General features: G+C 37.2%; 1 protein-coding gene and 1 pseudogene across 1 annotated transcript; one reads left to right on the top strand and one right to left on the bottom strand.

Annotated features, from left to right (window-relative positions):
- Positions 1-31,574: 31,574 nt before the first annotated feature.
- On the top strand, positions 31,575-67,074 carry TNFSF13B (TNF superfamily member 13b). The gene is made up of 6 exons (XM_058276445.2): positions 31,575-32,093; positions 32,200-32,290; positions 42,607-42,663; positions 61,703-61,815; positions 61,905-62,055; positions 65,528-67,074. The coding sequence occupies exons 1-6, from the start codon at positions 31,743-31,745 to the stop codon at positions 65,638-65,640; spliced, it is 876 nt and encodes a 291-aa protein (XP_058132428.1). The 5' UTR covers positions 31,575-31,742; the 3' UTR covers positions 65,641-67,074.
- LOC139436573 (RNA-binding motif protein, X-linked 2 pseudogene) lies at positions 51,062-54,318 on the bottom strand (annotated as a pseudogene).
- Positions 67,075-72,089: the final 5,015 nt, after the last annotated feature.

The raw sequence follows: 72,089 nt of genomic DNA, 5'->3' as shown, positions 1-72,089 counted from the left end.
AGCCTATGCCTGACTGCCCTCAACTGAAGTATGGGAGATGTTGCAGCCAAGAGGGGAAGGCTGAGACCAGGCAGAGATCAACTACCATCTTGCTTCAACGCTTTGCAGTTGATTTGAGTTAGAAAGAGAAAGCACCTCTTAGGGTGCCTTGAGTTGGACTTTTCATGGCCTTAAAACTGTAAGCTTTTACCCCAAATAAATACCCTTTAAAAAAGCCAACACATTTCTGGTATTTTGCATTGGTAGCCCTTTGGCAAACTAAAACAAGGAAAGAAAGGAAAATACAGAGAAAGAACTAAAGGATATCAGAAAAGAATGAGTGAACAATATGAGAATCTTAGTAAAGAGAGACAAAATTTTAAAGGGGACCAAGCAGAACTGGAGCTGAAGACCACAAAAAAATGAAATGAAAAATTCCAAGGAAACTTTCAAGAGCAGATTGGAACTAGCAGAAGAAAGAATAAGTAAGCTAGAAGACAAGAAAATTGAAATGAGTGAGACTGAGAATCAGAAAGAAAAAATAATTATATAAAGCAAAAATAGCCTAGGAAAATTCTGGAAAACTGACAGTTTAAATTTGGTGAATCCCAAAAAAAGATTATGTTCTTGAGTTATTTCATTCTTGTGGGTGTGGAGCTCTTTAGATTGCACTGCATCATGAGACATGACTTGAGTTGGGTCTCCTCAGTTACTGGACTTTATATAAATCAGGACACACACACACAGATACACAGAGAGATGAACCTGCAATTATTGATCCTGACATGTGAAGGAGGACTTGAGGATCACTAGCAGCCAAAGCTTAAGCATGAAGGTCCCAAGAAACTGAGGACTGGTAGCCTACAACTGAACTTGGGAAGAAAGTGGAGCAGCCCAGAATGAGAGAGTTGGCCTGAAGAGACAAACCATAAGCCTGGTCACCCACAGCTGGGCTCTGGGAGACAGTGAGCCCAGAGGGGAAAACAGGAACCTTGGCAGAGTTTGATGGTTATCTTGCTTCCCCATGTGGCAGGACCGCAGGGTTACCAGTAGCTGACTTTGGTGAGAAGGAATGTCTACTGGTAGTTTGATTTGGACATGTCATGGCCTTGAAACAGTAAGGTTTTACCCTAAATAAAAAATCCCATTATAAAGCCAACCTATTTCTGATACTTTGCATGTGAAGCCCATGTGAAATTGATACTGAGAGAGTGAGGTTATTCTGCTTGCAATTACCAAAAATGTTGGGATGGCTTTATGGAAGAGTAAGGGATATATTTTGGAAGAATTGTGAGATGCTTGATAGAAAAGGCCTAGATTACTTTGAAGAGACTGTTGATAGGAATATGGACCCTAAATTTATTTTTGATGAGGACTTAGACAAAATAAAGACTGTGACTGGAAGGAAAGTGATCTTTACATTAAAGTGGCAAAGAAGTTGGAAAAATTGACTCCTGATGCTAGATGTAAGACAGCATATTAAAATGACAAGCTTGGAAATTTAGCTGAGGAGATATAACATATAAATGGGGGAAATGCAGCCTAGCTTCTCCGTGCAGCTTATTACAAAATGTGAGAGGAAAGAGATAAGCTGAAAACTGAATTGCTGGGCACAAAGAAACCAGAATTGATGGTTTGGGAAATTCCAAGCTTCCAGAAAACAATCCCCTAGTGGATAGTGCCCATGAGACAACTTAACTAAACTTGGAGTTGGGCAGCCATTTCCTTGCAAGTCAGGATTGGAAACACAGTTATCCAGGAAGGACTTGTGGAAAGTCTCACTGTCTGATGTCTTGGACACCTGTGATCTGCATGCAAAACTGAGAAGCTATTTGTGAGATCTGTATGAACAAAACTACTATCAGCCTGGACTAAAATGGACAGGGAGGGGAGAGATTGAAGGAAAAATGGCTTCAAGAGGAGAACCATGCAAGTTCGGTCTGGACTTAAAGCATCTCCTCAGGCCAAGAGAATGATCCCACTCATGTATGTGGAAAGGGTGAGTTTATCCCATCATTTGAAGAGGGTGGACTTTCCAGCTTCTTCCAGGGAGTGTTTGGCTCCTCTATGCTACAGAAAGGGTGGGACACATTCCCTGGCGAGTTAGATCACCACTGAAATGTTCCGAGGCAGTTGGGCCTTTATGCCAGAGTATAGGGAGAATTTTGTCACCACCCAAATGTACTTGGGAGTTGAGACTCTTCCCCAGAGATTAAGGAAAGTGTAGCCATCATGCTAATATTCTTAGAGGGTGAGATCTAGAGCTCAGCCATCAACAAGATGCTTGTTGAGTGTGGAACCAAAAAGATAGTCATTGGGCAAGCCCATGGAAGGTGTGGGTCCCATGAGGTCCCTAGTATAAGAAACTATATTTCTATAGGTGACTCTTGGACTGTGAAATCTAATGGAGTATACCCTGCAGGTTTTCTAAACTGTTTGGGACCCATGACACCTGTTTTTCTTTCAGTTTCTCCTTATGGTAAGGCAAATATTCCTCCTTTGAATATTGGAAGCAGATAATTTATTTTCTAAGTTTCACATGGAAATTTTGACCCAAGAGAAACTGCATGCCTATAATTGATTTTTATGTGATTTTGTACTTAGCATTCCTACTGAAATTATTTAAGGCTTTTGAAATATTGTGATGTAATGAATGTACTTTGCATATGGAATGAACGCATCTTTTTGGCATTCAGAGGGGGGGGTGTGACAGTTTGAATTTGGTGAATGTCAAAAAAGACTATGTTCTTGAACTAATCCATTCCTGTGGGTGTGGGGCTGTATTAGTCTGCCAAAGTAGGTGCTGATGCAAAATTCCAGAAATCTGTTGGCATTTATAAAGGATATTCATTTGGGGTAGAAGTTTACAGTCACAAGGTCATAAAGCATAAGTTACTTCCTTCACGAAAGTCTGTTGCCACATGTTGGAGCAAGATGCCCACGGATGTCTGCCAGGGGTTCAGGCTTCCTGGGTTCCTGTCTTCCCAGGGCCCATTTCTCTCTGGGCTCAGCTGCTGTGCTCTCTCCACAAGGCCAGCTATAGACTTTTAGGCAGATGGCTCTGTCTCTCTCCTGGGGTTCCTGCTGTGTCTAATGGAACATTTTCTCCTTCCTCGCATATCTACTTTTCTGTGTGTTTATTTCCCAGGTTTCAGGATCAAAACTCCAAACTCCCTTCTTTGAGGTGTAGTTTCTCTCTGAGTCCCCTTGGGTGGGATATGGTCCAATCAAAGGCCACTAACATGGCCCAATCAAAGGCTCAATCATTATTTAATCAAGTAAAAGTGAAACCTCTGAATCCAATATAATCTAATATCCCCTGAGGGACAGACCAGTTAACATACATAATCCAATATCTAATTTTGGAATTCATAAACAATATCAAACTGCCACAGGGGTCGTTTTGATTAAACTAAGTCTGCGACTCAAGTTGGGTCTCCATCCTCTTACTGGAGCTTTATATAAATGGAGACAGAGACAGAGACAGACAGAGAGACAGAGAAAGGAAGCTACCATTTTTGATCCTGCCAAGTGAGAGAGGACTCAAGGATCACTAGCAACCAAAGTTCCCAAGAGGTTGGGCCCATGAAGCAGCTCAATTCTGAAGAGATAAGCCATATACCTGATAGTCCACCGATGAATTTGGGAGGAAAGCAGAGCAGCCAAGACAGAGAAAAGCTGGTCTCCAGGAAATGGTGAGCCCAGAGGGGAAGTCTGCAGAGACCGGCAGCCTTCTTGCTTCACAGTGTGGCAGGACACCAGGATCACCAGTAGCTAACTTTGGTGAGAAGGCATATGTGCTGATGGTTTGATTTGGACATTTCACAGCCTTGGGACTGTAAGGTTTTATACAAAATAAAATTCATTATAAAAGCCAGCCCATTTCTGGTACTTTATATTGACAGGCCTGTGGCACTCTAAGAGAGACACCATCAACTGTACAAATATTCACAGTATGGGAGTCCCAGATAGAAAAGAAAGATAGGAGCAGAAAGATTCTTTGAAGAACTAATGACAGATATTATCTCAAACATAGTAAAATATATGAATATGCACATCTAAGAAGCCCAGGAAACAAACAGGATAAACATAAAGAAATATCTACCCCATCATATATTGACCACACTATTGAATGCAAAGGACAAGGAGAGTGTTCTGAAAGCTGCAAGAAAAAAATCAATAAATGAACAATGCAGTCCCAATTAGGTTAAGTGCTGATATCTCATCAGAAACCACGGAGATGAGAAGATGGTGGGTTGAAATACTTAAAGTGCTGAAAAAAAGCAACTGACAACCTGGAATTCTGCATCTCATGAAACTTCCATTTAAAAATGAGGGAGTCATTAAGACATTATCAGATAAACAAAAACTGAGGAAGATCATTATCACTAGACCTGCCATATAATCAAGGCTAAAGTGAGTTCTTCAGATTGAAAGGAAAGGACACTAGACAATGAAATAAAGACCTGCAGTAAAGGTAACCATTTGGGTAATTATAAATGCCAGTATTATTGTGTTGTATAATAGTATTTATTATGGGTTTCACTTCTTACTTCCCACACGTGCTAAAATGCAAATGCATTAAAAAATAATGGTAAGGAGAACATGCAGCAAATAGACACAGAGAACAGATAACGGGGGTGGGGGAAGGAGAGAGAAATAAATAAAAATTAAGTTAAATTAAAAAAAAAATAATGGTAAGGGGAGTGGATGTAGTTCAAGTGACTGAGCACCTGCTTTCCATGTATGAGGTCTCAGATTCAATTCCCAGTACCGGAAGCGGAATTGGCCCAGTGGTTAGGGCATCCGTCTACCACATGGGAGGTCCATGGTTCAAACCCCAGGCCTCCTTGACCCGTGTGGAGCTGGCCCACACATGGTGCTGATGTGCGCAAGGAGTGCCCTGCCATGCAGGGGTGTCCCCCATGTAGGGGAGCCCCATGCACAAGGAGTGCGCCCCATAAGGAGAGCCGCCCAGTGCTAAAGAAAGTGCAGCCTGCCTAAGAATGGTGCCGCCCAAACGGAGAACTGACACAACAAGATGATGCAACAAAAAAGAGACACAGATTCCCATGCCGCTGACAACAACAGAAGCGGACAAAGAAGAAGACGCAGCAAATAGACACAGAGAACAGACAACCAGGACACAGGGTGGGGAAAGGGAGAGAAATAAATAAATAAATCTTTAAAAAAAAATTCCCAGTACCTCCTAAAAACAAACAAAACAAACAAATGGAAAAACCAACTCTCACTGGGGACTAGATGTAGCTCAGTGATTGAGCACCTGCTTCCCATGTATGAAGTCCTTGGTTCAATTCCTGGTACCTCAAAAAAAAAAAACCAAAAACATAATGATTTATGCTTTGGGACATACAATGTGGTAACAAGTTCAAAAAAAGGTGGGGTAGGGGATGAAGGGATTAAGAAAAGAATATGTGTTTGCTATTGAAGTCAAGTTGTTATCAAACTAAACGTGATTGTTATATAATTAAGATGTTAAATTTTAGCCCCTTGGTAACCACAGGGAAAATATATGAAAAAAACATATACAGATAGAAAAGAGAAGGCACTCAATTTGGAACAACACACATACCAAAAAACAAAACAAAACAAAACAAAAAACAAACATAAAAGTAGACATTAAGGAAAGACTCGAAGGGCATAAACTGTATAAGATTTACAATGGCTAAGTAGCAAAATGGCAGAAGAAAGCCCTGCATTATCAGTAGTGACTTTAAATTTAAATGGATTAAACTCTTCAGTCAAAAGGCAGATATTGGTAGAATGGATAAAAAAGCATGGCCTAACTATATGCCGTCTACAAGAGACTCATTATAAATTCAAAGATACAGTAGGTTGAAAGTGAAAGTTTGGAAAGGATATATATCATGCAAATTGTAACAAAAGAGATCTGGTGTAGCTATACTAATATCAGATAAAATAGACATTATGTCAAAAACAGTTACAAGTGACAAAGATGATAATTATATACAGATAAAGGGGTCAATTCAACAAGAAGGCATAACAATTATAAATATATATGCATCTAACATAAGAGCCGCAAAATATATGAAGCAAATACTGACAGATTTCAGGGGAGAAATAGATTGTTCTATATCAATTTTAGGAGATTTTAACATACCACTTTCAACAATGAATAGCACATAGTCAGAAGATAAATAAGGAAATACAAAACTTGAACTGTACTCTAAACCAACTAGACCTAACAGACATATATAGAACACTTCGCCTAACAAAAACAGAATACACATTCTTCTTGAGTGCACATGGATTATTCTCCAGGATAGATGACATGTTAGGCGACAAAACAAGTCTCAAATATTCAAAAATATTGAAATCATACAATGTATCTTCTCTGGTCACAGTGGAATGAAGTTAGAAATCAATAGCAGAGGAAGAAATGGAAAATTCACAAATACATGGAAATTAAACTTCTTACTCTTAAATGTCCAGTTACGTACAGAAAAATTCACAAGGGAAATTGGGAAATATCTTGAGACAAATGAAAATGAAAATACAATATACCAAAACTTTTGGGATGCAGCAAAGGCAGCTGCAAAGATAGCTGCCTTTTTTTTTTAAAGATTTATTTTTTATTTATTACTCTCCCCTTCCCCTCCCTCCTGTCAGTTGTCTGCTCTCTGTGTCCATTCGCTGTGTGTTCTTCCATGACCGCTTCTATCCTTATCAGCAGCACTGGAATCTGTGTTTCTTTTTTGTTGTGTCATCTTGTTGTGTCAGCTCTCCATGTGTGCAGCACCATTCCTGGGCAGGCTGCACTTTCTTTCACACTGGGCAGCTCTCCTTATGGGGTGCACTCCTTGTGCATGAGGCTCCCCTATGCAGGGGACACCCCTGCGTGGCAGGGCACTCCTTGAATGCATCAGTGATGTGCATGGGCCAGCTCCACACGGGTCAAGGAGGCCTGGAGTTTGAACCGTGGACCTCCCATGTGGTAGACGGGCGCCCTATCCATTGGGCCAAGTCTGCTTCCCAAGATAGCTGCCTTTTTAACATAGCTCTAAATGCTATGTTAAAATTGAAGAAACACTTCAAATTAAACTCAGCATATAAATGCACTATCTTCACTCCAATGTGGGACATGACTCCTGGAGATGAGCCTCGCTGGCACTGAGGGATTATTACCAAGTGGCAACTAGCAATGCATTTGGAAAAAGACTTTGACCAAAAATGGGCATGGTAAATACAAATGAGTTACTTTGGCTAAGAGATTTCAAAGTGAGTTGGAAAGTCATTCCAGAGATTGTGCTAATGCAAGTCTCAACAGGATCTCATTGACTGCCACAGTAACCAGTGCCTCAAATAGCAGGCTCCTGAAGGTTCTAGAGACATCCAGAAACTATAAGCAGGACAGACAGCACAAGAATTTGGCAACCTGTCAGTGGGCCTTACTTTGGAATTTATGCTCCCCAGTGTAACAGAATTAGACTTATTTATAGGATCTCTACTTATGGCTCTTCTGCCCCTCTTATTTGAACCTATAATTAGCACTATACTTTATAAATATATATCCCAGAGACTCAAATCTTTGGTCTGTCCATTGGCCAGTTGAGCCCCAAATCTCAGCAGAGTTGCAAAACCTACTCTCTAGTACATTGGACTCACTCAGGACAACTAACAAGGAGAGAATGATGGAAAACACCCATCCCATGGAACAGAGAGTGTCCGGAACTGCAATCAAGATAGGTCTATCTACCTGCCCCATGGGATTGAAGCTCCCTCTCAATTAGAAGCAGAGTTGGCATCACCATCCCAAAATCCTCAAGATTGGGGAATGAACAATAGACTAAATTATACTTACTATTATTATACTATAGACTTATTGTTATTCTAGCAATGGAAGAACTCTTAACATTGATATAAAGGCTGTGGCTACCAGAGGTTCTGAGGTTTTACTTTTTAATAATTTATTTTTAAAAATTTAGATTATATAAATGTTACACAAAAATTATAGGAGATTCTCATATTCCCCACTCTCTAACCATCCCACATTTTCCCACATTGACAACATCCTTTGTTAGTGTGGTACATTTGCCAAAATTGATGTACATTCCTTGGAGCATTGTCACTAAGTGATGATTACAGTTTCATTGTAGTTTACACTCTCTCCTGCACATTTTTGCAAGTTTTTACAAGATATACAATACCTGGGGCCTATATCTGTCATTGCAATGTCATTCAAGATAATTCCCAAGTCCCAAAAATGCCCCAAAATTACACCTGTGTTTCCCTCTCCCTCTGCTCAGAACCTCCATTCATTACTGCCTCCACATCCATGGTAAAAGTTTTCCCATTGCTAGGATCACAACAGGTCTACAGTAGAAAAACTGTAAGTCTACTCTAGTCCATCATCCATTCCCCAGTCCTGAGGATCCTGTGATGGTGATGCCCTCTCCACCTCTAATGGAGAGGGGGCTTAGACCCTGTGAGGCAGATGGATGGAATTTTCTTGCTTGCAGTTGCAAACTCTCTGTGTTCCTTGAGATGGTCATTGTCAGTCTTCATCTCCTTGTTAGTTGTCCTGGGTGAATCCAATGAACTAAAGAGTAGGTGTTGCTAGGTTGTTGAGATTCAGGGCCCAGCTGGTACATGGACAGCCTAAAGACTTAAGTCTCTTGGACATAAAACTATCAACTCTAGTACTAACTATAGGTTCAGATAGAGGGGTAACATTGCTAGTTGGTGCTTGGTAATAATCCCTCAGTGCCAGGTAGACTCATCCCTGGGAGTCATGTGCCCTCTGGGGCAAAGGTAATGCATTCATATTTTGAGTCTTGGCTTAGAGAGAGGCCACATTTGAGCAACAAGGAGGCTCTCAGAAGGTAATGCTTAGGTACCCTATAATACTATGCTAAGTTTCAATTTTAAAAGTAGAGGTTTATAAGTACAGTCATCACAGTCAAGGGCCCATCAATGGTCTATCCTCCTTCACCAGTCACTGCCCCTGTACTCAGAGAATTCTTGCTGTCCCATTAGACCATATGAGCTCTCCAGGATGGGAATTTAATATTTCTTTGGTTATTGCATGGCTCTCCACCTGCTTTGACAATGCCCCATGAACACTTGAACATATTTATATTCCTTATAGTTATGCCCCAGGTGAACCTCCTTCCATGCTTCCCCTACACCAATGATCCTCCCCTGCCACAGTTGTAATCCTTCTGTGATACAAAACTTCTTCAAAACTGAAGCCAACAAAATAACTGATTACAATTAATAAGAAAATGATATGATGATGGTTTTAAAAATAATGAATAAAATACAAAATATTTACAAAGTGTGAAAGAATTTAAAAGTTAAAATTTTTAACATTATGTCTTTCATCACTATAGGATATGTTGTCTTGTACGTACAGTGACATTTGCTTCCATTTATTCACCCACGGTCCTTTTTTTTTTTTTTCATTTTATCTTCAAAGAAACTTTAGGCTATAGAAAAGTCATGTACAGAATATAGGTGATTCCCATATACCCAATGTCCTACCCCTTTTCCCTTTTCCTCTATTAATAACATTTTACATTTGGATGGTACATTTGTTACAATTGATGCACAAATACTGAAACATTGCTACTAGCCATGGTCAATGATTTACACTGTAGTTTTACCTTTTGTACCATACAATTTTACAGATTTTGATGAATTTTGACGTGATCTGTATCCAACCTTGCAAGATCATGTAGAATGATTCCATTGCCCCAAAAATGTCCTCTGTTCCATCAATTCTATTCCTCCCTCCCTCTCGCCTTGGGACCCACAGTAACCACCAAGATTAACTAATTGAAGGACCAGATTCATAGTTACTTGCAACAACATTGAGGGCTTGACATACTGGCTTGTCCTCCCCTATTAGACAGTGCCTATGCTCTTCAGAGACTCCCGCTCCTCTATTTGAGAACATAGCAAGACTCCCCCAAGATGGGAGTTCAACACCTTCCCATTCCTTATATAGGTCTCCACATTATATAATCTAAAGCTTCTTTTAAAATAAAAAAAAAATTAAAATAAATTTGGAAGAACTAGATAAAGAAGAGCAAACTAAAATCAAGCAAAGGAATTTTAAAAAAAGATTACAGTGGAGATAAATGAAATAAAGAACAACAACAATAACAAAAACCAATAGAGTGAATTAACAAAACTGAAAGTTGGTTCTTTGAAAAGATTAATAAAATTGACAAGCCTTTAGATAAACCGACAAAAAAGAGAGAGAGACAGAGAGACAGAATACAAATAATGAAAATCAGAAATGGAAAGGGGACATTTCTACCAATCTCTGAAATGAAAAGTACTATAAGAGAATACTATGAACCAATAAATTAGTTAACCTAGATGAAATGAAAAATATTTTAGAAACCCATGATCAACCTATAATGACTTAAGAAGAAATAGAAGATTTCACCACACCATCAATTATTAGTTAAGAGATTGAAACAGTAAGCAGAAACCTTTTAAGAAAGCAAGTCCAGGACTTAGGGCTTCACATGGGAATTTTACCAAATATTCCAAGAAGGCTTAATTTGAACTATGATCAAACTCTCCCCAAAAAATGAAGAGGAGAGAACACTACCTAATTCATTCTGCAGCACAAACTTCACACTCATAATAAAGCCAGATAAAGTTACCATGAGAAAAGGAAATTACAAACCAATATCTCTTATGAATATAGATACAAAATACTAGCAAAATGAATCAAATAGCATATTAAAAGAGTTATACCCAATGATTAAATGGGATTTATCTTTAGTATGCAAGAATGATTCAACATAAGAAAATCAATTAATATAATACACCATATTAACAGAATGAAGGAAAAAACCACATGATTATACCAATTGATATAGACCATTTGACAAAATCCAGCACCTCTTTTTGATAAAAACATTTAGAATACTAGAAATAGAAGGAAACGTCCTCAACATGATAAAGGACATATAGGAAAAACCCACAACTAACATACAATATAGTGGTGAGAGACTGAAAGCTTTTCCTCTAAGATCAGGTACAAAACAAGGATGCCCATTGTCTCCTCTGTTTTTCAACATTATGCAACATTGTTGAATGCTGGAAGTTCTTGTCAGAGCAACTAGGTAAGAAAAATAAATAAATAAAAGACATCAAAATTGGAAAGGAAAAATAAAATTCCCATTTTGCAGATGATATGATCTTATACAGAAAATCCTGAAAACTCCAGAACAAAGTTCATAGAGCTAATAAATGAATTCAGTCAAGTGGTAGGGTACCAGATCAACATTCCCAAGTAAGTAGTGTTTATATACATAGGTAATGAACAGTCGAAAGAAGAAATCAAGGGGAAAAAATCCATTCACAAATACCACCTAAAAGAATCAAATATCTAGGAATAAATCTCGCCAAGGATGTAAAGGGCTTGTAGACAGAAAACTACACAGTACTGCTAAATGAAATCAAAGACCTGAAAAATAGAAGGACTTTCTGTGTCCATGGACTGAAAGACCAAATATCTTTAAAATGTCAATTGTAGCCAATTTGATTCAACCCAGTTCCAATCAAAATTCCAAACAAATCCCTCCCACCCCATCCCTGCAAAACAGCTTGAAAGTCTGTCAATGGGGAATAATTAAATACATTATAGAATAAAATAATTTGTATTTTCTGATCTGGAAGAATATCCATGAAATGTCTTACTGAACAAAATCAATTGCAGTGCAAAAGTATTACTCACAGTATGTTCATGTGTATGTACATGTGAAGAAGGGTGGGTGTGGAGAAAGGTGGTAATCTGTTTGTATATAATTTATTTGTAAGTATTATCTGATTGAATATACACTATATACATTAAACTTTAGATTTCAGTTGCATGGAGAATATATTGCCATAGGACTGATCATTAGTTATACAACTCAAAATTGTTTGACTTGTTATAATGTATTTTATTCAACGAAAGTACAAATGAAGTACATTTTAAAAAAATTTTTATTTCTCTCCCCTTCCCACCCCCTGGCCCCAGTTGTCTGTTCTCTGTGTTCATTCACTGCATCTTCTTCGTCTGCTTCTGTTGTTGTCAGCGGCACGGGAATCTGTGTCTCTTTTTGTTGTATCATCTTGCCGTGTCAGCTCTCCATGTGTGCGGCGCCATTCCTGGGCAGGCTGCACTTTCTTTTGCGCTGGGCGGCTCTCCTTATGGGGCGTGCTTCTTGTGTGTGGGGCTCCCCTATGCGGGGACACCCCTGTATGGCAGGGCACTTCTTGCATGCATCAGCACTGTGCATGGGCCAGCTCCACACAGGTCAAGGAGGCCCGGGGTTTGAACCGCAGACCTCCCATGTGGTAGGCGGACGCCCTATCTAATGGGCCAAGTTCGCTTCCCTGAAGTATATTTTTAATAAAAAGGAGCTTTCTACTAAAATATCTTTTTTTTGTACTTAACACTGAAAAGATAAAGTTGCAAAGATAAAGTTTTTGTATTTTTGTTTTAATATTTTTCTTTTCTCTTAGTTCATTGAGAAATCTTTTCTGAGGATTTGATACTAGAAATCTGGCATTATGGATCAGTTTGTAAATTTGCCTGAGATAAAGAAATGGTATTTAAAATATTTCAGTTGTATACTGTCATTCAAATAATAATGTGCTTAGGAATCATACATATAATTGGAAAAATATATATTTATATCCATACTAGCACTTCTTAGAAAAAGCGTACTATACATAATTTTCTCCATCATACATTTTTCACTAAATATGTTCAAGTATATTTTAAAAGTGCAACAGAGTATTACCTTTTTGTTGAACTTTTAAGGATCTAAACTTAATTGGAAACAAAAAAGCCTACACTGAACTTCAGATTGCATGTACTTTTAACAGATCTATGACATTTATTTACTAAATTGGCAGCTGTAGTAAATATTTTCAAATATCTAATTCTTTTTTTGTGTGACTACCTATATACTCTAGATGTTAGAGGCAGAAAAATCTGTGACCCCACTTCTCCACCTAACCACCAGGTGGTATGTTTCAATGAGAATATGTTTTAGACCAAATTCCTCCAAGTGGATAGACTAGTTAGCAAGAGGCACATCACACATGGGTGAGAAGAAGTCCTTTTCTCTGCTCTCAGGTATATCTAACACCTTGTGCTAGTGGATCACTCCAATGTGTATTGGTAATATTCTTGTGACAGCATTAGCATGCTTTGTGGTTCAGCAGCTCAGACAGCAGGATTTCCTTTGAAATGAACATAAACAATATTAACAGGATCCAGACCTTGAGAGCTGCACCCTGAACTGCTGGATTTGCCGGTTTCTTATCTTTATATATGCAAAGCAGTGGATCCTGTTATACCACTTTTTGCTAAACACATATCTTGAAGTCCACTGATCTGGCCAATGAAAGATCATCCTGACAGTCCTTATGCTTGTTATGCAATCTAAAATGTAATACACACAAGGCAATCTTTTATAATAATTAGCCAACCCATCTAATTAATTTTGGTTTATATATTCACACGTATCACACTTATACTGAAGTATAATAAATTAAATGACCACAAATACAATATAATAACTTAAGAAATACTAAATTGTTTAAAATGTTTGTTTAAGTAACATATATACAACCCAAAATTTCCTCTTTTGATCACATTCAGACATACTATTCAGTAGTGCTAATTACATTCATAATGTGTGCTACCATTACCATCCTCCATTACCAAAACTTTTCCATCACTCCAAACAGAAATTCTGTACCAATTAAGCGTTAGCTGATGCGGTTTTGATGTGGAAGAATGTTTCTAGTGGAAAATGTAACAAATATTTTTAAATGTTTTATATAGAGCCATAAATATTATAAATAAATATTATAGATAAATTTAAAGAAACTAGCCTAAATTCTAAATTATACAGATATAATAATATATAATCACATGTAGCATATGTAAGTGGTATTATTATTTATTGCATTATTTCTTTCAATAAATTGAACATCTACAATCTATCTGGCACTGTACCATATTTTGGTGATATAGAGATAAGAGAAACAGATATAGCTTCTGCCCTTGTGGTATTGGGAGAGATGGACAGTTAACAGGTAAATAAAAAACCAAATGTATGCATATGTAATATAAGTAGAAAAAAGTGTTATAATTGGAAAGAAAAACTGCTTTGAAAGAGAATCCCTCCATGACATTAGGGAACTGGAAACATCATGTTTCTTATTTTTCTAAATCAAATTAAATCTGGCTCTGCCCTAACTAACCATTCTGGCAGGATGTTCAATCTTGGTGAATAAGTTAAATGTGGCTGTGATGTTGGGATATCTTTATCTCCTACTTGGATGATTCAAGAATGATTTAACTTACGTAATCTAAGAAAATGGAAACAGGTCTTCTGATTTTCCACCTATCAGGACCTCTACCGAAATATTTGTTAGAGCATGCACTCCTTCCATGCCAAGCTTACCACGAGATTGTTTTTCATGGCTCCCAAGCACAAGGCATTTAATACTAAGACCCTGGGATCCACACAGACACCTCCAACAGAGGTCAGATCCATGTCCCCCCTACGGGACAGAAGTCACTCCCTTTGTCTTCCTAGTAGCAGTCCTGAGTGACTTTCTGTTGGGAAATTGGTGGATGCTATATGATTTTAAAAAACCAGAATCAGTATAGAATGTGATAGGTATAGAATCTAAAGGGGTGTGATCTTCCCTCTGGAAGAAAGGTCAGAAGGAAGAGAAAGTTTCATTAATGCTGGCACAGTTGAAACTGGATCAGTTCCACACTATAAACTCAATTGCAAACATAGAACTATAAACCAGAGATAATGTCTAAATCAAAAATACTCTTTTTAGTCCAATTTCTTTGTTTTTCTTCTGACAAGATTTTTTTTATTATCTTTTTGAAAAGATCACACAAAATGTTACATTAAAAAAATGAGGTTCCTATATATCCCACTCCCCGTCCCACCCCCATTCCTCCTACATCAACAACCTCTTTCATCAGTGTGGCACATTGATTGCATTTGATGAGTATATTTTGGAGCACTGCTACACAGCAGGGATTATAGTTTACATTGTAGTTTAACTCTTTCCCATTTCATTCAGTGGGTTATGGAAAGATATATAATGTCCTGCATTTGTCCCTGCAAAATCATTCAGAACAACTCCAAGTCCCGAAAATGCCCCCATATCAATCTCTTCTATCCTCTCCCTGTCCTCAGCAACTCCCTTGGCCACTGTCTCCACATCAATAATCCAGTTTCTTCTGTTGCTTGAGTCACAATAATTCTATTGTAGAATACCACTAAGTCCACTCTAATCCATATTTTATTCCTCTATCCTGTGGACCCTGGGATGTGGATGTCCATTCCACCTCTAAATCAAGAGTGGGTTTTTAGCCCAATTTCACATCATCATTTTTATTGTTTAGGAAAAGGATGAGATTGTTGTGAATGTGGGTGAAAGAGAGAGGAGCAACCCTCCAAACATGGCTTTCCACAAGAATTTGTTCCATTTTTTATTATAAAACTTTTAAACATACAGAATAGTTGAAATGATGGTAAAATGAATAACCATTTACCATCTCTTAGATTCAGCCTTTGCTTATGGGTTTTCTCCATATTTGCTTCAACTATCTATCAGTTTGTTATATTCCTCATCCATCTATTCCTTTTCTGTTGAACCATTTCAAAGTAAGCTGAAGATATGATAGTGCTTTACCCCTAAATACTTCAGTATGCATCGCCTAAGAATAGGGTCACTCTCCTATGCAAGCACCATATCATTATTACCCTAAGATAATTAACAGTAAAATAGCCATCTATATTCATTCTGCCCCACCTACTTTCTATATGTCTGTTGAAGTTATTTTGAACCAGGGTCTTTATCCAGTTTATATATTGCTTTTGAATTTTATGTTTTATAATATAGAAACAATAATAGATTAATATATATGCATAGTCACCTAAAAGAAATAGAATGATCTACAGGACATGACTAACAAATACAAAGGAAAAATACCTTTCCATTAGAGAGAGGATTTCCCAGTAACAGGGCTGAGAAAGTGGAACTGAAATTGGCAGTAAATATCCAGCATGACCAAGGCAGAGGATGTCCCAGAAAGTGTGGGTGTTAGGACAGGCACGCCCCTGGGGAAGATGTAGGTTTTTCTTGCTAACATGGGTTACTAATATTAACCATTAAATGAATCCATCTAATTCCCCTAGACACCTCAGCAAACTAGTGCTTCCAATTTTTTCTTCACTGGTAAATTCGCACAGGAATCAACACATTTGAGAAACTTTGCTGGTCCATGAACAAGAACTGTCTCTCAACAGTTTTGTTTCACATTGTGAATAAGTTAACTTCCATGTTATTTTTTTTAAAAGCAGGTTTAAAAGAACTTAAAGAAATGCCTATGTTTAATGAGTTAAAATCAGTGCTTTGAAATAGTGAAAGATTTTAATAGTAACCAGCAGAGTACAGTTTATACTTTATTGTTGATTTGGATTGTTGACCTTGGTTAATTATTTCTAGTATTGCTGGTTGATAAGCAATAATGAGAATTTCACATGTATTTTGCACTGCATCGTGATGGCTTCTCCTGAGTCTGGACATATCAACATGGTCTGGATTGTGTGTAATTTTTGAAATTGCTGGAAGCTCATTATTCACAGATGTAGCTGTGAGATAACAGATTGTGCTATTGGTTAAAATTCTGGAAATTACTCCTTTTTTTTTTCTACTAGTGGTAGAAAAAACAGGCATAGAGTGCAGAGGAAGAAGCAAAAAAATCAGCGTTAATTTTAAATTCAGTAAATTTAGAGGTAATTAGCAATAAGTACAATTTATGAATGTTTACCTTTTGTATTAGATACATTTCATTACAATCTGTAATTATCTGACACAGCTTTTAAAATTGTTCAATTGAAAGTTATATTTCTGCTCGGCAATCAGACTTAGCAATAAAACAATTTAAAAACAAGGGAGTCCTCAACTCTCTCTCTCTCTACTTTTTTAAAGAATTTTTTAAAAGTGTCCCCCCACCCTCTGAGATGGCTCCCTCGTCTGCTTGCTGTCTGCTCATCTTCTTTAGGAGGCACAGGGAACCAAACCTGGGACTTCACACTCAGGAGGGAGGCACCCAATTGGTTAAGCCACATCTGCTTCCATCTCTATATATTTTTTGAGTAGCAAGAAAACACAAGAATAGAGATGTTTCTCCTCATAAAGGACTAAACAAAATGAAATATAATTTTACTCCAGGACTTACACATATGTCCTTTTATACTGTTTTCCTCTCATGGATAGATCCTCAGGAGTAAGATTGTTGCGTTGAGGCGTATATATTTTGAATGTTAGTACAGTTTGCCAGATTGATTTGCAAAGCAACTTTATTATCTTACATTTTCAAAAGAGTACCCTTTTGCTCACATCCTAACCAGTAATACATAATTAAAAACTAATTAATCATCAATGTTAGCTATTTTTATTAATTTCTTTTCTCAAGATTATTTCAGCTTATTTTATTATTTTTCATATTTCTTCAGATGAGTAATTCTTTTAATTATCATTGTGCTCTTATTATAACTTAGGCTTTAATATTAACTGTTGTTACTGTTTTTTCCATTGCTTTTTAGGTAGTTTCTAACTTTAAGGTTTTTTTGTTTTTGTTTTTTTAAAAGATGTATTTATTTATTTCTCTCCCCTCTCCCCCCACCCCGGTTGTCTGTTCTCTGAGTCTATTTGCTGCATCTTCTTTGTCCACTTCTGTTGTTGTCAGCGGCACGGGAATCTGTGTTTCTTTTAGTTGCATCATCTTGTTGTGTCAGCTCTCCGTGTGTGCAGCACCATTCCTGGGCAGGCTGCACTTTCTTTGGCGCTGGGTGGCTCTCCTCAAGGGACGCACTCCTTGCGCGTGGGGCTCCCCTATGCGGGGGACACCCCTGCATGGTATGGCACTCCTTGCGCGCATCAGCACTGCGCATGGGCCAGCTCCACACGGGTCAAGGAGGCCCGGGGTCTGAACTGTGGACCTCCCATGTGGTAGACAGATGCCCTAACCACTGGGCCAAGTCTGCCACCGATCTAACTTTAAGTTTTGATGATCACTTTGATACAAACTTTACTGTGAATGAATGTGTACTGAAATTTTGAAGCAAACTTTTTGATCAGCCTTTTAAAATTAACTATTTCTATTTTGATTAAATTATAATCAGTGCAAATAATTTAATAGTTATCTATTGTTAACAAGCTACCGCTACTCCAGTGGCTTATAGCAGTTAATGATTTATTATTTTTGTGTTTTTATGGGTTTTCTGGGTTGTTCTTCCTCAATTCACTCATGAGGCCATTTACCTATGGCAGCCATGATGTGTTGGAAGGTCCAAGATGGCTTCACACGCATGCCTGGCAACTGGCAGACCACTTCAGTTCTTCTCCATCTGGCTTCTCATCTCCAAATAAGCCTGACTGACTTTCTTACATAATAGTATCAGGCAAGCAGTCTAAGAGAGTAGAAACAAAAGGTATGTCACTTCTGCCATATTCTATTGGTCAAAGCAATTCACAGGACCAGCCCAGATGGATGGTATATGCGGTCACCCCTCAGGCTGAAGTGTGGTTTGCTGGCCTGGCGGGGGAGCAGCCGCGGCAGGCCAAGCCGCTGCCCCCATAATAGGGTGGCTGGTCGGACTCACCGCCACCCCTGAAGGAAGCTCGGCATGGGCGCAGAGTGCCCTCGGGTCTCCCCTTCTCGGCAGCCATGCTTCCGCGGCCGCCCCTCCTCCCGGATAGCGCCACACAATGCCTTGTGGGGCGGCACCCTTCTTCTTCTTTCTCCCTGCGCAGGCCCAGGGCAGAAGATTCCAGTCTTCCCTTTTCCCCTCCCCCGACAGCAGCAACAGCCAGGTCTGGGCGGAAAAATCCAGCCCGCCCTTTTCCCTTCCCCCGACAGCAGCAACAGCCAGGCGTGGGCGGGAAACTCAAGTCTGCCCTCCACCCCAGCAACAGCAGCCACCAATCCCTAAACCCTGCCCCTTCCCCCAGCAACAGCGACAGCCAATCCCTAACCACCACCCCTCCCCCGCCCAGTACCGCCCACTGACCTTTCGCCGGCAACCAATCAGAACAGGGCATGGCTTCGACCAATCAGCCTTCCCCAGCCCCTATAAAACTGTTGCCTCTCCCTCAGTAAAGTGGACTTGCGTGTTTACCTTGTCTCCGCGGTAGTTCTTCTGCCGTGCGCCCTCCAGTCCTGAGAGCCCCCGACAAGGGCCTGGCCTCCCTTGTCCCCAGTTCGTCGCCTGCTTCTCCGGGCGACCCCTTCGTCGCCTGCTTCTCCGGGCGACCCCTTCGTCGCCGGCTTCGCCGGGCGACCCCTTCGTCGCCGGCTTCGCCGGGCGACCCCGTCAGCCGAACCGCGCAACCCCTTGTGAGACCGATCCCTTGTCTGCTGCCGGACCGACCCCTCGTCCCAAGCGGGACCGACCCCTCGTCCAGAGCTGGACCGACCCCTCGTCCGCAGCCAGACCCCACCTCTACCGACCGAGCAAGCCGCCGCAGTTGGCGCCCAACGTGGGGCAAAGCAACCCCACCACAGCACAACGTGGGGCAAGGCAACTCCACCACAGCCTCACTCCATAACCCGGCGCCCCCCCCCTCTTCTCACCGTGGGACTTCTCTCGTGCAACATTGCTGCTACCTGAGCCTTGGCTACCTCATATGATCCACGGCGGTCTGGGAGAATCGCTGGATGGCTTTCTCCTTCCATGTCGGGGGCTTATACCGACCCGCTATGATTAAGAGGAGCCTTGGATTTCTCGGGAGCACGCGCTTGCATGTCTGAAGTAACCCTACCATAGCCCTACGCTCTCCTCTCTTCTCACCCCTATCTTTTCGCTCTGCATTGCTGCTCCTGAACCTTGGCGACCTCATATGATCCACGGCGGTCTGGGAGAATCGCTGGATGGCTTTCTCCTTCCATGTCGGGGGCTTATACCGACCCGCTATGATTAAGAGGCGCCAATAAAACTCTCAGGAGCACGTGCCTGAGCACCTCCACCCCTGCCTTCACCTCTGCCTCCTCCCCTTCACGCTTGCTCCCCTTTGCCTTGCTCCACTGCTCGTCGTCCCGCCCTCCCCTCGTCGGGGCCTTCTCTTGGCCCGCGACCACCGTCGGAGCCCCACCGGCTCCGACCCCTCGTCTCACCGCGCACCTCGGCTCCCATCGCCGCGCTCTCAAGGTAAGGGCCCCTTTTCTTATCGGCTCCAAAAGGCCATTAGCGATGGGTAACATCCTATCTGCTAAGCAAGCCCCACAAGTTCGGGCCCTCGCCGGTCTCCTAGACACTCACCGGTGTAAGATCTCTCTGAAACAGCCCCAAGTCTTCTGTAACCGCGGCCCCCCATGCCGCCATCGCTCTCAAGCAGCTCCAGCCCCACTAAACGGCCCGCAACCCACTTTCCCCAGCCCACGGCCTGCTTTCTAGCATCTAATAACGTTTCTGCTTTTGCCTCCCCATACTTCTGCGGAGCTTCCTCCTGTCTCGACCTCACTCCTCTTCTCAGCCATCCAAAGCGTCCTTTCTCGTCCCCCGCCCCCCTCCTTTTTTGCTTGAACTCCCATTGCGTTGCAGATTGGGCCGCCCCATGTCGGCCTGCCCCGTTAACATCGGCCTCTCTCGCGCCCGTGGAGACTTTGACCTTCCTGTTGTCCTTGCCTACATCTCCACCACTCCTGACGCTGCCGCCACCACCACCGCTGGTGCCCTGACGCGACTTGTCCTCACAGCTGCGATCCTCCAGACCATCACACAGTCTGCCTCTACCGCTCTTCGCCGCCAAGAAGAGATCAACTACCTGTAACGCGCTGTCATTCAGGACTTTTAACAACAGATAGACCTTATAGCCACCGAGATCAACGAGAATTGGACATTGGCCACCCTTGCTTGAAACGGCAAGATACCGCCCCCCAAATTGTACATTTGTATCCCCGTCATACTCACCTCCCTCTTCAGCTCCGCTTCCCTCATTGCTTACTGCCTCTTGGGCCTCAGCTACTTGTTGCTGCTGCCATCCTGGTGCTTATTTGAAAAGAAGGGGGAAATGCGGTCACCCCTCAGGCTGAAGTGTGGTTTGCTGGCCTGGCGGGGGAGCAGCCGCGGCAGGCCAAGCCGCTGCCCCCATAATAGGGTGGCTGGTCGGACTCACCGCCACCCCTGAAGGAAGCTCGGCATGGGCGCAGAGTGCCCTCGGGTCTCCCCTTCTCGGCAGCCATGCTTCCGCGGCCGCCCCTCCTCCCGGATAGCGCCACACAATGCCTTGTGGGGCGGCACCCTTCTTCTTCTTTCTCCCTGCGCAGGCCCAGGGCAGAAGATTCCAGTCTGCCCTTTTCCCCTCCCCCGACAGCAGCAACAGCCAGGTGTGGGCGGAAAAATCCAGCCCGCCCTTTTCCCTTCCCCCGACAGCAGCAACAGCCAGGCGTGGGCGGGAAACTCAAGTCTGCCCTCCACCCCAGCAACAGCAGCCACCAATCCCTAAACCCTGCCCCTTCCCCCAGCAACAGCGACAGCCAATCCCTAACCACCACCCCTCCCCCGCCCAGTACCGCCCACTGACCTTTCGCCGGCAACCAATCAGAACAGGGCATGGCTTCGACCAATCAGCCTTCCCCAGCCCCTATAAAACTGTTGCCTCTCCCTCAGTAAAGTGGACTTGCATGTTTACCTTGTCTCCGCGGTAGTTCTTCTGCCGTGCGCCCTCCAGTCCTGAGAGCCCCCGACAAGGGCCTGGCCTCCCTTGTCCCCAGTTCGTCGCCTGCTTCTCCGGGCGACCCCTTCGTCGCCTGCTTCTCCGGGCGACCCCTTCGTCGCCGGCTTCGCCGGGCGACCCCTTCGTCGCTGGCTTCGCCGGGCGACCCCGTCAGCCGAACCGCGCAACCCCTTGTGAGACCGATCCCTCGTCTGCTGCCGGACCGACCCCTCGTCCCAAGCGGGACCGACCCCTCGTCCAGAGCTGGACCGACCCCTCGTCCGCAGCCAGACCCCACCTCTACCGACCGAGCAAGCCGCCGCAGTATAAAGATACAGACTTAACTTCTTGGTAGGAAGATCTACACATTCACATTACAAATGGACATGGTACCATTAGCATGTTACCATTACCAGCTGTTAATATTGATTAAATTGTGTAAATGTTCTTTGGGCATTTGAAAAAAACACCTCTCTTTATAGGCATGAGTCTTTCTTCCCTTTTTTGAATATCTTTGCACTAAACATAAAGCTGAATAATGTAGCATCAATAATCATGAATTTAAAACCACATGAAAAAGAAGTGGAAATGCACAGAAATAACATCAGTTGTAGTAGACTTTAATCTATTTAAGCAAAAAAAAATATATTGTAGATTTAAATAATAAAATTAGTTTGGATGTCCTTTCTTTCAAGGGATTGTGTTATAGTCACATAAATGACAATGTTATTAATCCATAAAGAAACTCTAATTGAACTAAGAAATAGAAATATTAAGGGAAAATTATCTGAATGTAATGCAATGAATTAGCAATTAGTAAGAAACATAGAAAAAAAATGCCTGGAAATTAAAACAAACTAACAAATATTGCTTGAACATCTTTTGAGTCAAAGTGGAAATCCAAACCAAAATTTCAAACTTTCTAGAAATCATTAAAAATAAAAAACATTGTATATCAGATGTGACTGTATACTGCTAAGCAGTGTTCACAGTAACTTTAATAGCTTGTTGGTTTAATAGCCTACTTATCAACATATAAGAAAGGAAAGGAATAACTGAGCATTCAGGTGAAGAAGTTAGAAACATGAACAACAAAGGAAACAAGAAAGGCAAAATGAAGCAAATCATTACATTAACAAGCAAATCCATCTGCTGAATACTTAAACACACAGTAATAAACAGATATATTTTGATTATCCCTTCAAGAAAGAACAGAGGAAATCAAAACTAGGCAAAATTTTCTTTGCAAAAAGAAAGTGCAGATACAAAAGTAATTAAAAATCTGATAAACTATATCATGTGAATCTATCAAATAAAATTTGAAATTGTTTGAAATGGATACTTTTACACATTGAAGTGAGAATCCATGAGGCAGGAGTTTTCAGTTTGTCTGTTTGTTTTTATATTCCTAGTAACTAGAACAATATTGAAGAAGAAAATGTGACTTTCCTTCATCTGAAAATTGCTTTTCCTATTTTATTATTTCATTTTATTTGTACGTAAGAGAAATGTGTATCTAGTCTTAAGTTTTTTAATTATTACTGTGTGCATTTGCTCATAATACCCTCTTTATTATCTTTTTAGCATCTGCAATTGCCATGGTAATGTTCAATATTTAATTTTTATTATTGTAAAAACTGTAATTTCTTTTTCAATTTAATCTGTCTTTTTACAAATGATCAATTTTATTTGTTGTTTCAAATAGCCAACTTTTTGTCTTCATATGTTTGCTATCTATTTCATTAATTTCTTCTCTTCTTTTAATATTTTTTATTTTTTGCTTAAAATGCTTTACTAAAAGTTTTTAAAAATCTCATGAGCTGTATGCTCAGCTTGTTAATTTTCATTCTTCTTTTCTGAACCATGTCATTAAAAATATCATTTTTCCTTGTAAAAATAGCTTTAAAGGGCATCACACAAGTTTTGATATGTTTTATTTTCAACATATCCCACAAATTTTGCTATGTTCAGGAATTTCATTATGCCTTGCCTAGGTCTACATTTTACTGAGCAGTTGAATGTAGGATTCAGTTTTCAGATCTTTCACAGGTTAACAAAGTTTTTTTCTTTTTCTTCTGCAAGTTTTTAAATCATTGCCTCTCATCAATGTGTAGCTTTCTATTTTTCCCCTTTTACATCTCTTACGTTTTGCATGTTAGATCTATACTCTGTGTTTTGAGACTTTAGGCCAGTAATTCAGAGCTCACAGTGACCATCCTTTCCTTTGATACAGCTATTAAATTGCTTAATTGAAAAGCAAAGAATGTCTTTGTTGGCTCCTGAAAAAAATTCTGGCAATTGAATATTCTTGTCTTCTAATAATATAAAAAGTTGAAGTTGTTTTCTGTTTTCTCTGTTTTGTGGTAGACATGCTCTGTTTTTTCTTTCTATGATTGCTAGCTTCCTTAACAGGTTGCTAGTTTTCTTTAATGACTTATGCGGATACAGTTATAGTCCCTGGTGGTAGGAAATAAAGTGATATCTAACTCTACGCACAAGTAGGGAAACTTTCACTCTTTTGATGAGCCATTTGAGGGAGGCTTTTATTTCTTCTGATAGCCATATACGCTCAGGAACAAATGGTACTCATGCTACTCATTTCATTCCCTGTGGGTTCTCTGGATCAAGGAAACTTGAGACATTCATGTAGCGCTGATGGTGACCACCACCTGGAGCCCATAGTTTCTGCTCACTCATTCTTTCAGGATCTGCTGAGACTCAGTTATTTGGGAAAAAGCCTCACATTATGTTAATTGTCTAGGAAATAGTAGAGTTTGAGGCTTCACTAGCATCCAATTGCCTCACTAGCAGCCAACTGCAATTTGGCTCAGAAGAGGTAGATGGTTTATAGCATTTCCCCTTTTAATCATAAACAGATATATATTTCACTGCTGTTAACTGCTTTCATGATGTTGTGCTACCATCCGCAATCAAAACATTTCCATCATTTTTAACAGGTATCTTTCAAGCCTTAATTTCCCTTTCCCTCTCCCCACTTGTCCCCTGGTAACCTATAGTCTAGATTCTGACTCTACGAGTTTACTTATTCTAATTGTTTCAAATCAACAAGGCTTATTTCACTCAACATGGTATCTTCCAGGTCCATCAATGTTGTCACTTGTGTCAGGACTTCATTAATTTTTACAGCTGAATAATATTCCATCATATGTATTTAGCACATTTAATTTATCCATTCATTGGTGATGGACACTTGAGTAGCTTCCATCTTTCAACAATTGTGAATAATGCTGCTATGAATATTGGTATGCAAATACCTGCTCAGCCTTCAATTTTGGGGGGTATCCCTAGTTGTGGGATTACCAGGTCATGTGGCTATCTATACTTACCCTAATGAGGAACTGCTAAATTGTCTTCCACAGAGGCTGCACCATTTTACATTACCTCCAGCAATGAATGAGTATTCTTATTTCTCCACATTCTCTCCAACACTTGTACTTTCTGTTTATTTAATAGCAGCCATTCTAATGGGTGTGAAATGGTATCTCATTATGGTTTTTATTTGCATTTCTCTGATGGCTAATGAGTATCTTTTCATGTGTATTCTGGCCATTTGTATATCTTCTCTGGAGAGATGTCTGTTCAAGTCTTTTGCCCATTTTTTAAAACTGGGTTGTCTTTTTGTTGTTAAGTTGAAGGATTTCATTATATATTCTGGATATATAATGAAATATTTTCCAAATATTTTCTCCCATTGTGTTGGTTGTTTTTTTGTTTTGTTTTGTTTTGTTTTTTTAACCTTCATGATAAACTCCTTTGAGGAACAAAAGTTTTAATTTTGATGTGATCCCATTTATCTATTGTTTTTCTTTCGTTGCTTGTTTAAACTTTAAGAAACGATTTCCTAACACAAGATTCTGAAAATACTTCCCTATTCTTCTTTCTAGGAGTTTGATAGTTCTAGCTCTTATATTTAGGTTTTTGATCCATTTTGAGTTGAGTTTTGTGTATGGTGTGAGGTTGAAGTGCTCTCTCTCTTTTTTTTTTTTTTTTTTTGGCAAATGGAAATCCAGTTTTCCCACATGATTTGATGAAGAGACTATTCTTTTCCAATTTAGTGATCTTTGCCACCAAGTAAAAAATCAGTTGGCCATGTTTGTGATGGACCACAGTTAGCGATAATAGTCTGATGATATTATCTCATAATCTGTAAAAAATGTTCCACAGTGGTGTGGTGTGTTGGCAAAGGGGTGTTTATGGGAATTCTACACATGCACATGATTGTTTTGTAAGTTTACAACTTCTGTAATAAAAATATATTTTAAAAAACTACTTGGCCATAAATGTGAGGGTTGGTTTCTGACCTCTCAATTCTATTTAAATTGGTCTATATATCTGTCCTTGTGACAGTACTGTGCTATTTTGATTACTGTGAATTTGTAATAAGTTTTAAGATCAGGAAGTCCTCCAACTTCATTCTTCTTTCTCAAGATGGCATCAGCTATTTGGGGCCCCTTACCCTTCCATATAAATTTGATGATTGACTTTTACATTTTTGCAAAGAAGATTGTTGAAATTTTGATTGAAACTATAAATTGCTTTGGGTAGTATTAATATTGTAATGATATTTAGTCTTCCAATTCTTGAACATGGAATATCCTTTTATTTATTAAGGTCTTCTTTAATTTATTTTAGCTATATAAGTAGGTTTAATTATTATGCTGTCTTGTTAAGTTTCCTAATTCCATCAAATAATTTAAATTATCCAAAAAATACGGTAGAATTGAAATAAGACATATCTTAATGAAAGAATGAGTTTTTCTAGCCTATGGATGCTGACCTTTTCTCCTTACATCAAGTTTTATAAATGTGGACACTTGGGACAAGTTCTAAAAGAATATTCAAAACTATTTTTCACAAAGCCCTTGGGTTGAAGGAATATAAACATCCTCAAACTAGCAGAATTAGTTAAGATGCCATTGGCCACTTTAAATTCTAATTTTAGATGCCTCATATTGGCTTAAATAATAAGAAAATGTACTACCCAACATAATTAGAAGTTCCCAAATAGGGAACGCTAAGAATTGATTAATTCAGCAGCACAATAAGGTCATTAAAGACCCAGGCTTCTTCTATTATTCTGCTCTCCTATTCTCAGCATTTCAGTTTAGGTATCATGGCCATTGCAAGATGGCTGCTGTGGTTTTGGCTCTCACATGTTGACTTGCAATGTCTGGTAGAAAATGAAAACCATATTTTCCTTGTGTTTCTCTTTTAAAATGAGGAACTCTTTCTCAGAAGCCTGTTAAGAGACCATCTTTCACATGTGATTTCAAAAATAAATTCTGTCACATATACCCACTCTTAGCAATCAATGACAATGTTCATGGGTCATTATGACTGGCTTGAAATAATTAGGTTGTTCCTAATCCCGCATCCCAGAAAGATGGATATCTAAGCAAAATCAGTTTCCAGATTTGGGGTAGGACTCAGTTAAGATGATGAAGTGGGACTGGGGATACACATGTCTGATATCAGAGCCAACACTTTTAATACCCATCTTCTTACCACTAACTTTTAACAAAATTATTATTAAAAAATCACTCAAAAGTTTTGCAAACTCTGCTTTATTGATATTTAAATGCAGAGAGATGTCATAAGTAACATTTTTCTAATGGGTAGAATTAATTTATTATTTCTCTCAATGTTTATGAGGTGGTCTAATCTGAGCACATATCATTTGAGTAGACCATTTTTTCAATATTTTTTCTGTGGGTTTGTATGCATAAAACATAGAAATTCATTCATGTGTATGAATTATCAAATTGACTAATACAAATTCATATTGATATTAGTGAAAATATTAATCCTTTAAATATTGTAAAGGTAAAGAACATAAAATTATACTACATTTGAAACTATTATTGAAGTAGAAAAAAATTACTTAAAAACATATACTATGACACTGAGATTCAAGAACATTAAATCTGAAAGCAGGTAAACAACAAATTGATGATATGTTTACACATAAAATAGATATATAAATCCCTTGGGTTGTAGCTTTTATGAAAGCATATTTTCTTCAACATTGAAAACAATTAAACTCCAGTAAATGCATGCATACTCCTCTTTTTAATACAACTATTAAGAAATAAAAATCAGTATTGTTAATCACCCAGATTATGAGATGGCCAGAGTTGTCTATTTTTAATAATATATACTTAATTTACAATTAAATTATGCAGAGATTTACCATTTAGTCTTCCAAATCAAGTTTCAGTATAATAGCTACTGAGCATACGTGTCTATTCTTTCCAGAAAACAAGATTTTTCTGATATATAATTATTTGTATTAAAATATTTTCCATGTCCTGAGCACTTTGGATTGGCAGTTTTACATAGATATACTTTTAGGTACATCCCCATGTGTAGAAGAGCCATTGTTTCCATGCTTGAGTGCTTCAAATCCTATGACAGATACCCTTTTTCTCAAAAGAAAGGATGAGTTGCAACTGTGTTTTATTGAGAAAAGCTGTCAAGGGGTTAACATATGGGGTCCACCTCACAACATGCACCTCACCCCCAAATCCACCAAGGGGAAAGATTCAGAACAGGGAAGCATGTGTGTTGGGCAGAGCCAGAATTTGAATGATTTCTCTCAGGGCAAGAAAGGAAGAGGGGAGAGGCAGGTGCTGCAATGATGAGGTGGTGGGGGCATTTCTCTACTCTGGCCTCAGGTGGAAACCTCCACAGAGGCATCGAAGTGGACAGGAACATCTGGGTTCCCCTCACAGGCTTCCCAAACCTGCTTTTCCTTCATAGCACTATCTAGCTGGAACTTTATAATTAAGTTTTTTAATATATTTATGGTTGTCATTGTAAGAAGCAAGTAGTCAAATAGTGATTTCCTTCAATTCTCTCCCTTGGACAAATTTCTAACAGATTCTCACATATCCTAATTTTATCATATCTGCTTACTTTTGAGTGTATGGGACAATTTTATCATTCCCAAGGAACACGGTATCTCCATAAATTTGATATTCATATTTTAGAGGAGAATGTTTTACATTTGAGTTGAGAAAAAAATGTGTAAAAAGTATTAATTACTGACAGTAATTAAATACTGACAGTAAACCTGAATATATATAAATTTCACTCTAAAATCTACAGCTCAGGTATAGTAGCTTTTTTCTCTGAGAATAAGTTTGTAGTCTGTTATTCAGTGAAAACAATATGCTAATCGTTTAACAGATTTGCAGTTAAATCATTGTCAAACCATTTCTTCTGCAGGAAACTGTTCCTTGATTTATAGAGTAATAACTTCCTTTTGTTCTTCTTGAATAAGGAAATCAAGAGGGCATGAATGGCAGTTCATATTCAACTTGTCTCAAGGGAAAATATAACTGTACGATCCCTGCAGAGCATTTACAAATCACAACACTTGTTTGCTGTGTCAAGGTGAAGTCACACAAGGTAAAGCCCCACAGTTACCTTCCAGTGGAAGAAGCACAAGCCTATTCTATGCATAGGGCTGCCTACTGCTTGAGCCAAGAAATGGGAATTCACTTTAAAATGTCAGAAAATAGGCTGGCCAGTGACTCTTGAGATGACATGGTGTGAAGTCTCTGTCCAATAGAGAAGTGGAGGCAGAGGCACACATTAGTTTTCTTTCCTTTCAGAAAATTTCCTAGAGAATATGGAGAGGATTAGAGGGAAAAGAGGAAGAATACTGATTCACAAAAAAATAAAAATAAAAAATGACTCTAATGGCTCATAAGTGGGAAGTAACAAGTAATTGGTTTCCAGAACTGCCTCCAATCCTGAATGTCTTTCTAGTTTTAGTTCTACATGTATTCAAGTAATATTAATATCTTTAAATATATAGATAACCTGAATGATTCTCAATTACTTTCACCAGAACGGTTTAATACAATCCAAAACATTGCATATTTCATCACAAGATTACCTAGTATGCACCACCTACTGACAAGGATTATGGTAAAATCATTGCATTATGTGATGTATGACCCAAAAGAGTTTGCACATTTACTTTTAAAAGAATACTTGTATCCGAACAAGTAGAGGACAGCTTATTATGGGGACCAAAGCATTGCTCTGTCGTAAAGGAAGTTCTCTTGAGTTTGCAGAAGCAAACCTCAATTAATAGGCAAAAACAAATATCTGTCTATGTCATGTGATAGTAAGATGAGGAAACAAGAATTCATTGGAATGTAGTTTGGTGACACCCTGGAAAAGTAAAGATGTATTTTCCCTTTAGCAGGTGTTTACTTTGGAAACCCTTGCCAATGTTACAAGGAGACATGAACAAAAATGTTTCTAATAATGAAAAAGCATTATTTCTAATAATGAAAAAGTAGAAGCATATTAAATGTAGTTCTTACCTACAATGGAATAAATTAGATAGTTTAAAACAAATGTACTAGATGTATGGGTAAATCTCAGAAACATAATCGAGATAGAGGGAAAGCCAGTTTTAGAATAATGTGATTAATTATTAATATTGTAAGGCCTTGTCATAGTGCTTGACAAACATTAAGTGATATAAACCTCCTTACAATTCTAAGGGACAGTTACTATTTATTATCTTATTTTACAGGTGAGGAAATGGAATCACAGAAAGGTTAAAAAATTTGTGTGAGGCAAGTAAATGGTGGAACCAGGATTTGAACCCTAAAAGCCTGGCTGGAGAGTCCTTATCTTTACACTCTATTATTTCTGTAATTGTCTTTTCTTACAGTTGCTTGTAATTGTTGAGGTAAGATGGAGTTAATGTTCAGTAGTCTGAGGAGTGGTGCCCAGCCCTGGGCTTGGCAAGTGCTCAATAATGTTTGTTGATTAGTAAATCAATATTTTGGTGCTGGACTGCAGTCCAGCATCCAGAGACTGGGATATGGCCACAAACCAGTGTTCAAGGCAAGGCAGGTCTGGAGAGGGTCTATTTGCTGGGCAGCAACAATAAAGAGCTCTTGAAAGTGAAGTAGTCCTTGTTTGAGTCAGGACATTTAATATAAGCTTCAGATTGACCAGAGTCAACCTAATACATGGCAAACAGATAAGCAGTTTTAGGGAAAGAGTAGTTAATGGTGGGACTGAGACATTTAGAGTTGGAAAGAAGGACAGCCTCTCTTTAAAACCATAGCAAACTGATCTGATATTTGAAGTTTCAGATGCCAGAATAGCAGGGGTGTGGACCAGACTCATTGGGAGGCGCAGAGGGTATGGGTAATTGGTTACCAGCCAATGAGTCTAAACATGGAAAGGGCTGTGCGTTGCCTTTAAAAATGCAGCCCCCTCCATAAACAGTCTTCCCCACATCTCATCTAAATATGTCTCTAAAATTTAGTCACATTCTTTTTAATATTCTGCTAAAACAACAACAGTAATGACACCCAGCTGATTCCATTCCTCCTGAGGATCCTTTTTTTTTTTTTTTTAATTTTTTTATTTTATGCTTGATGACTGTTAATAAATCACAACTCTTACTAAGGACAAATCAATGCTAAAGCAGTTAGCTTATCTGACCTTCACATTAATTATTTTTATTACACCAGCAGGAACGTTTTATGCCCTCCTTCCTCCTCCCTACAAAGTCATGTGGCCCCAGCTAGACACAGTTCTCTCCTAATGCCTCAGGGTGAGCCCCTTGAACCATCCACAGAGCTTAAAAGTTCTCTCTTGCATATGCTAATTAAAACTCAAAGTTTAGTCAGTGGATTTAAGGGGCACATTTGTGTATCAGTGTTTTGAGATGCCATTAAAATTCTTACAAAAACTGAAAGTGAAATGAGGAAGACGGATTGAGCAATCCAATAGAAGGGTGAATGCCAGTAAAACCTACTGTACTGTAGGGGCAGAGATGCAGAAGGGAAGAAATAAGAAAATTCAGGAGATCTCTCCTGACAGAGGGAGCCAAGCTCTGTGATGTATTAAATATAGGACATCAACAAACACAGATAACAGGAAATGATCCATTCCCTGTGGTCACTTATTTTAAAGGCCCTAACCTTCAAAGTTCAAGGAGTGAAATGGTTGACTCCACAGAAAGGGAGCAGTTACGTCTTTCTTCTTGCCCTAAGAAAAGAGAAGAAATGAAACTTAAAGAGTGTGTTTCCATCCTCCTCCAGAAGGAAAGCCCCTCTGCCTGGTTCTCCAAAGATGGAAAGCTCCTGTCAGTGACCTTGCTTCTGACCCTGCTGTCCTTCTCTCTCACAGTGGTGACTTTCTACCGAGTAGCCACCCTGCAAGCAGAGCTGGTGAGCCTCCGGGCGGAACTGCGCTATTACAAGGCTGAGCAGCTGCCAGTGTCTCCTAAGGCAGAAGCAGAGGCCCCCACGGCAGCTTTGCAGGAAACTCCAGCTGTCACCACAGGACTTGAAGTGAGTTACCAGCAGCTGCAGCTCCAGGCACAGTTCTTCCTAAACTGCTGCCTCTCTCTCCCATATCAGATGTCTTTTCAATAACTTGGGATTTTTCTGTTAACAGGGGATCTTTGTACCACCAGTTCCAGGAGAAAGTAACTCCAGTCAAAGTAGCAGGCGTAAACGGCACGCCATTCAGGGGCCAGAGGAACCAGGTAAGTTTGGGGGACAGAAGCATGTAAGATTGCACATTGTCAAGGGATTATAGTGATTCCAGGTTTAGAGAAGAGCATCAAGTTTGGGGGAAATAGAGGGAATATAATCTGTCTAAATCTCTTAAATAGAGACTACGAAATATACCATCAAAATCAGACTCAGCTTTATAGCAAAGCTCTACTAGCAGTGGCAAATTTAAAAGGCTCCACAACATGTTTTGGCCTCCAATGAGTAGATTTTGTGGGTAGAAATATTTATCTATGCTGTGTTTCATGCGTAGAGGAGAAAAAAAAAGGTACACATTTTTCCTCAGATAGTTCACCCTTATGTCAGAAGCACTGTCCATTGTTCCAAATTTAAAATCTGCTCACTTCATCTACTAGACAATTAGTCTTTGTCTACCTGGGTCATGGAAAGTCAGTTAATGGCAAATGTTTCCCAAGGATGAATTCCATGAAACCAAATGAAGATCATGCAGTGGGAAGTTCTATTTCACACACACAAATATTGATTTTAAAGTTTTAAAGTATGTTTTCCAGGAATTCCATACATTTATAATCTTCTTGTAATAGATTATCCAAAACGATCCATTCTAGTCCTCGTTTCATAGATGAAGAATGGCATTTGTAGTGTATTTAATATTTTAATTTAGGATGTTGTCAATAAATCCTTGGTACTATCTTCCTTTGATACTGAAAAAGCATTATTTAAGCACTTCAAATGTACTAGGCTTTGGGATAAGTATTTTCACTCATAATATGTCATTTAACCCTCATAGTAACTATGAAGACACATGCAATTGTTTATACATATTTTTTTCTTCTGAAGAAAATGTGTAAAATCACTATTCAATAGTAGGATAGGTACTCTTTATATAATACGCACACATACTAGTTGCTTTGAGTATAAAGCCATTTATTTTTTCACTATTTCCCTTATTCATGAAAAATTTTCTCCCTTATTTTATAAAGCCATAACTTTTTGTATCAGATTATTATATCTTTGTGCCAATTATCAGAAATGCTTACACTTAATAAGTTTTAATCTAGGAAACAGTCATAGTATACTTAATTAACACTACAGTTATTTTCATCATCTATTTTTTACATAATTAAAAATATTACCACATATATATTATTTTATATATTTTTTCTTTTATCATTATACATTATGCACTTACCCTATTTATAAGTAATTCTCATACATGTATAATAATATGTTATTCTACTATTTCTCAACATGGTTATTTCCATTTTTTGCTATAATAGAACATGCTCAAATTTTGCACAGATCTCTTTTGTTTCTGAGGAACTATATGCTTACTATAAATCCTGCATAGTGGAATTTCTCAATTAAATAAAGTGAACATCTTTATGACCCTTGTTACCTATTGCCATGTTGCTTTCAGAATGAGTTATATAAATATATGTAACTAGATTGTAGTGTGCCTGTTTCTCTTGAGTCTTATTAACATTTTATCTTTTTAAATCTATTTTGGCTTGTCTAGTAGTTGTAAAACAGTGTCTCAATTTTAACTAAAAAAATAAACTTCTTTATACATATTTTACTTCTAATTTTATCATCTGCTAATGTTTACTTATAACTTTCACCTTTTGTCCTAATTTTTTGTAATTTGGAATAAATTCTTTATATATATATATTAGATATATTAATTGTTTATCAAAATGTTGATATAAACATTTTCATGATATTTTCTTCTGGTTTTAAAATTGTGCAGAAATTTTACATCTGTGTATTTTAATGTGACTTTTCCTTTTGATTTTTCTAATATATCACAGCTAAAGAATACTCTTACACGATCTCTTAAGTAGTCTATTCTATTTTATGCTACTTTAATTTTTAAAATAATTTTGTGTTTTATTTTAGAATTTAGTTCATTAACTTTTCTGCTTATTTTGGTGTATCATGACAAACTTGTTTTACATTCCCCATTTCTTCTTTTATTTTTTTTCTCCTAAACTGTTGCTAAATATCTCAGCCAAATTTATTAATTATTTTTAACCTGTTTATGCTGTGAAAGCTAACTGTATTATATTAAGTTCCTCATATTTGGTTGAATCTATTTACAGACTCTTTGCTTTTGTTTCATTGATTTATTATTCTATTTGCATTGAATGAACTATTTTAAGTAAATTAAGTAAAAATGTATGCTGGTGAAAAATTTCCCCAAATAATTTGTAATTTGTAAGAAGTTTGGAGAATAACAGAAAATTTTAACAAAATGAGAATGAATTTACCCACATTTCCACAGCCCAGATATAACTCCTATTGTTATTTTCTTCGTTTGCCTTAGGCTTTTTACAAAGTTTTATGGTCATTAACACTCACACAAGTATATATATAAATACTGATTTTTAAATGAAATCAATACAGGATTATTCTTAGATCTAGGCTAGATCTTAGGCTAGATCAATGGAAATGGCTTGAACGCTGTTCCAGACACTCTCATTTGTGGAGAGAAAACTTTGTTTAGCACTGCTTTAAAATTAATATCTAAATATCCAAGGAGTTTGTCTGAAACTCAATGATTTTTTTTCCTGCTTAGTAGTGTTCTCTTTTTGGAATTGGGAAACTTCTATGCAGTATTCTTTGATTTTTGTTTCCATTCCAGCTCTGATTTATTCTCAAAGAGGCAAAAACCTTTGGTTGTCACTTTTACTTCATCTGTGTTCTTATATGGTAATTTTTCTCTATCTGTTTTAGAGCCATTGGATTATTTTGGAATAAAAACTACAAATTAACTGTAGATGAGGAAATTAATTTTTACAATCTGTAGCTTATATGTGCAAAAATATTTTAAATAAGATCTCTTTATTAAAATCTAATTTTAAATTTCCCTAAAGGCATTTAGATTTCTTTATATATGTTTCACTTGTTCTTTCATTAAATTCATTTAAAAAGTATTTTAGTTTTGGTTATGGAGTTTTGTCATTTTCAAATAGCTTATGAAACTGTTAAAACATTTACAAAATTTTAAATAAATTATACAACATTTGGTCTTAGGCATATCTGAAAGCTATGTCAACTAATTTGATGGATCTATACTTAAGCGAATCATAGTATTGTCATGGAATCTCTTTTTTCTAAAATGCTCCAGTTTCTACAAATAATCCCCAATGTCAACATCCACCAGTTTATAATTAAATAAAAAATATACATTGCTAATTATTGTTAAATACACCTAATGTTACTTTTTCCAACCCAAATCTCAACAGGCACTTCAATTTTATCTTGGGTAAATTCAATTTTTATTTGTATTCTAGTGTGTTGGGATAGAAAGCCCTTTCCTGACCTCCCAGCATACAGCAAACATTTCTCTCTTTGGATTGCACCCCTATTGGGTACCTATTACATACCAATTAGGAAGGCTATCTCTTCATTTAAATATGTCCTGTCTGTTTACAAATAAACAGTAGAGACTTCCTGGTCTGGGTCCTATTTCTTTTTCTGTTACTCCTTCATGAAACCTTCACCTAGTAGGCATTCTACAAATATTTGTTGATCCATTTTGCATTCTATTTGAAGGAAATTAGAAAGATTTTGGGGGTGATTTGGCATCATTTTTATTTTGGATTTTCCCATATTTCTTCATCTGTCAGTTTCTATCAAAGGTCATTCTATGAAATATATTAAATTGACATTTAAAACAACGAATTAATTGAAAAATGAGTTGGATCACAGGGTGAGAGTTGTAGAAAAGCAGGAGAGTTGAGCAAGCAACAAGTCACATGCAGAACACTTTCCCTCCAATCCCCTTGTTTAACAGGTAGGGGCATCATTTGGACTGCCTGAAATGTCATACAGAAACTCCCCTATACAGAAACCTCTTTACCTACAGTTTCAAGGATTTCTGGTTTTACTTAATGTTTTTAGCTTTAATTGAAGTTTAAGTCATACGTAGAAAAGTGTACATGTCTAAGGTCTATGGCTTGATGAGTATTTACAAACTGAAGAGCAGTAGATAAAGGGCACACGGTACCAGTCCAGTGCCCTCTTTGTACTCCCTTACGGTCTTATCAAGGGTAAACACTACTTTAACTTTAAATTGAGTCCTTTGGGTCCAAATTTTTTTATCTTAATTATTTTGTGTTTCAAATTAAAGTCTTATTAAGCTTAATGTGTTTCATAAATTTCATTCTGATTATAGCATAACACAACAGAAATGTGGGGAAATCCAAGATCAAAGAATTGCCAAATAGCCCATACTAGTTAAAAAGTCACTTTTAACCCCATAAGTGTGTTTAGAGTTATTCCCAAATTTAAAAAAAAAATTAACTGAGCTAATATGGCTTTTTAAAACACATTTACATATTAAAAAATTTTTAAATAACTGAATTAATATGGCTTTTAAAAACATGTTTACATATTAAAATTTTTACAAATGAAATAATGATGATCTACATTTTTAACACTCACCTAAATATAATTCTGTTGATTTTAGGACCCTCAAGATAAACACTGATCGAGTTCATCCATAAAGTTAATTCTTTCAAATGGATTTCTGCTGAACTAAAACATTTTATTAATAAACTCATGTGATCTTTTGTATTTTCTCCCTTACTACTCAATAGGAACATTTGAAGTTATTAGAAACCCATGTTTTTTAGTTTACCAAAGGACAAAACTTACTTTTTATTAATAATTTTTATTATACTTGTCTCAACTGTAATAGAATCATGGTGAAAACATCAACAATTCAAAGAAATATAAAAGCAGACGTGAAAAAGAATTGCCCACATTTTATTTTCCAAATAATTATTGTAAGATTTTGGCTCATTTACTTTGTTAGTTTTCTCCTTTTTAAAAATAAACTTTCTATTTTGAAATAAATTCAGAATTACAGGAATGTTACAAATATAGTACAGAGTTCCATTACCCCTCATTCAGTTTGCCCTGATGTTAGCATCTTACATTACCATGGTACCTTTGTCATAACTAAGAAACCAACTTTGGAACATTACTATTAACTAAATTCCAGACTTTATTCATATTTCCACTAATGTCCTTTTTTTGGTTCCAGATCCACCCAGAATCTCACATGCATTTCATTTTATATCAGAATTTTGAATACAGTGCACATAAAATATCTCCTAATATTGTAACTTAAGTATTTTTCTGGGATAAGCCTTTTTATTTTTTAATAGTAAAAATATCAATACTATTTTTGAGTCTTTGTTGAATTTCTGGCTCAGCTGTAATTTACAAGGGTATAAAATGAATGTTGAAAGGATGCAATGTAGAACTCAGCCATCCAATCTGTATAGGAATTAGACTAACCTAAGCCACTTCCGGGTAAGGATGTGTTCCTTCCTGGAACAAAAGCAGCTGGCTGTTATCACATTGATCTTTGACCCTGATCTTTTCCCTTGCATCAATACTGAGAGACTTTTTCAGTGTTGCAAGAACTGGCTTCTGTTCAGTTTCAAATAAAGTATTTAAAATAGAAAATAGTGACTTAGCAACCAAATATTTGAAGTCTGTTCTTGTTAAGCTTGAAGTTTTGGGAAACTGAAGAGGCAGGAAACAAGTCAATCAATGTACCCAAGACTGATAACTGTGCCTATTCCATGTAGTCAACTAATATTTAACGAGCATCTTCTAGGTTCCAGACTCTGTTTTAGTTTGTTTGGTGTTCATCAGAGAACAAAATAGATGAAAGTTCCCTGCCTGTTTGGAGATTACATTATAGCAAGCAGAGAGATTGAGAAAATAAACAATAGACATAATTAATAAGTAAATTATAATACTAGTAAATGACAATTATTTAAAAAAAAAAGAAGTGGAGATTTAGGGCAGGGTTAAGAGAATCATGAGTGTGAAGGGTGAGGAAGGGGGAAGAAGAGTTTCAATTTTACATAGAATGGCCAGGTAAGTCTTTTCTATCTCCTTCTTGAAAGCTCAATAATTTTTATAATTTCTACTTTTCTATCTTTTAATTTTCAGGCATGGGGAGATATTTTAAAAATAAATTTGTATGTTGTTCTCATTGCTAATCGCCTATGAATGGAGAATATTAGTATTGACGTTTAATTATTCTTTGTATGGATTGATACCTACTTAAAAGAAATTCACTGGGCAGCTGGGTTTTGTTGTGGTGGGATTTTCTTTTTAAGGGTATTCCCCCTTCTGAGTGTTAGAGGAGAGAAAAAGCTTCACTCAAAATACATTTAACCACCATGCTGGAGCAAAGCTCTGTGCTAGGCACTTATACAGAGAAGGGAGCAAGAAACTAACAGTTACTGGACAGGTATCATGAAGAATGTCTGTGTCAGGCCCTGTGGATGGATGGCAGCATTTATCCTTTCAGTAACCCTATCACTTTGGTGCTACTGCCTTCATTTTAGATGAATAAACTGAAGCCCAGGAGTAGTTCATTCTTACTCTCAACAAGCTAACATCTAGTTAGAGAAATTTAAACATGATTATGCAAAAATCTTAATAAAACAAATATTTTTTAGCTCTTTACTTTTAAAATTTTTAATATAACCTTTTAATTAATTTTTGAAATATTGTTATTTCCACTATACAGATATGAAAAATATTTAAAAACTGAGTGTCGCTCTCATGGTTACACAGCTAATGGGGGGGAGAACTGATACTTGAATTCATTGTCCATTGACTATAAATTATGTTGTGTGGTTTTTTTTTCAATTATGCAAGCAATGGCTTAATTTTCAAGAAAAACACCAGATTTGAAAAAAAAATTCTTGAGTCCTAGAGAGGTCTGGAGAGTTATTATTACTACTAAAGAAAGAGCCGTCAAGTTATAGAATCATATAATCTTACTAGTGGAGATCACAGACCCAAAGATCTCTAGCCCATGGTCTAGGAGCTGAGCTGGGGTTTGAAGACTGAATGGATTTGGGTAAGGGGAGAGCATATACCTGGTTACATGAACAGCAGTGAAGCAGGAAGTGGAAAAATTCAAGAAATGGCCTAATTTTAGTAGGCAGAAAAGGCAAGTCATGTGCAAACATATTCACATTATCCCCTAATGCTTCTAAATTCAAGAATTTTTGCAAGTGCTGTTTGGTTGAATATTTTACAAGTTCAGGTTTTCTTTTTCTCCTTTTCTTACTCCATATGATTAGGCCTTTTGAGATAGACTGGGATAAGGAAGACTGTAAATATTCTGATAGCATCTGGGGGTAACTATGCAGTCTCACTTTAGCTGAGCCTTTTTCTGTTAAATCTGCTGCTCTAGAGTTTAACCTGGAATGAGAAGATAAGAAAATTTAGGGATATAGTACACAACTGTTTATTTAAAATACTATTATAAAGCAAAAGAGAGATATGAGATATAGTGAATGTTTAAAAACTTTTTATTAAGGATTGTTATTAAAAGTGTTTTCCAAATAATTATAGGCTCAAAGCCTATGTTAGAAAGTCCACAAATCATAGAATTGCTTTATTTTATGAAAACCCTTTTCCCTAAAACATTCATGTAATTTGGTTTAACATTAATCACAAAATTGGAGGTAAGGATTAAGTTCTTAAGAATCATTTTGATAAGTTGGATGCTGACATAGTTTCTATTTTCTTTCCTAAACTGTTAGATATATTTATAACAGTGTGCTTTAAACCAAACACTGCAAATTCATAAATGATGGTCCCTAATGTCCAGTGACTCATAGTCTAGGGAAGAAGACAATAAACCATTACTATGTATAGTGAAGTGTGTTTTAATAGATGTATGTACAAAGTGTAATGAAATGAAATATTTAGCTAGAGGAATTGGCTAAAGAGTTATATGATTTGATCCTGAAGGATGAGTGGAGTCTCATCAGATGGCAGAGATGAAGAATATTTAGTGAGAGGGAATGGCAGATACAAAGTCATCAAAGCATGAAAGGCAACTTCCTGTTAAGAGGGAATTCATTCTAATATAATTGAGGTGGAAGAAGTGGTGGGTAGAGAGCACAAGGAGGGGAAGATTGTCTGGGGCCATAGCCTGAAGGGAGACCCTTTGTGTGAGGGAGATCTCACTGAAATCATTATAAATATTAAAATGACAAGATCAAATTTGGGGTTTAGGATGATCATTTTGCAGAAAATGCAAACAATGGGCTAGGAACTGTAGAAAAGAGAAGAGACAAACTAGTGGACTAAGCTAATTGTCAGAAACAGTGAGGGTAAAGAGCTGAACTTCAACCACCCCCACACCTCCTCTTTCTCAGTCTCTCTGTCTCTCTCCTTTTCTCCCATATTTTGTTTCCCCATGCTTGCTGTGCCCCTCTCAACATAGGCCTTTGTTTTATAAATTGTACAGAAATTTTACATCTGTGTATTTTAATGTGATTATTTTTTCCTTTTGATTTTTCTAATATATCAAAGCTAAAGAATACTCTTACAGGATCTCTTAAGTAGTCTATTCTATTTTATGCTACTTTAATTTTTAAAATAATTTTGTGTTTTAGTTTAGTATGTCATATACGTATTTCTCAATATTCTAAATCTCTAGAAATTCCTTTAAAAACTCTGACTTTCAAATTCATTGCTTTCACAATTAACTGTTTGCTTATTATTGGTCGAACACAATTTTATAGTTTTCCACCTCCAAATTCTTCTATTTCCATTTCAGTGGAAATGCTGATCCCAAGGTCAAAGGTCAAGATTTCTTTATTCTTTTCATAAATCTATGCTTAGCATTTGTCAATATTTAGATCTTTAAGAGATTTCTAATAAATTTACCCTATCGCTGATTATCTATTTTTTTCAAACTAGTTCAACAAAATCAAACTCTTACAATGTGGAATAATTTATATATACCAAATGATAAGTCATACAGAAATAAGTCACATTGTCTTCAAAGAGTCCTCGGTCTTCAATAATGTGTAGTGCATTAACTAAAATGACAGAAGAACAAAGAGATAAGGAAGACCTCAGGAAGGACGTTACTTTTCTGCCTGTTATGCTACTTTGACATATTTTCAGTGGAAGAGTGTCCTCTCTAGTAAGCAAACTAGTGAGTCATATTTTCCCTATGGCAAAAAAGTGGCTACTATTGCTTCATAAGAGCTACAAAAGAATCCACAAAATAGATCAAAATGTTCTCCCCTGTTGGAATGATCAGATTAACATAAAAATGTGTTAGGAAAGTTTCATGGTTAGAAAAGAATTGTAATTTCTGATTTTGTATTTCCATCTTTAAATACCAAGGGAGAATTTCTCAGCAGATTTTCTTATGTGATCGTCCCCTTTAAGAGTATTCTTTTTAGAACTGTGCATTTATTTGCACAGCTTCAAAATAGCGTTTACTTGTCACTTTTGTTATTCCAAGCTTTAAGTATTAGGCGTTTTTTCCATTAAACTCTTAGTAGTTATCCGCTATGTCAATTTCTTCAAATATATGTATTGAGAAGCATATTTTTAAAGTATTACTTCAACTCTAAGTAAAATACTTGCTAGTCAATAAACAATCTAATGTTTCTTTAACTTAAAGTTAGCAAGCTTATATTTTTGCTTAATAGTTTTCATAGATATTGACTGCGTTATTTTTTTTTCTACAGGTCCAATAGCAGGTGAACTTACTCTGATTTACCTGAAGCAGTTTCCATTATTTAATGTGATGATTATGTACTCAACTGAATATTTTAAAAGATACCCCCATGCTCCCTTTCTCTCATTGGTTCAAAACATTTTACCAAAAATATCTGACTTTGACTCCAGAGCAAAACAGTTTTGGTTTAAATTCTGACTTTGTCACTTTCTAGCTCTGAGGCCATGAACAAGTTATTTATTCTTTTTAAGCCTTAGCTTCCAGCACCTAATTTTGATTTTTTGTGAGGATAAAATGAGGTAAAAAGTACTAAGCCTTGGTATATTGTCTGGATTTACATCTGCTCAATAAATGTTAGCAATTGTTTCTATTTTAGGTAGTGTTAACAGTAGTAGTTTCAGTAGTAGTGAATCATTATGTAATATTATAATTTTAAGCAAAGGATTGTTTTAGAATGAGCTGAAAGGTTCACAATTTCATGTATTTGATACTTGAAAAACAAATGACTAAACTTGCTTTCATACACTCGGCACATTTTAAGGCAAATTCATTTAAAATGTAAAGATGATGTTTTTGCAAGTCAACATAATTAGAGCTTTTCTAAAGTAATTTCAAATACATGTTATATTAAAATAGGTGGACATGTTTCATAATGCAACTTCAAGAACAAAATCGTGCAAGTAATATAAAAATAATATTTGATTCTGAAAACATGGGTTTATAGCTTTGTGTTCTCAGGCACTTGGTTCTCTTATTCTACTCAAGTAACTAAAATGAAATATTTTTGTTTTTTAGCCACTCAAGACTGCTTGCAACTGATTGCAGACAGTGACACTCCTACTATACGAAAAGGTAATAAAATGGTTCCACTATTTTTTCCACTTCGAATTCAGTCAAAACATGGCACATTTCAAGTCTAAAGACTGTGTTTGAACTATATCTCAAATCAACTGTCTCAGAACATACTATAATAAAATACAATGTAATAAAATTCGATTTATTCAAAATGATTGGAAATAAATATTTAGGCTAATGTAATGTATTAATATACAGAATTACATTACAGACACTATATAATATAAAGGAAATTCAAATAATTAGAATATGATAAAACACAATACTAAACCCAATTTAATTTTTAACTCCATAGAAATAATTCTAACTTCCAAAACGACTCAAAATTATCTTCACAGATTTTAATTCTTTTATTATGTTAGATTGTAGAAATCCTAATAGGATGAAGATGAAATGAAACATATCATAGAAATTTTATAATTTTATGAGAAATCTACAATGCCAAATTACTGCTTTGAAATTTATGATTTTCTCATATAGGTAGAGTACTTTAAACTTTTATTGTTATTTCAAGTTTTTGTTAGCTTAAATTCTAGACAGATAAAGGTTTCCATATAATGACCTGGACCCAGGTTTATGGAGAATAAACTTTTGGCCTAATTTTCCCATATATATCACACAGAATATTAATGCAGAGAAAAGGTCCTTGGAGTAAAACTTTTATTGTCAAATAAATTGAAAGTACAACATCCTATACATTTTTATTGAGTGTCTCAAGGCATATTTGGCATACTATTGAGTCTGAGAAGTCCTACTATAAAAAAACATGCTTAACTTTGTTTAATCCAGTTTTTCATAAATTCATTTGACCATGCCACTCTGTCTTAGTCTGCCACAATACCAAACAATGGATAGGTTTAAAAGAAATGTATTGGTACTCGGTTTTGAAGCTACGAGATATCAGCAATGCTTTCTTTCTCTAGGGGTCTAGTGCTGGCTGTCAGCAATCTTTCGGGCTCCTTGGCTTGTATTTCTGCCTTGTGTCACATGGTAATGTCCTCTCCCTTCATTGACTTTTCTGGCTTCTGCTAATTTTCAGCTTCCTCTGTGGCTTTCTATATCTTCTGGCTTCTGGTTTCTTCTCTTTATAAGGCCCCCAGTAATATGGATTAAGATCCATGTTCATTTAGTTGGGCCACACTTCAACTAAAAATAACATCTTCAAGAGGTACCGTTTACAATGGGTTCACACCCATAGGCATGCCATTCAATATTAAGAACATCTGTGTGGGGTATGGGGTATCAGTCTATCACATGCTCCAGCATGTATCAACATACTCTTGGAAGCAAAATAATTCATTTGTTGCTGCTCTATGACTGTTACTGCTTATACAAGATAACTAATGAACCAAAATGTGCTGGAGAATAAAGCATCCATTCCCTCCCACATTTATTTATTCATTTATTTTACATATATTGCTTAAGATTATAAAAGTTCCCATTATTGTATAGGCACCAGGGGAATAATAGTGAATAAAATAAGCATTATTCTCTACTCTCAAGGAGCTCACCTTTTGATAAGAGGAAAATAGAAAGAAATACAAATGGACTGGCAAAATAGAGAATACAGAGAAAACCATAGAAGCCCCTAAGGAAAAAAGTTAAACTAAATAAATAAACAAATAAATGAAATGAAACGAAATGAAATAAAACTTGAAAATAGTTTGCTTTACACTTTTGGCAAGTATGTATTTATTGTGTGTCTATATATATGATGTATATATGGTGATATATAGTGTGCATATATATATAAGGTATATATATATTATAAATACATGTGTTTCTAAAAATGTGTGTGTATATATACTGTAAATCACACAAAAACATGCAGCTGTACTCCATCGTGTCAATTGTGCACTGTGTTATCTTCCTGGAGTGGCTACTGCTTTACAATAATCCAGGAGTTCTTACCTGGGGCACTCTGACTTTTGGGCCCATTAATTGGCTTTGTGATGCCAGCAAACCCCTTGAAACAATATATGAATGTTTGTGAGCATGGGCCTTTTAGCAGGGAGATCTCCACTGATTTCCTTATATTAACAAAAGAAGGTACTCAGTGAAACTTGTCCTTGTGTGGGTCCATACAAACTCGTTCTTGGAAAGGTGTATAATGTGAGGTCTTGAGATGAAATTCACATTAGGCATTCCAGAAGCATTCAAAGGAGAAGGGTTATTGCCATCTGATCTTTTGAATTCCTATAGTTTCTATTTGGAAATGTTTTTTTCCAGGCAAAGATAGTCTATGCAATAGAGAAAAGGCCACTGAGGCCTGTCATGGTGAAGAGTCATGTCTCTCCTGTTTTTCTCTTTTATGGAATCTAATTTAGTTTTTTGAATAGGTAGTACATTTATAGGTTGCAAGCAAATTTAAAAAACACAAGAAGTATGAATAGAAAACTCTTACTCTGACTTATCTATTCCCACCCCCACCTAACAAGCTGCCACTTTTATTGTTTTTAAAAATTTTTTTACATAAACACAAACGAATTAGTTTATGGTTCTGATTTCCTCCTTTCTTATAGTAGACTTATACCATCCTTACAGTATGTATTATTTGTAAACAAAATTAAAACTTTGCTTTCTTAATAATGTATATTACAGTTATTTTGATGTGTGTACATACAGAGCTTCTTCATTATTTTAAATCATTGTATAATGTTCTGTTGTATGGACATGACATAATTTATTTACTCAGTCCCCTATCAGTAGACTCCTGGGTGACACTCTTTTGCTATAAATAGAGTGCTGTAAAGAATAACCATGTCCATTCTTTATTTCATAATGGTCAACCTATTTGCAGGATAAATTCCCAGAAGCCGATTTTGACAGAAATTGTCAAGTGAATAAATAGGGATTATATAGTTGTTGTTGTTGTTTTTTACAACTTTCAATGAAAGAATGACTGTTTACAGCAGCTTTGTCAACAAATTTTATCAAAATTTTGGGTTTTAGCCAATCTTGTAGGTAAAAAATAGCATCTCATTGTCACTTAATTAGTTTTTCTCTTAATATGAAACAAATTGATCATCTTTAAAAGTATTTTAAGAATCATTTGTATTTATTTTCATTTCTATTAACTATCTTTACATTCTCCAATTTTTCCTTTCTATCTTTATTTCCTTTTCTGTGAAATTTCTGGTCATATCTCTTCCATTTTCCTATTGGACTGCTGGTTAATTTCACATTAATTTCTGTGAGCTATCTATATGTTAAGGAATTTGTTATTTCTATTATGAATTGTGCAATTTTCTCCCATTTTGTCAATTGTCTTTTTAATTTTGCTTACCTTTTATGTCAAATTTATCAACATTTTTTTAAGACCCCTGGATCTTGGGTCATGGTTAGAAAGGCATTCTACACTACAAGTTGTGAAAGAATGTTCCCAAATTGCTTCTAAAACTTTCACGGTTATAGTTTACATCTAAATATATTATCTATTTGCAGTTTATTCTGGTGCAAGTTGGAGGTATGGAGCCAAACTTTTTTTTTTTTTTTTTTTTGGTAGCGGACTACTCATTGCCCCAACACATTTATTGAATAGCCTATCTTTTTATAGATACTACCTTTTAGAAATACTACCTTTAACATAAATTAAGTTCATATAGTTACTTGAGTCAATTTCTTACTTTTTCTCTGTTACATTGAATCATCTTGTCTATTCATGCTCCCAAAGCATGCCATTTTAGTTATTAAAGCTTTATAATATATCTTATTAGGTGGAAAATCTGGCCTCCCCCCCACAATTTTCTTCATTTTAAAAGTTTTTCTTAGTGTTCTTGTTTGCTTATTTCCCCCATTAAACCTGAATAATCTGAATCAGCTTGTCTAGTTAAACATTAAAAAAATGGGACATTGGATATTTTTTGTGGATTTCAGTTACATTTATGAATGAATTTATGGAAAATAACTTCCAACTATTGTGTTCTATCAAATTGAATCCCAAACTGGGTATATGTTTCTTATACGTTCAGTCTTCCTTGGTGTCTTTCAGTACATATTGACATTTTCTTCAGATAGGTCATATATATTTCTTGTTAATTTTATTATGAGGTGTTTTGTCTTTTCTGATTCTGTTATAAATGGGGATGTTTTCTTTCATCATCTCTTCTGATTATTGTTTCTGTATATGAAAGTCTTCATTTCCATGGTGTGCCTCTTTTTTTTTTAAGATTTATTTATTTATTTCTGCCCCCCCTCCCCATCTTCATTGTTTTGCGCTTGCTGTCTGCTTTATGTGTCTATTGATTGTTTGGTCTTATCTTTAAGTGGCACCAGGAATCAATCCTGGGACCTTCCAGAGTGGGAGAGAGGCACTCTATCTCTTGTGCCATCTCACTCCCTGGTCTACTGTGTCTCTTATTATCTCTCCTCTATTTCTCTTTTTTGTTTTGTCATCTTGCTGTGCCAGCTCTCTGCATGGGCCGGCCAGCATGCCATGAATGTCAGCACTCCGCGTGGGCTAGTACTCTGCGTGGGCCAGCACTCTGTGCGAGACAGCTCTCCACTCGGGCCAGCTCTCTGTTTGGTCCAGCTTGCCACACAGGCCAGCTTGCCCTCAGTAGGAGGTCCTGGAAAGTGAACCCTGAACCTCCTATATGGTAGGTAGGAGCCCAATTGCTTGAGGCACATTTGCTTCCCTTTTAAATATTAGGATTGAAATGTTTTCTTTTTTTATCTTTAACCTATCTGGAATAATTTGTTTTAAATGTGTCTTTTGTCTTCATTTGCCTGAACTGCTATCACAAATAACACAAAATGGTTTTGGTTTAATAAAAATAATTTATCGACTCAGAGTTTTGAGACTAGAAGAAGTCCAAAATCAAGATATTGGCCAGGCTTGTAACATTCTGGAGCTGGTTGCCGGCAAGCCTTGGGGTCCTTGGCTTGTATCTCTGCTCCCTGCCACATGGCAATGTCCTCTCTCTTCTGTCTCTGTGACTTCTGCATTCTCTTTACAAGGCCTCCAGTAATATGGATTCAGTTGGCCACACCTTAACTAAAAATAACATCTTGAAAAGTTCTTATTTATAAATGGGTTCTCACCCACAGAAGTGTGGATTCAGATTAAGAACATGTTTTTGCTGGTGTATATAACTCAACCCACATCTCAGAGTGGGGTTTTGCCTTTTCATCTCATCATCTAAAATAATTTTCATTTATTGCATAATGTAGTGCATTTATATTTATTGACTTGAGAAATATGTTTGGCTCTTATTGTCATATTATGTAATGTAGTCTTCTGTTTTGTATCTTAACAAAATTGTTTCTCTTTAAACTGTTAAAGAAGTTGCTTACTATGAGAAATATTTGCCTTGCTTTGTGTGTGTATATATAGCTCCAGGATTTACCTTTGTATCTTTACACAATATGTAACAGTATGTACTGTTAAAACATTTATATTTCAGAATATTACTTAATATGTCAACTTTATGTGATATCGCTTGAACCCTAGCTGTTACGAATTAAGAATAGAAAAATTTACCCTTCTACCTACCAATTTTTGTTAGTTTTTCAATTTCTACATCATCAGGGCATCAAAGAATTTCATTTCTTTTAAACTATTCTTTTTATCTGTTTTGTCTTAGTTTTACAGATAAATATATTCAATACTCCACTATGGATATAGAAGTAAATAGGTACTATGTTTTTAATAGAAACATAGCCAACAAGAAATGATAAAAAGCCAAAAGAAAATATCAAGAGAATATAAGAATGCAAACCTAAATTCTATTTATTATTCTTTTTATTCTGGCAATACAGCAGCTTAACTGGTAAGATCTTGGTCTCTAATTTTATAGGTAAAAGCATAGTATAAAAAAAGTATGAAATCTATTTACATTATTGCTAATATTTTAGTAAATAAATATTTTTGAATCACTAGCCAGACTATAAACATTTTTAATATAAATGCTTCACTTCAGCTAACTATATGATGGAGGATGATATATTTCCCAAAATATCAGTAACTAAGTAGTAAAATGCTTTTTATAAAAACAATTGAATGTTTGTGTCTAATTGTCATAGTAAGCTCTCATTTTGATTTATTTCATGTTTAAAGTTGAATTTCTTAGTTTAATAAATATTTACTGCATGTCAACTATGGACCAATCTTTGTGTTAGGCACTTGGGGAAATAGCAGTAAGCCAAACATAAACAGTCCTTGACCTTACCAAAGTTAGAATCCAAAATGTGTATTGTTAAAAAGAAAAGAAAAAAATCAGAAAACTTTAGCCCTTCTTCGGTCAGAATATCAAATAAGTATCATTTTAACTATGAAAGCAATTCCCCTCTAAGTCATTGGTTTGTATTTTATGATAAAAACTATCATTATACCAATTCTTCCTCTCATTTTTCATTACTGTACAGTCAAAATGTGTTTGGAATACAGGATCTCATTTAAGCAAAATTAACAACTATGTTATATGTATTCTTTTTTTCTCTTTTTATTGTAGTAAAATATACATGTTTTAATTGCCTCCTTGCTAAAGCAAATACAATGCAGTATAGGTTGGCTTCAACAACGGGTTTTATGAGCTTATGGTTTTGAGGCTAGGAGAAACCCAAATCAAGGCAGCATCAAGACAATGCTTTCTTCTTGAAGATTGGCGGGCTGCCATTGATCCTTGGTCCTGGTCTCCTCTGTCACAAGGCAATGCACATAACGGCCTCTCCTGGCCTCCTCCTTGTCTTCCAGGTTCTGTTGACTTTCAGCTTCTGGCCTTTGCCTCTGTGGTTTTTATTTTCCCCCAGTCTCTGTGACCTTCCTTAGGTGGCCTTTAGTAATAAGAGTAAGTACCATTCTAGGCCATACCTTATCTGCAGTAACCATCATCAAAAATTCCTATTTACAAGGGTCCATAACACAGGAATGGATTAAATTTAAGAACACCCTTTTCCGGGGTATATAGCTCCAAACCACCATAATACCTAATTTAAAATTTACCATTTTTACCATTTTTAAGTGTTCAATTCACTGGCATTAAGTGCATTCAAAATGATGCATAACCATCACCAATATTTCCAGACATTTTAAATCATCTCAATGGGAAACTCTATACCCACTGACTAATAAAGCCCCAATCTCTCCTCCCCCCAGCCCTGGGTAACCTCTACTCTACTTTCTGCCTCTATGAGTGTGCCTATTTTAGAAAATGCTTATAAGTGAAATGATACAATATTTTTCAATTTTGGGAGGTTACATATCTAGAGGTGGAATTACTGGATCATATGGTAATGATATGTTTAACATTTTGAGAAATCACCAAACTGTTTTGCAAAGCAGATGCACCATTTTACACTACCAACAGCAATGCAAAAGACTTGCTATTTCTCCACATCCTCATCCACACTTCTTATTTTCCTTTTTCACTCATTCTGGTGAGTGTGAAATATTATCTCCTTGTGGTTTTGACTTGCATTTCCCTAATGGCTAATAATGTTGACAGCACATTTGCATGTGCTTATTTTCCATTTGAGAAATCTCTATTCAAATCCTTTGCCCAGGTTTTGATTGGATTGTTTGGTTTTTGTTGTTTTCATTGAGTTGTAGGAGTTCTTGATATATCCTGGATATGAATCCCTTAACACATATATGATTTGAAAATATTTTTGTCCCATTCTTCAGGTTGTGTTTTTACTCTCTTGACAGTGCCCTTTGATGCATAAAAGATTTTAATTTGGATGAAGTCACATTTATCCATTTTTTTCTCTATATTTTTAGTGTCATACTTAAGAAACCATTTCTAAACCCAAAGTCACAAAGAGTTTCCCCTATGTTTCTTCTAAGATTTTATAGTTTTAATTCATAAATGTATGTGCTTGATCTAAAGTTTTTCATATGGTATGAAGTAAGGGCTCAACTTCATTTTTTCCATGTATATATCCAGTTTTCCCAAAACCACTTGTTGAAAAGACCCTTTTTTTTTTTTGCATTGAATGATCTTCACATACTTGTTGAAAATCAATTGCCCATGTATGTGAGGGTTTATTTCTGGACTCTTTATTCTACTGCATTGGTTTATAGTCTGCTGTTATGTCAGTACCACACTATTTTAATTACTGTAGCTTTCTGCTAAGTTTGAAATCAGGAAGTATGATCTGAAAAAGGAAGCTCAACTTTGTTCCTTTTCAGAGTTAGTTATGGGGATTTGGGTCCCTTGAAATTCTATGTGGATTTTAGGATGGGTTTTTCTTTTACTGAAAAAAACACCACAAGAATTTTAATAGGGATTGCATTTAATCTGTAAATTGCTTTGGAATACAATGTCCTCTTAACATTAATTCTTTTCCTTTCTTTCTTCCCTCCTGCTGGGGTTCTCTTTCCTCAGCTTTCTCTGTAGGTCTGCTGCTCCATCATCGTGGGTAGTACTGACTTTAGAGCAGGTGGGGTAGTACTTCAGGTCTCTGGCTTCTGATACCCCTCCGAGTTCTTGCCTCTGTGCTTTGTAAAGCCAGTGTCATCCATTTATTTCTTATCTTGCTTCTGGGTGATGAAGAGGAGGCTGGCTGTTCTGTCATCTTTAGAGGAAGCCCTCTAGCACTTATTGTGTCATTGAGCTCCTTGGTCACATCACCCAAGTTTTCTGAGTCCTTCGGATAGGTAGACATATTATTCACTCAGATAATTCTTCCTTTGAACTTGATACCATTCAAACTGTCAACAGTCAGGATTATGTTCCTCTAGTCTTCAAAGAAAATGAAACAGAATCCTTTGGATTTCCCAGTGTTCTTGTCTTGTATAAGATTAATAGTAACAATTTTCCCATCTTGTGAGGAAACACAGATGATGTCCCTTTCAGTCAGTTTATAAATAAGTCTCTCCAAGAAGATGTAGGCACTGCCCTTGTAGTGGGAGTGCCAGAGCACTGTATCTGCCACCTCAAGCTGGACCACTCATTCAGCTTGTTGATCAGCTTCACCTTAATCAAAAGATTAATCTCTGCAGTTTTTCCTATTAATTTATTTTTAAACCACTTTATTTAAACCCCAGGTTTCCCAGTCTCTATCCTTAGAGTTCACCCTTTAAGATTCACTTAACTTCACTAGTGGACTTAAAACGTGAATTCATTGGAAAGTAGTATTTACACTCTCCTAATAGGTGTCAATGTCCAAAAGCACCGGCACCTAATCTTGGCTCAATTATTTGATCCTTTCTAGCCTACTTCCTTCTGTAGCTACTGTCTTATCTCTGCCCCCATTTCATTCAATCCTTGAATACAGTGATTTCCCTATCATTCCCCAAGAGACGTTTGAGGGTTAATGGAGGAGAATTAATGTACCGAGCAAAAAGCACTTAAGCTTGAATATTATAGACTGCTGATACAAAGTCTCTTGACCATGTCTCAGAAACTAAATTTCATTCTCCTTTCACCTTGTTCTATTGCCTTAATGGGAATAGATTTTTTTTAAATTATTTATTTATTTTTTTAAATTACATTATGAAAAATATGAGGTCCCATTCAACCCCACCGCCCCCGCCCCCCACTCCCCCCACAGCAACACTCTCTCCCATCATCATGACACATCCATTGCACCTGGTAAGTTCATCTCTGAGCATCACTGCACCCCATAGTCAATGGTCCACATCATAGCCCAGACTCTCTCACGTTCCATCCAGTGGGCCCTGGGGGGATCTATAATGTCCCATAATTGTCCGTGAAGCACTATCCAGGACAACTCCACGTCCCGAAAACGCCTCCACATCTCATCTCTTCCTCCCGTTCCCCACACCCAGCAGCCACCATGGCTACCGTTCCCACACCCATTCCACATTTTCTCTGTGGACATTGGATTGGTTGTGTCCATTGCACATCTATGTCAAGTGAGGGCTTAGATTCCATATGGGTACTGGATGTACTCCTCCCGCTTCCAGTTGTAGACACTCTAGGCTCCATGTTGTGGTGGTTGACCTTCTTCAACTCCATGTTAGCTGAGTGGAGTAAGTCCAATAGATCAAAGTGTAGGAGCTGAAGTCTGTTGAGGCTCTGGGCCTGGGTGTCATATTATCAGTCCAGAGATTCAAATCCCCTACATATATCTTAAACCCAGCACCGACTACAATTCCAATAAAGTAGCATGCAAGTCTTGTGAAAAGAGATCTCCTCTGAGTCCAATTCCATCACGCAGAAACACCAGCTCCAAAGAAGGGCCATCTGTCATGGCAGTGAACCCTTTCTGCCATGACCATAGAACCCGTGGGTCTCTTTATCCCTCAAAAGAACCAATACCTGGGGTTGTATCTACCTTATCTGTCTCTTAGACTCTGTTCAGTTGTACATAGGGGTATTCCTTCTGACAACCTCCAGACTCTTTTTTAGAGACTCACAGCCTTATAATCTCATTTCTCCTTTCCATTTCCCCCTTACATTAGGTCAAACAGCTTCCCGAAGTCATGTTATTATATGTAGACAGGTATATTCTGCTGTTCCGCATTGAATCTTTAATTCAAGGTCATTTTATAGTTGCTTCTTCAGCTGGTATGTGGTAGTGATCCCTCGGTGCCAGGGAGGCTCATCCCCGGGTGTCATGTCCCACGCTGGGGGGAATGCATCGCATCTACACGCTGAGTTTGGCTGTGAGAGCGGCCACATTTGAGTAACATGCAGGCTGTCAGGAGGAAACCCCCAGGCACAATGCTACTCTAGGCCTTGTTCTTATTGCAGGTGTATAGGCTCAAAAGTGTAACCATTAGTATCAAGAGCCCACTGTTGGGCCCTCCTTCCTTCCTCGTTCTTGCTGTTGCACCTGGAGGATTGCCGCTGCTCTCCCAGGGCCCACAACAGTGACCCCCCAGCCAGGAGCCCAGTACCCCCCCAGCTGTTGTTTTTGTTTCCACTATGAGTATATATAGACATTACCATATACCCTGGGCATATGCCCTGTATAACTCCCTGTCAACCATATATATCCTGTCAATAACATCCCATATCAGTATTCCTCTGCTGCCATTGTTGAACCACTCTGTGATCCAAAACTTCCCGTAAAGTGAATCCCAACATAATGTCAGCTTCAGAAGAGTCTTAGATCACTGAAATTCATATATACAATATACAGTATTTCCCCAGATCCACCATAAAACCTTTTCCCTTGCATAGCAATAATCTTTTAACTTATTCATATCATATTTCCTGAAACTGATGTACAGATTCCAACACTATAGTTTTCAAACACGGTGACATTTGTGCTTACTATGTGGTCCATATTTTAGGCTGTACAGTTTTCTAAATTTTTTAGTTATCCTATGTTTTGTCTTATGGTTTTCATTATTAGTCTGTCGTCCCCGATATGTTTTTGGTGTAATATTAGCTGTTTTATATTCATCCCCGTGTACTCTCACATAACTCCTCTTTTGCCCCCTTATTTACCTTTGTTCCATCCATTCCACATCCATTTTCCCCTCCCCTTAGGGCCCACAACGCCTGCCAATCTAATACCCTGGGAGCCGTCCTTTCTCACGAGAGATACAGTTCTCTCTATTCGACGGCATTAGTCTTCCCCAGGATATGGGTCCACCCCACCCAATGGTAGAACCCACCTTGGCAAAATGAGCCTTCAGCTATTACGTCCGGAGTCCGTCACGCATCAGACCATACCCCCTGAGCGTCCTAACCAGGTAACCCTCCTACTTATAATTTGATCCGTTTTACTCAACATTTAGTTCTCAACGAACTTCTGACACTCTCCCATATTCATATGTTGCCCCTCCCTCCCACCTATTTCTTGGACAATATTACCCCTCTTCCCATCCCCAGCCCCCCTCAAACCCAGAAAACCCCACCCGAAGGTAACCCCTTGCCCCCATTTTGTCCCTTCTTTGTGCTCATACTTACCGCCAGCTCATCACAGATTCCACCCCTGCAGACATTAACTCACATCCTTCCTCCACCCCCCGATTTCCTGTAAGCCACTTTTCCAGACTCTAGCTCTCTGAGGCAGTTAACTTATTTCATATCATTGAGGTCATATAGTATTTGTCCTTCAATGCCTGGGTTGCTTCACTCAACATAAGATTCTCAAGGTTCATCCATGTTATCACGTGCGATTGTAGTGTATTGGTTCTTACAGCCGAGTAGTATTCCATTGTGTGTATATACCACATTTTATTGATCCACTCGTCTGTTGATGGGCATTTGGATTGATTCCAACTTTTGGCGATAGTGAACAATGCTGCTATGAACATTGGTGTACATATATCGGTTTGTGTCCTTGTTTTCAGTTCTGATGGGTATATACCCAGCAGTGGTATTGCTGGGTCATATGGCAAATCTATGGATAATTTTTTGAGAAACCGCCAAACTGTTCTCCAGAATGGTTGGATCCTTCTGCATTCCCACCAGCAATGGATGAGTGTTCCCCTTTCTTCACATCCTCTCCAGCATTTGTATTCTACTGTTTTTTTCATAGCTGCCAATCTTATGGGAGTAAGATGGTATCTCATTGTAGTTTTGATTTGCATTTCCCTGATAGCTAGAGATTTGGAGCATTTTTTCATGTGCTTTTTAGCCATTTATATTTCTTCTTTGGAGAAGTGTCTGTTTAAGTCTTTTTCCCATGTTTTAAATGGGTTGTTTATCTTTTTGTTTTCAAGATATATGAGTTCTTTATATATGCAAGTTATAAGTCTCTTATCAGATATATGGTTGCCAAATATTTTCTCCCATTGTGTGGGTTCCCTTTTTACTTTCTTGACAAACTCCTTTGAGGTGCAGAAGGCTTTAATTCTGAGGTAGTCCCATTTATCTATTTGTTCTTTTGCTGCTCGTGCTTTTGGTGTGATATTCATGAAGCCATTTCCTATTACAAGGTCCTGTAGATGTTTCCCTACACTGCTTTCTAAGGTCTTTATGGTCTTGGCTCTTATATTTAGGTCTTTGATCCATCTTGAGTTGATCTTTGTATAAGGTGGGAGATGGTAATCCTTTTTCATTCTTCTACATATGGCTATCCAGTTCTCCAGGCACCATTTGTTGAATAGGCCATTCTCTCCCAGTTGAGAGGGTTTGGTGGCTTTATCGAATATTATATGGCTATGTACATGAGGTTCTATATCTGAACTTTCAATTCGATTCCATTGGTCTGTGTGTCTCTCCTTATGCCAGTACCATGCTGTTTTCACTACTGTAGCTTTGTAGTATGTTTTGAAGTCAGGAAGTGTGATTCCTCCTATTTCGTTTTTCTTTTTCAATATGTCTTTGGCTATTCGGGGCCTCCTTCTATTCCAAATAAATGTCATAGTTAGTTTTTCTAGTTCCTTAAAGAAGGCTGTGTTGATTTTTATTGGGATTGCATTGAATGTGTAGATCAGTTTTGGTATGATAGACATCTTAATAATATTCAGTCTTCCTATCCATGAACAGGGAATATTCTTCCATTTATTTAGGTCTTCTTTGATTTCCTTGAACAATCTTGTATAGTTCTCGATGTATAAGTTTTTTACCTCTTTAGTTAAATTTATTCCTAAGTATTTGATTTTTTTATTTACTATTGTGAATGGTATTTGTTTCTTGATTTCCTCCTGATCTTGCTCATTATTGGTGTACAGAAATGCTACTGATTTTTGCGCATTGATCTTATAACCTGCGACTTTGCTAAACTCATTTATGAGTTCTAGGAGCTTTGTTGTAGATCTCTCAGGGTTTTCTATATATAGGATCATGTCATCTGCAAATAATGAAATCTTGACTTCTTCCCTTCCAATTTGAATGCCTTTTATATCTGTTTCTTGTCTCAGTGCTCGAGCAAGTACTTCCAAGACAATGTTAAATAGGAGCGGAGACAATGGGCATCCTTGTCTTGTTCCTGAGTTTAGAGGGAAGGATTTCAGGATTTCACCATTGTAAACAATGTTGGCTTTTGGTTTTTCATATATACTCTTTATCATGTTCAAAAAGTTTCCTTGTATTCCGATCTTTTGGAGTGTTTTTATCAGGAAGGGGTGCTGTATTTTGTCAAATGCCTTTTCTGCATCTATAGATATAATCATGTGGTTTTTTTCTCTCAATCTGTTTATATGGTGTATTACATTGATTGATTTTCTTATGTTGAACCATCCTTGCATACCTGGAATAAATTCCACTTGGTCATGGTGTATAATTTGTTTAATGTGTTGTTGAATACGATTAGCAAGTATTTTGTTAAGTATTTTTGCGTCTAGGTTCATTAGAGAAATTGGTCTGTAATTTTCCTTTCTTGTGGTGTCTTTGTTTGGCTTTGGTACTAGGGTAATGTTGGCATCATAGAAGGAATTAGGCAGTGTTTCTTCTGTTTCGATTTTTTGGAATAGTTTCAACAGGATTGGTGTTAGTTCTTTCCGGAATGTTTTGTAGAATTCACCTGTGAAGCCGTCTGGCCCTGGGCTCTTCTTAGTTGGGAGATTTTTAATGACTGATTCTATCTCTTTGCTTGTGATTGGTTTGTTAAGATCATCAATTTCTTCTTTCGTCAGTATGGGCTGTTTATGAGTTTCTAGGAATTTGTCCATTTCCTCTAAATTGTCATTTTTGTTGGAATATAGTTTTTCAAAGTATCCTCTTATGATAGTCTTTATTTCTGTGGGGTCAGTGGTGATATCACCTTTCTCATTTCTTATTTTGTGTATTTGCATCTTTTCTCTTTTTTTCTTTGTTAGTCTCGCTAAAGGTTTGTCAATTTTGTTGATCTTCTCAAAAAACCCAGCTCTTGGTCTTGTTTATTTTTTCAAGTGCTTTCTTATTTTCTATTTCATTTAGTTCTGCTCTTATCTTTGTTATTTCCTTCCTTCTTCTTCCTGTTGGGTTACTTTGTTGTTGTTTTTCTAATTCCGTCAAAAGTGCAGTTAGTTCTCCAATTTTTGCTCTTTCTTCTTTTTTGATATATGAGTTTATGGCTATAAATTTCCCTCTCAGTACCGCTTTTGCTGTATCCCATAAATTTTGGTATGTTGTGTTATCATTATCATTTGTTTCAAGGTAGTCATTGATTTCTTTTGAGATTTCCTCTTTGACCCACTGTTTTTCTAAGAGTGTGCTGTTTAATTTCCAAATTGTCGTGTGGAGTCTGGGTCTCTGTCCCTTGCAAATTTCCAGCTTCACTCCACTGTGGTCAGAGATATTGTTTTGTATGATTTCGATCTTTCTGAATTCATTAAGCCTTTCTTTGAGGCCTAGCATATGGTCAATCTTGGAGAATGTTCCATGTGCGCTTGAGAAAAATGTATATCCTGCTGTGTTTGGGTGTAATGATCTATATATGTCTATTAGATCCAGCTCTTCTAATATACTGTTCAAATGTTTTGTTTCTTTAGTGATTCTCTTTTGAGATGTTCTGTCCAGAGTTGATAGTGGTGTATTAAAATCCCCCACTATAATTGTAGATGCATCTATTCTTTCACTTAGTTTTTCCAGCGTTTGCCTCACATATTTAGAGGCGCCCTTGTTAGGAGCATAAATATTTATGATTGTTCGATCTTCTTGACAGATTGTCCCTTTCACTAAAATATAGTATCCTTCTTTGTCTCTCACAATTGTTTTGCATTTAAAGTCTATTTTGTCTGATATTAATATAGCTACTCCTGCCTTTTTTTGGTTGTTGTTTGCTTGTATGATTGTTTTCCAGCCATTCACTTTCAACCTCCATGAGTCTCTGGGTCTAAGATGTGTCTCTTGTAGGCAGCATATAGATGGGTCGTATTTCCTTATCCAGTGTCCCAGTCTGAATCTTTTGATAGGTGAGTTTAGTCCGTTGACATTCAGTGTTATTATGTTTAGAGAGTTATTTATGGTAGCCATATTTTGGTTGGATTTGTGTTTGTTATATTTTGTTTGTATTATTTTATTTTCCCCTTCTATTTTTGTCTTTCTTGTTGCTTTTACACTCTCCTCCATCTCTGACTGTCCTGTTTTTTCCTTTCTTCCTGCAGAACTCCCTTAAGAATTTCTTGAAGGGGAGGTTTCTTGTTGATATACTCTTTCAGTTTCTGTTTATCTGTGAATATTTTGAACTCTCCATCATTTTTGAATGCTAGTTTAGCTGGATAGAGTATTCTTGGTTGGAAATTTTTTTCCTTTAGTACCTTGACTATATCATACCACTGCCTTCTTGCCTCCATCGTTTCAGATGAGTAATCAGCACTTAATCTTATGGACTTTCCCTTGTATGTGATGGTTTTCTTTTCTCTTGCTGCTTTTAGAATTTTTTCTTTGTCTTGAGCATTGGATAATTTGACAAGTATATGTCTTGGGGTGGGCCTGTTGGGGTTTATGACCAGTGGAGTGCGCTGTGCTTCTTGGATATGTACATCTGTCTCTTTCAGTAGATTTGGGAAGTTTTCTTTCATTATTTCCTGCAACACTCCTTCTGACCCCTTTCCCTTCTCTTCTCCTTCTGGAATGCCTATAATACGTATGTTTGAGCGTTTTGCGTTATCATTCAGGTCCCTAAGTCCTATCTGGATTTTTTCTACCTTTTTATTGACCACTTCTACTATCTGTTTGATTTCCAAAGCACTGTCTTCCACATCACTAATTCTCTGCTCTGCCTCTTCTAGTCTGCTGATATTTGCTGCAGTGTATTTTTGATTTCTTGAATTGTGGTGTTCATTTCCATCATATCTGTTATTTTTTTGTGCATGTCTGCAATTTCCCCTCCAAGTGTTGTCTTCATGCTGTTAACCTCTTTCATTACTTCATCAAATTTGTCGGTGATAAATGTTCTGAGATCTTTCATTGCTTGTGCAAAGTCCTGCCCCCCTTCCTGATTGGATTCAGCCATGTTTTCCTGATTACTGTTTTGGTTTGTAGATTTTTGTTGCTGTCTTGTCAACATTTTTCCTTGACGGGTTTAATCAGTTCCTTAGCTTCTTTGTCTAGTCTTGAGATTAATTAGCTGTTGTTTTTGCGTAAGTGTTATATCTTCTCTTTGTCACTTTGTTCTTCTTATTCCAATTTCTTATTGCTAGTTAAGCTCACTTTAAAGGAAAGTATTAGTGCTGGGGAAAGGCAATTGTGTAAGGGAGGAAAAAGTGTGAAGTAGTATTGATGATATATGTTAACAAAGCAACAATATGAGTTCTGGGAGGATGGAGGTTAGATCATGTAAATTGTGTAGAGTTATAGTAGTAGGAAAGTACCTATAATGAGGTAGACGACTGAATATGGGAGGAATGTGGTATGTACTAAGAGGCTATTGTTTTCATGAGAGAGGGAAAGAGAAAAGAAAGGTAATAGTTTCAGGGACGAATACCAGATGGAAAACTAAACAAAGGTATTAGAAATTAAGAGTTAGACACTTTGTGGATCAAAGAAAGGGAGATGGAATATAGGAGAGATAGCAGATGGTGGAGGATATCAAGTTGTAGGGGAAAGGTGATAGTGTAGATATGTTAAATCTATTCACAGAGAAATGAGGCAGTGGAGGGTGAGGAAACCCAGCAAATGTGAGGTATTTCCTGTAGGACCTATTGTACTGTTAAGATAAAATAGTATAAGAAGAATAATGGGGACAGGAAAGAGAGGATTAAAAAAAAACAACAACAACAAAAATAAAATAAAATAAAATAAAATAAAATAAAATAAAATAAAATAAAAACAAAAAAAAACAAAAAACAAAGAACAGAAACCCCGCCGCCAGGCTCGGCTGGGCTCAGCTGGGCTCGGCTGGGCTCCGGTCCCCCGCCCTCCACGGCTCGGCTGGGCTTGGCTAGGCTTGGCTGGGCTCGGGTCCCCCGCCCGTCGCGGCTCGGCTCGGCTGGGCTCGACTGGTCTCGGCTTTCCCGCCCACCGCCCGCCGCGGCACAGCGCGGCTCGGTTCTCCCGCCCGGCGCGGTGCAGCTGGGCTCGGCCAAGCTCGTCTGGGCTCGGCTCCCTCGCCCGCAGCGGCTCGGCTGGGCTCGGCTGGGCCCAGCCGGGCTCGGCTTCCCTGCCCGCCACCTGCCGCGGCGCAGCGCGACTCGGCTCTCCCGCTCGCCGCTCTCCGTGGCGCGGCTGGGCTCGACTGAGCTCGGCTGGGCCCGGCCCCTCACCCTCCGCGGCTCAGCTGGGCTCGGCTGGGCTCAGCTTCCCCGCCCACCGCCCGCCGCGGCGCGGCTAGGCTCGGCTGGGCTCGGCTCCCTCCCCCGCCACCCGCCACGGCACAGCGCGGCTGGGCTCTCCCGCCCGCCGCCCGCCGCCCGCCGCAGCTCGGCTGGGCTCGGCTCCCTTGCCCACCGCCCGCCGCAGCTCGGCTGGGCTCGGCTCCCTTGCCCGTCGCCTGCCGGGGCACAGCGCGGCTCGGCTCTCCCGCCCGCCACCCCCCGCGGTGCGGCTCGGATCCCCCGCCCGCTGCGCACCGTGGCCCAGCTAGGCTACCCTGGCCGCCGCCCGCTGGGGCTCGGCACGGTGCTAGCTGCCTCGGCTCTGCCTACCCAAGGAGGGAATCCTCCACACGTAGCTGGGATCTCCGTGTATATTTCACAGAGGGATCCTCTCTGTTACCTTCCCTCCAAATCGATGTCCAAACACCTTGGGACCAGGAAAAATCCCGAAACAGCCCGGTCCCAAAGAGTCTCCGACGCCTCCCAGCCGATTCCCTCCAGGAGCTAGTAACCGGGAAGTTCACTCAGCCGCCATCTTGCCTCCTCTCCCCGGGAATAGATTTTAAGAGAGTGGAGGTGGGGCTCACTTTTTCTTGATACTCTGCTAAACTCTATCTAATTGCTCGCTCCTCTTTGGGAACCAAAGAAAAGTGGAAAATTTCTGTTCTTGCGTTATCCAGTTAATTTAATCCATTCTTTGCCTCAAACATATCTATCTAGACCATGCTTTATGATGACAATAGCTGAAATTAAGAAGAATTTGTCATTCATGTGAATTATTTGCCCTCAAGTTTCTATATTTGTTTTAGTTGCCTGAGTTCATATGTAAGTGATGGCTAAAAAACCAATGGAGCATTATGATTTGTGTCTTTTCCTTTTCTTTATAATATGGAATACTCCTCTAACTTTCAGATTTAGTTTGACAACTAGGTGAAGGTGAAAAATTGCTTTCTCTGTTTCATTTCTTAGCAATCATTCTCTTAATTGTAGGAGCTTACACGTTTGTTCCATGGCTTCTCAGCTTTAAAAGAGGAAGAGCCCTAGAGGAAAAAGAAAATAAAATATTGGTCAAAGAAACTGGTTACTTCTTTATATATGGTCAGGTATGTTCAAACCCTAATTCTACTTTCACTTATAGAATGACTCCCATTTTGTAGTCACTTCTGACAAAATCTTTTGTTTTGTTTTACAGGTTTTATACACTGATAGTACATTTGCAATGGGACATCTAATTCAGAGGAAAAAAGTCCATGTCTTTGGGGATGAATTGAGTCTGGTCACTTTGTTCCGATGTATTCAAAATATGCCTGAAACACTACCCAATAATTCCTGTTATTCAGCTGGTAAATAATGTTTCTCAGACCTGCTTATCATGAAATGAGGAGAGACTACGCTGATAATCTGGGCTTGATAAAACAAAAAGAAATGACATTTTCTGAAATACAAATAGTTGAAAAGCCATTCCTCAACATACTGTATGTTTTTTATTCTCTTGAATGATAAGCTAGTTCTTAATTGAGATAGATAAAATCATCACTAATAGTTTTATTATTTTTATATAAATTTAGAGAAGACTGTAGGTTCATACATTCGACACTGCGACAAATACTAAAATGCATTTTCTTCAACATGTAACAGCAATAACAATAACCACAGAGTGATTACCAGGAATCATTGTATGCACTTTGCATAGGATAGGCTCACTTATCAAAGCCTTTCCATTGAATGCGTGTGGAACCAGAGGCACAGACAGATAATGTAACTTGCGCCGAGCTGCCCAGCTACTCAGTTTCAGAAGTTGGTTCAAACCAGCCAGTTTGTCCCCAGAGTACAAGTCACCAAAACTCTTCTTTCTAAGCTAAGGATGAATTGCCCTTGGTCAGGTTTGAGGACAAGGACAGGTTGGTTGCCCAGTGACTTCCCCGTTACTCACACAGGGCACTTTCATAGGGTGGTATCTGGTTTAAAGAAAGACCAGGCAGGTGCCTTTTTAGGAGGCAGTGGGGATTGAACCCAGGACCTTGTAACATGCAAAGTGGGTGCTCAACCACTAAGCTCCACCCAGCAACACTTGGCAGCGGTGTAGAAAGGGAGAGGCAGTAAGAATGAGCAAGACTCGTTCATTTCCGGTCTTTTATTCGCTGGAATTGCCAATGTATCCTTCATTTTATTTTTATGGGGGGAGGGCAGTAATTTCAAAGTAATCAAGGCTGCATTTGGAAAATAATATTCACCTTAGCACATTTATTCCTCTCTGGTGATTTTTAACAAATCGGTATCTTTAGTTGCAGACACTTACCATGAACCCGAGTGTGAAACCCAGGGTTGGTACATTTGAAGGACTCTATTGCAAAGGCTTCTACAAACAAATGCACAATAAATTGGTTAGAAAAAAGAAGGAAAATAGTTCATAACAGTGGAGATGATGTCACTTGTGGGTCTACAACTATAAATAGTTGTAACTGGATGATGAGGAAGTTTATTCAAGTGGAATTCCCTAGTTTGCATAAAGAAATGCTTCCATGGGCCCAGTAGTGACCACTACTTTGGTGTTGCAAAATCTTTATAAATTGTGAGACTACTCTAATCTATAGTTTATTTATGTTTATTAGAACAGAGAGCTTTGCAACTATTCTTCCATTTTTTTTTTATTAATAATTGTCTGCTCCACTTACACATTACTTTCTTTTTTTTTATTCTACTCAATTTATTCATTTTTAAAAAGATATTACATTAAAAAAATATGAGGTCCCCATTAACCCCCACCGCACCCACCCCACCACTCCCCCCTCAGTAACACTCTCCCCCATCATCATAACACATCCATTGCGTCTGGTGAGTACATCTCCGGGCATCGCTGCACCCCATGTCCCGTGTTGCACACGATAGCCCACACTCTCCCACGTTCCACCAGTGGGCCATGAGAGGACATACAACGTCCGGCAATTGTCCCTGGAGCACCACCCAAGTCCCTCTGCCAGTTTTCCTTGATACCTTGCTTTTAAGGAGTAATTAACTTGGCTTGAAGATATTTCTCAACTCTAATAGATATAAAAAAAATTTTTCATTGAAATATATCATTCATACATGAACACATATAAACAATAGTGTATAATAAAGATTGCGAACTTACAAAATAAACACACATAACATCACACAGGGGTCTCATACATTACCCCTCCACCAACTCTTTGCATTGGTGTGAAACATTTGTTACAAACTATGCAAGAGCTATTGTCAAACTATTACTACCAACTATATTCCTTAACTTACATTTGGTGTATTTTTCCCCCAACCCATAGTATTTTTTTTTAAATTTATTTTTGTTACAGATAATGTGAACTTGCAAAACAATCATACAGATGTATAGATTTCCCATACAACTCCACACCCTGGTGGAACATTTGTTGCAGATTATGAGACACTATCATCACACTACTACCACCAGTCATGCCATAGCATACATTTGGCGCACTTTTTCCATATACCTCCATTATCAACACAGTATAGCTTTGGCATTGATGCAAGAATATTATAGTATTGCTGTTAACCACAGTCTATGAGATGCATTCTCTACGAAGTTTCAGGTTTGCAATCTTAATCTGTTTTAAAACTATTAAAAATATACATTAGTATAATACAATTTATCTTAAGAATCCCAACCTACTACCAAATAACGATTTTTACATACAGTGCAGAATATTGTACATTATTTCATTAATAAATTGAATAGGTTTTGTAGAAAAAACTTATAGCTGATTGCTGCAATCTGGAAGAATTGAATTAGTCAGTAATTCAGTGTTGGGATATTAAATAGAACCTTCTTGACAATGCTCTGTGATCTCCAACTTTTGTCAATATATTAGATCATTTTCAATCTCTATGATGACTAATCTTGTCAACAACTAAATTCCAGTCTTTTCTTATTATTTAAGATACTCACCAACTATTTTGCTGATTCTAGAATGTGTATATACTACTCTTCACAATACCTAAAACTACATTATTTCATTTCCTGTCTTTACCCATTAAAAAATCAAACAAGACAGAAATTTGATCATTCAATCACAGCATTGGTTCTGGCCCAGTAAATTCTGGAGTACTCTGGATTTGAGGCGAGAACAGCTATTAACATAGATGTATTCACGTAGATATATTTTGACTCTGTGTTAATGAAACAATGCAACTACTTTTTAAACTGATAGTCGAAGGTACTTGCAATTCAGATACTAGTTATTTGTTGGTTTTTTCCTAACTTCTCCTCTTGCTCCTTCTCTTTCTGCTCCTCCCATCTTTTTCTTTTAAAATGGGCTCATGAATTACCTGATATCTAGACTCTAGAGAAAAACTGTTATCAAATGTGCTAACTTTGTTGACAAATGGTCTTTATTTAACTTTTTATATAGTAATATATAAACACATTTAAAAGTGTAATAAGGACTAAGTGATATGTAAATTGCATTCTAATTAGTGTTATTATAAAAGTTTCCTTTGTCAATAAAATTATGCAATATAATTTCCATCAAAGGATGATTTACTGAGCTTTTTTCTTAAAGTTAGATATTTGGTCCTTTTCAGAGTCTTCATTTTATAAATAGAAGATGATAAGTGCATTTATATTTGTTGTAACTCCTTATGCTCATTTCTTATTTTTTAGGCTAGTAGAATAATAGTGAGTTTAGAATTCCAGTGGTATGTTTTGAAGTGTGAATGTATAAGTTAAAATTTTTTCTAAAACAAAATAGGTTTATTTTAGTTCTTTTTTTCTTTCCCTTCATAAACCACTTAAAATTCTTTCAAATAATTCCTCTCCAGGCATTGCTAAGCTGGAAGAAGGAGATGAACTTCAACTTGCCATACCACGAGAAAATGCTAAAATATCACAGGATGGAGATGGCACATTTTTTGGTGCATTGAAACTGCTGTGACCTACTTATACCATGTTTGTGGATGTTTTTCTCCCTTTTTCTGTACCTCTAAGGGGAAAAAACCTAACTGGAATTACCAAAAGGAAAAAAAATTCGTTACCATAGTCGTTTCTGTGAGCTATTTGTTTTGGTTTGCTGACACTAGACATAACAGGAAATTTAACAGACAGCCGCAACCAAAGAGTGTCATGTGAATTACAAGAAATAGAACCCATTTAAGGAAAGATAGAATTAGAAATACTTATCACTATACAGATGTACTGAACAATTTAGTCATAGCTTCTTGTCTTGGAGGAACGACCCAATTCAAAAGAAGCAATAGTGATTTCTTCAAAACTGGATGCCGTTATTTACTATGGAACAAGTCTGTAGGATATTAAGATATTTATGTGAAATTTCAATGTTTATTTTCTATTTTATGTTAAATACCAGCTTTTTCAGCTAACATTGTGGAAAGAAAAAAAAACTCTAGAAATCTAGATACATGAAGAAGTAATTCAAAGTTTAAAATTAAAATATTAAATTGGACCAAAGAAAGGGAAACAACTACATTTAAGTCTTTTTGATTTATTTCAAGTTTGCAATTTTTATCTCTAATATTATATATTCCCTGATATAATGCTCCCAAATATTTGTCAAGGGAGGAAAGTAATTCCCTCATGTGTGTATACTGATTGCACTTTTTATAGTTAATTTCAGTTACTTCAGAAACATTAATGTAGGGTAATTTCAGTTCATACATATAAAACATTAATTGAAAACAAACAACTATAGTTGTTCTTATACAAAAATAAAATCTATAGAAGTTAGTAAATGCTTTATAATAATGTGATTTCTCTTCTATTCTTCTGTTTCAAACTGCTGCTTAGTGGTTCACATATTCCAGCCTTTAAAAAATACTTATTGCCTTTACAGAAGTTGAGATTTAATTGGGTTCTTGGCATCCTGAGGTATGTTATATGTCAGGTACTCATTATAAAAATTATGATATGCTAGAAGACTTTATCTTAATTTTCATTTAAAAAAAGAATCATACTTGATAACCCTGTAACACTTATCTTTTTAAATATCAATTTCCCTTGTTTTGCTAGGACTTTTTTTTTTTTGTACTACATTAGTTTAAAGAGTAAATGAAATAATAGACCAACCTATTTTCCCCAGTCTAAAAATTATCTTTTAAAGATATACTTTTCAACACAAAGGAAATGATTTAAATTTTGTGTCTAAAATCATACTTTGTTTAAAACTTGGGTTCCTATAAATTTTACTTTTTGGTTAAAATAAAATATATTTCACAATTTATTTTGCTTCATAATATTATAATTCAAAAAGAAAAGAAGTGATAGGTCTGGAGTAGTATTGAAACTAGGAGGAATAGTTACTAATTTTCTATTATTGCTGCTATCTTTTATGCCAAATAAAAAATTAAATTCCTTTTGTCTCATTGTCTGACTGAGTTTGCCTACCACCACTCAACTTTTGTGAATTTTTTTGTATGACTAAGTGCCATTTTAAAAGTCAGGTGCATGACTGTGAAATACTATAGAGTATTATGTATTAGAGAATAACAAGAAAAACAACAAAAACATGGATATAGTCCACACATTAAAGAAGGTTATTTTAATTCAGAATCATAAATGTAAAGGTATAAATTAAATATTATTTTGTAGATCATAAGGAAAAATTATAATACTCCATTAAAATAAGCTTGCACATTTAGCTGTTATAAGCTATAGTTTTTACAGTTATTTTTTAAAACAACTTAGCATATTTTGCCAGAAGATGTAGAATGCAGCCACATAAATTATTTTCAATTTTATTTTACTTACATTTTACATCAGACTTAAAATGTGTATCCTATCTACCTTATATTTGAAATTGTAAGGAAAATCAGATTTTTGTTAAGTAAAAGTTTACTTAAATATTAGCAAATAGAATGAAGAATAGGTATGTACAGTGGTTGTGTATGGGAATCTCCATTGCAGCAGTAGTTATTGGAGTTACCTTTTCTCCACCTTCACTCAATTTATTTTAAAAAAAAGAAAAAGATGTTACTTTGGGATTTCCTACAAAAGAGCATTTTCTAAGGTTTAAGTGTATGGTCCCAGTACAGATATACTTTTGCCCTAAATCCCAATTCAAGAGTTGTTGATTTTAGACAACCTCTTTTAGCTATTAAATTCTTCCCTTGTGTGGGAACTTATTGAATTAACAGAGCATCCAAAGTGAACTAATTTGGAGTCCTAAATGACACCTGGAATAATAAACTTTGTCCATAAGTTTTCGTGAAAGAGATTTTCCCAGTATAATTTGTTATGGATATACCAATTTATTAATATAAGAACTTAATGCTTCCTGTTGTAATATGAATTATGAATCAGGAAAATATTATTCTAAAGACACTCCTGTCCAAGGAAAGAGACTACAAACCTGTGAATAGTAGACCGATGCAAAAAATTTAGACTTCTCACAAAAAACTGGAGTTTTTAAAAGGTTTAAAAAATACAGATGTTTCTTTTTAAAACAGTGAAGAGTGGTATATAATATACATGTACTAAAATGTAAAATCTTAGAGATACAGCTTGATAAAGTATTACAAAATGAATATACTCGTGTAACCAGCACCAAATCTAAGCACAGAGAACCTGCCAGCATTCCAGAAGTCTTTCACACTTCTTCCCATCACCATTCTGACTCCTATCAACAAAGAATAGTTTTGCCTCATTTTGAATTTTATATACATGATATACTCTTTTGGACATACACCTTCATTTGCTCACTGTTTTGCCTGTGAAATTCTTCCATGTGTTGCACATAGCAGCAGTCATTCTTTAATGCTGAATAGAATTTCATTCCATGTCTATATAACAACATATTTATCCATTTTACTGTTGAAGAGCCTTTAGAGTATTTCTAGATTGCAGTTACTATGCTAATGTGTCTATGAATATTCCTTTAAAATATTTTAGGACACCTATGTACACATTTCTGTTGCACATATAACTAAAAGTGGAATTGCTGAGTCACAGATTATATTATGATTAGCTTTAGTAGATACTGCCAAAAAGTTTTCCAACTGGTAAACAATTTAAAGAAAATCTAACAATTGACGGGAATGCAAAGTCTCCTTCCAGCTCCAGCCAGACAAGCACTCTTTTCTCTGCTGCAGACACTACTGGACTCCATTTGTTCCCCTACATTACCTGTCTAGCCACTGTACTCATATCTTCTGAGGATAAAAAGATAGAATTTACTTCTGACTAGCTGAAGACACTTAACTTTATATAAAAATTCATGATGGTTAGGGAACTGGCTGTGGCTCCATTCATTGGGCTCCCATCTACCGTATGGAAGGCCCTGGGTTCGCGTCCTGCATGCTGGCCTGCATGCTGCGGAGAGCCACCAGCCTGTGCCCGTGGAGAGCTGATGGCCCGCGCCCACAGGGAGCTGGCACAGCAAGATGATGCAACAAAGGAAGACAAGCAGACACAGAAGAACGTGCAGCGAATGGACACAGAGAGCAGACAGCAAGCAAACCACAAGGGGGGAGGGGAATAAATAAATAAATAAAAAATCTTAAAAAAAAAATGATGGTTAAAAACGAGTTTGAAGTAGGGGTTGTAGCTCAGTGGATGGATGCCTGCTTTCCATGTACAAGGTCCCAAGGTCAATTCCCAGTATCTCCATAAAAAAAGGGGGGTGTGTCCAAATCCTTGCTTATTCCTGAGCAGTTTGTCCTTTTGGGTCCATCTTCTCCCATGGGCAAAGTATAGGAGTGAAAAAACAGCAACTCCAAACACTAAGGAAGTCCCCAGTAATCCATTCCCAGAAAAGTAAAAGTTGAATGTAATTTTCTCTTAAGCTAACTTTGAAGTTGTCCTTGATTGTTTTACCTTCACCATTCCTATTAACAAGTTGACAGTCTTTCATTATTTAAAAAGTAATGACATTGTATTAGTTAGCCAAAGGGGTGCTGATGCCAAATACCAGAAATTGGTTGGTTTTTATAAAGGGTATTTATTTGGTAGGAGCTTACAGATACCAGGTCATAAAGCATAAGTTACTTCCTCACCAAAGTATATTTGGAGCAAAATGGCTGCCGATGTCTGCGAGGGTTCAGGTTGCCAGGGTTCCTACATTCCTGGGGCTTGCTTTTCTCTGAGTTCAAGTTTCCTTTCTTCCTGGGGCTTGCTTCTCTTTCCTCTGTGAGCTTACTTCCCAGGGCTCCAGCTTAAGTCTTCAGACTCAAACTCCCACATCAAAACTCCAACATCAGAAACCCTCAACTCTGTTCTTTTCCATGGCTTTGATCTGTGAGTTCCCACTCACCAAGGGGTGGGGACTCAATGCCCTAATCATAACTCAATCATGCCAGGTACAGATCAGATTACAAACATAATCCAATATTTCTTTTTGGAATTCATCAATAATATCAAACTGATACAAGAAATTTAAAATTATTTTAAAAATAAAAATAATGAAATTATAAAAGTATATTAACAGTTCAATACTCTTGTAGATGTGTTGCTTTTTGAGATTTATTTTACAATGCTATGTCAGTGTAGACCTTAGAAATAAATACTTAGAATGATATTTAGAATGGACAATGCTTCTTTCCGCACACTTAATAGTGTACATTTGAAATGGTTTTTGGCATTTGTTTGGTTGTTCCTGTAGGTCCAAAATCAATCACACTGCATTTAAAACTACTCACAAAGATGAGAATAGGTTGAAATGGAATGAGTAGTTCTCAGTCATGAAAAAATGTTCCATATGGTTTTATGATAGTGAACTGTCAATTTATATTTATATATAAAAACAAATATATCACTCAATGGCTAATTAATTTGTTATTTTAGAGGGTTGAGCAAACGAGATGAGCAATACAAAAGCAATGATATACTATGGTTGTATTTACAGTAGTACAATACTATCTCATGAGTTTTGCTGGTACAAAAATCAATTATATACTTTTTAAAAAGTGTTATTACTATATTTTAAGATACATAGATCACACAAAATGTTACATTAAAAAATATAAAGTTCTCATATACGCTACTCCCCACACCCCCCACTCCTCCCACATTGCTAACCTCTTTCATTGGTGTGGTACATTCATTGCATTTGATGGGTACGTTTTGGACCATTGCTACGCAGCATGGGTTATACTTTATGTTGTAGTTTACACTCTTTCCCAGCCCATTCAGTGGGTTATGGCAGGATATATAGTGTCCTGCATCTGTCCTTGCAATATTGAGGACAACTCCAAGTCCCAAAAATGCCTCAGGAGCATACCTCTTTTTTTCTTTCCCTATCTTCAGCAACTCCAGTGGCCACTGTCTCCACATCAATGACACAATTTCCTCCATTGCTAGAGTCACAATATTTCTATAGTAGAATACCAGTAAGTCCATTCTAATCCATATTTTATTCCTCCATCCTGAAGACCCCGGGATGGTGATGTCCACTCCACTTCTAAACTGAGAGGGACCATATAATTTTTAAAATTTGTAACATTGAGAAAAGTTAATATAATAGCAGAGCATTCTCCTCTGGACTGGTTTCTGAAGTGGTGAAGTTCTATTAGGACTAGACTCTGTGCGGGGCATGAAGGTGATCACTGAGTGCATAGTACAGGAGAAGTGCACTATTATTATTTTTTCTGTAATTATGACACTGATTTTTTTTTTAAATTGAAATAAGAACTTAAGCTGAATCCATTCAGAGATTAACAGGTATCCTGATGGCTAAGACAAATAATTTTCTTTCCTGGTTAACCATGTCCTAACTTCACCTAATTCCCACACATTCTTTAAAACCCATTTAAGTTGTCCTTGAGGTGATCCACAAACAGGCTTGCTAATGTGAACATCAGAATGGTATATCTCATTAGATATCAGATCTTCAAAATCATTGAAAAAGTCTGCATGAATGATTTATCATATCTCATATCACATCCAGATTAGAAGGTGCAAAATAGAGTTCACCCTAAGTTAGATGATGAAGAAAGGAAAGGAATTATAGGTAGGGGAGAAATGAGGAAATTCTTGATCTTTTAATAGCCTCAACTAGTTTTAAATTATTTCGTTTTTTTTTTTTTTTTTTTTGCTTTTCATATAGAAAAATTTCAGACCTCTAAAAATGTATGACAAAAGTGTAAAGAAACCTTTTATACACGTCACTTAGGTTTCCCCAAATCAACACCTTAGAATACAACTATCGAAATCAAGGCACTAACTCTGGTGCAACACTTAACTAATCTACAGAAATTATTCAGTTTTCACCAGTTTCCCACTAATGATCTTGTTCTGGTCCAAGATCTATTTGGTAACCTTTAAACAGGAATGACTCTTTGGTTTATTTTTTGTCTTTGATAATATTGATATTTTTGAAGAGTATTGGTCAGTTGTTTTGTAGACTCTCCCCTATTTGGCTCCTTCAGATGTTCC

Source organism: Dasypus novemcinctus, chromosome 15, assembly GCF_030445035.2.
Source record: "Dasypus novemcinctus isolate mDasNov1 chromosome 15, mDasNov1.1.hap2, whole genome shotgun sequence".
Classification (NCBI taxonomy): domain Eukaryota; kingdom Metazoa; phylum Chordata; class Mammalia; order Cingulata; family Dasypodidae; genus Dasypus; species Dasypus novemcinctus.
Note: the sequence above shows the minus strand (reverse complement) of the source record. Positions and strands in the feature narration are given on the sequence as shown.

Bases quoted from the DNA above. Each gene is read 5' to 3' on its own strand.
- TNFSF13B (XM_058276445.2), top strand. From the start codon at position 31,743: ATGGTTGACTCCACAGAAAGGGAGCAGTTACGTCTTTCTTCTTGCCCT. The intron at 42,664-61,702 runs GTAATAAAATGG...TCTTAATTGTAG, and splicing joins CACTCCTACTATACGAAAAG to GAGCTTACACGTTTGTTCCA. The intron at 61,816-61,904 runs GTATGTTCAAAC...TTTGTTTTACAG, and splicing joins ACTTCTTTATATATGGTCAG to GTTTTATACACTGATAGTAC.